General features: G+C 39.8%; 5 protein-coding genes and 1 pseudogene across 5 annotated transcripts in view; all 6 read right to left on the reverse strand.

Moving 5' to 3' along the window:
• Window positions 1-5,931: 5,931 nt before the first annotated feature.
• LOC114944418 (uncharacterized) lies at window positions 5,932-16,224 on the reverse strand (the record flags this gene model as incomplete). The annotated part of the gene is made up of 14 exons (XM_029320300.2): window positions 15,858-16,224; window positions 15,471-15,584; window positions 15,305-15,391; window positions 15,094-15,141; window positions 14,882-14,932; window positions 14,668-14,718; window positions 14,453-14,500; window positions 14,239-14,289; window positions 14,025-14,075; window positions 13,858-13,938; window positions 9,113-9,241; window positions 8,818-8,898; window positions 7,879-8,211; window positions 5,932-6,207 (listed from the first exon to the last, which is right to left on the reverse strand). Coding segments are annotated over exons 2-14 (1,393 nt in total), but the record flags the coding sequence as incomplete, so codon positions are not given.
• An 11,261-nt stretch (window positions 16,225-27,485) lies between these two features.
• Window positions 27,486-28,514, reverse strand: LOC114930653 (ATP-dependent DNA helicase PIF1-like). The gene has a single exon (XM_029302509.1). The coding sequence runs from the start codon at window positions 28,512-28,514 to the stop codon at window positions 27,486-27,488; it is 1,029 nt and encodes a 342-aa protein (XP_029158342.1).
• A 91-nt stretch (window positions 28,515-28,605) lies between these two features.
• Window positions 28,606-31,701, reverse strand: LOC114930651 (uncharacterized). Its single transcript, XM_085485379.1, has 5 exons — window positions 31,322-31,701; window positions 30,930-31,219; window positions 30,385-30,843; window positions 28,861-30,330; window positions 28,606-28,706 (listed from the first exon to the last, which is right to left on the reverse strand). Exons 1-5 carry the CDS (start codon window positions 31,699-31,701, stop codon window positions 28,606-28,608), a joined length of 2,700 nt encoding a protein of 899 aa, XP_085341505.1.
• Window positions 31,702-46,496: 14,795 nt separating this feature from the next.
• On the reverse strand, window positions 46,497-48,333 carry LOC114930649 (uncharacterized). Its single transcript, XM_085485380.1, has 4 exons — window positions 48,052-48,333; window positions 47,354-47,500; window positions 47,041-47,277; window positions 46,497-46,973 (listed from the first exon to the last, which is right to left on the reverse strand). Exons 1-4 carry the CDS (start codon window positions 48,331-48,333, stop codon window positions 46,497-46,499), a joined length of 1,143 nt encoding a protein of 380 aa, XP_085341506.1.
• Window positions 48,334-55,427: 7,094 nt separating this feature from the next.
• LOC146722144 (uncharacterized) lies at window positions 55,428-58,562 on the reverse strand (annotated as a pseudogene).
• Window positions 58,563-71,651: 13,089 nt separating this feature from the next.
• LOC114934891 (uncharacterized) overlaps window positions 71,652-72,089 on the reverse strand; it is a 654-nt gene continuing 216 nt past the window's right edge. The window contains exon 1 of the mRNA XM_029307600.1: window positions 71,652-72,089. This exon is cut by the window's right edge and continues 216 nt beyond it. Coding sequence (XP_029163433.1) covers window positions 71,652-72,089 — 438 coding nt within the window.

Raw genomic sequence — 72,089 nt, forward strand, 5'->3', positions numbered from 1 at the left:
TAGTGATTAACTCATCCTATTAAATTTTTTTTTACTCTCACATAAAAATAATGTCAATTAGAAATATTATAAATAATTAAAGTGTATTATTAATTAAGAGGGAATAGAAATTACATGTAAAAAGATGTAGGTACTGAAATCCACCATTTCGTCAGAATTAAGTTAAATGCTGAGGCAGATTTCAGGTCTTATATATTCTAAAATACTTCAAATATAATTTTCATTATATTCATCAGACTAATGTTTAAAAACAAGAATAAACAGTTAGGAAAAATCATAATTAAACTTATTTTTATGAAAAAGAAAATAAAAAATTTACTAAATTAATATTAATATTATAAAATAGTTTCTCCTCAGAAGATAAACAATCTAAAAAGACTCAGAGTATTATTTAACAAAATTTAATAATTTTCGAAATCTTTTGCCTAGAATTAATGATTTGATATCAGCCACATATTATAGACTAAAAACCTACTGTCATATATAGACCTGAAAACTACCATTGCCATATGTAGACTTGAAAACTACCAATTGAAAAGAATAATATAATACTTTCAACATTTACACGTATTCCAAAACGTGGTTAAATTGTTATTACATGTTTAATTTAATGTTTGCTTAGAAATATGTCGCCGTATTAGTTTAACATGATCCAAAACATAAATCTGCGGAACAAAATTGGATTCAAACGACGAACTTATGGGAACTGAATTTTGTTTAATAATTTTAAAAATTATTTTTCTCGTGATGGACAAATATCTATCGAACTAGTGAATCAAACAGACTTAAAAATTTAGGTCATCTATTGCCGAAAAATCGACGGATCGGAAACTGCTATTCGGCTGTTATGTATAGACCTGAAATCTACCAATTGAGCAAAACAATATAATTCTTACAGCGTTTACGCGTAATTTCAATACCTGCTAAAGCTGTTATATGTTTCATTTAATATTTGTTTAGAAACATGTCTCAGTATTAGTTTCACGTGATCCAAAACGTTAATTCTGCACATCGGTTTTAGTTAATCTGCGAAACGAAATCGGGTGAAGAAGGGAAGAATTCATGGAAACTGAATTTTGTATAAATAATTTTAAAATTACATCTTTTCCTGATGGACAAGTATCTATCGAAATAATGAATCAAACAGACTTAATAATTTAGGTCACCTGTTGTCGAAAAATCAACGGATCGGAAATTTCTATTCGGCTGTTATGTATAGACCTAAAATCTAGCAGTTGAGCAAAACAGTATAATTCTTTCAGCATTTACGCGTAATTCTAGTACCTGCTAGGCTGTTATATGTTTCATTTAATGTTTGCTTAAAAACATGTCTCAGTATTAGTTTCACGTGATCCAAAACATTAATTCTGCACATCGGTTTTAGTTAATCTGAGGAACGGAATCAGATTCATATGAAGAATTCATAGAAATTGAATTTTGTGTAAATAATTTGAAAATTCCTTTCTTCCAGATAGACAAGTATCTATCGAATTAATGAATCAAACAGACTTAAGAATTTAGGTCATCTATTGTCGAATAATCAACCGATCGGAAACTGCCATTCGGCTGTTATGTATAGACCTGAAATCTGCCAATTGAGCATAACAGTATAATTTTTTCAGCGTTTACGCGTAATTCCAATATCAACTAAAGCTGTTATATGCTTCATTTAATATTTGCTTCGAAACATGTTGCAATATTGATTTCACGTGATCCAAAACGTTAATCCTGCATATCGGTTTTAGTTAATCTGCGGAACGAAGTCGGGTTGAATGAAGAATTTATGGAAACTGAATTTTGTATAAATAATTTGAAAATTACATCTTTTCCTGATGGACAAGTATCTATCGAAATAATGAATCAAACAGACTTAAGAATTTAGGTCATCTATTGTCGAATAACAACGGATCGGAAACTGCCATTCGGCTGTTATGTATAGACCTGAAATCTACCAATTGAGCAAAACAGTATAATTCTTTCAGCGTTTACGCGTAATTCTAGTACCTCCTAAGCTGTTATATGTTTCATTTAATGTTTGCTTAGAAACATGTCTCAGTATTAGTTTCACGTGATCCAAAACATTAATTCTGCACATCGGTTTTAGTTAATTTGCGGAACGGAATCGGAATCAAATGAAGAATTCATAGAAACTGAATTTTGTGTAAATAATTTGAAAATTACTTATTTCCAGATAGACAACTATCTATCGAATTAATGAATCAAACAGACTTAAGAATTTAGGTCATCTATTGTCGAATAATCAACGGATCGGAAACTGCCATTCGGCTGTTATGTATAGACCTGAAATCTACCAATTGAGCAAAACAGTATAATTCTTTCAGCGTTTACGCGTAATTCCAATATCTGCTAAAGCTGTTATATGTTTCATTTAATATTTGCTTCGAAACATGTCGCAATATTGGTTTCACGTGATCCAAAACGTTAATCCTGCATATCGGTTTTAGTTAATCTGCGGAACGAAATCGGGTTGAATGAAGAATTCATGGAAACTGAATTTTGTATAAATAATTTTAAAATTACATCTTTTCTTGATGGACAAGTATCTATCGAAATAAAATGAATCAATTTAGGTCATCTCTTGTCAAATAATCAATGGATCGGAAACTGCCATTCGGCTGTTATGTATAGACCTGAAATCTACCAATTGAGCAAAACAGTATAATTGTTTCAGCGTTTACGCGTAATTCCAATACCTGATATAGCTGTTATTTGTTTCATTTAATGTTTGCTGTGAAACATGTTGCAGTATTAGTTTAACGTGACTTAAAACATTAATTCTGCACATCGGTCTTAGTTAATCTGCGGAACAAAAGCGGATTTAAATGACAAACTTATGGGAACTGAATTTTGTTTAATAATTTTAAAAATTACTTTGTCTTGTGATTGACAAATATCTATCGAACTAATGAATCAAATGGATTTCATTTCGGTCTTGTCAAAAAGTCAACGGTCTGATAACTGCCATTTTGCTGTTATGTATAGATCTGAAAGCTGCCATCTTATAAGATCTTTAATATTTTTGGCTTTCTAAACACTATCGACGTACTTTACAAAGCTCTTCTTTTGTATGTTTCTTTATGATTTATTTGAGAATGTTACATTATTAGTTTAAATGATCTATGATGGGCAAATCTCTATCAATGTAATTATTTAAGGAAAATTAATATTATTTAATAAATTTAAGGAAAATAATATTTTTTATTATTATGAAAATGTTTAACCTGTCTATGTTTAATTTTAATAGTCTGTTTCTTTGCATTGAAGTCTATAATATGCTAAAATGCTCACTAATACATGAAAGAGAACGGACTGAAAGAGAAGAAAATTTATTCCATTCTGTTTTTTTTAATATTATGCTAGAGAAAAAAAAGGAATGTATCATAATTAATCAAATATGAATTTAAAAAGGAAATATTTAATTTAAGAGTTTAACACGGCTCTGTAATATAAATATAAATTTAAAGTGTAAGATAGGCAACAAGAGCCAATTGCGGAAGGCAGCGCGCTATCCCAACGAAACTAAATTTTTTCGTTAAAATTAAATATCTGTGCACAAGGCACCAAATTTTTACTTGGTCACTGCCAAGATTTAAAATATGAAATAATCTCATATTTGAGATTTAATTTCAATAACCCTTTAACCCCCCTACGGAAATAAATAAATGCAAGAGAAAAATATAGATCCGAAAGTCGCTGAATCGGAAATCGAACCCGAGACCTTTCGCTTGCCGGGCGACTGCTCTTCCAACTGAGCTATTCAGATCCCTTCGATTCTATACTTTTCTCTGTTATATCTATAATAATGTTGATAAACAAACGCCTTTAAGCCAGCGTGTATAAGTTAAGAGTTTAACACGGCTCTGTAATATAAATATAAATTTAAAGTGTAAGATAGGCAACAAGAGCCAAGAAATATTTAATATTTTTTTTGTGTACAATTTCTTACATTGTACTTAGGATTTCAGCGAGTAATTTAATTCTTTTTTTTATATATTATTATTCTACCCTTTTCTATGCAATTCTTTTTTAGTATCCGCATTTCTAAGTCTTTTTTTTTAGGCAACAAGAAAGACGATCAAATATTTAAATCTTGACCCTGAATAAAACATATATGTATGTACTTTTAAGAATTTGGGAAATATGAGATATTTTGAGATTGTAAGTAAATTATTAATCAAAATATTAGTAAATTAGTAATGTATTATATATCTTATCGTATTTTATCGCATCTGTTACAAGGTAAAAGTAATCACTAAATAATAAATAATAATATTAAACAATAATTAATAAATATTTTTCATAAAATTTATTATTAATACACACTCAAAGTTGTATTTCTTTTTTTGAGGTAATACATTATAGGGATTTTGTTATAACAATATTTTATAAAATATAATTTATTTGTTATACCTATCACATAACAATGCATTTTAACTTTTTCTTAATACAGTCTTATCACTTGTATCAGTTTTATATAGCACTTTAAGGAAAGAATCTTTTAATATTATAATAGTTTGCAGATTTAACAACAGAAAATATTGTACTACATTGTACTGTTTAACATACATCAAAATCTCATCTGATATAAAATTTTTCTATTAACTATAATACATTTTGTAATCTTATATCTATTACAACAATCTCTTCATAATACTGTAAATTCTTTCATAGTTTGGAATACCAGAATCTTTTTTTCAAAACTAAATTATTGCTTAACATACTAATAAAAAAGACTAAAAGTTTAGCCACATATATTATAACAAAATTTGCATATAAATGTACTTAAACTGTATTTTCTTAGTTATAGTTAAAACCAAATTACAAGAAACTTAATTTTATCATGTTGTATAAAATTTGTGCAAAAAACTTTTATTAAGCACGTTAATATATTTAAAAATAAAATAAAAATTGATAAATTTTTTATTTAAATATTTTTGAGTTAAGTAATTTTATACTTCTAGTTATTATTATTTTGAGAATATTTAATAATAATTTATATTTAAATTTATATTAAAAATATTTCTGGGAGGATAATATATTATGAAAATTAATTAAATCTTTGGAATTTTTGTTTTACCACTTATAATATTATGAAGCCATGTCTTTATCTGCGGCACTGTGCGTTTTTGTAGACATGAATGTTTTTGTCTTAAAGTCTCAATATCTCTTCCAGATGGTAAGCGTGATTTTTCTATTTCTTGAGAAAAATCTGTTAATATTATTTGAATTTCTTTTTGCGTCCATCGCTTCCTTTTAGTTGGCCCAAATGGTGATGCTAGCAATTATATTATTAATTTATTGAATAACTTAGTACAGCTAATTATTATATAAGAAACATATGTATAATTTATAAAATAAAATATTAATAATATAAAATGTTTACTTAATATGCAGTCCAAAATCAAATGCAGGAAAGATTATTAGCTCATTCTTGAAATCATTTTAAAATAAAAATCTTATGATATTAAAATCTTTAGGCTAAAATAGTTTTTAAATGAGAAGCATTTAAAGTTATTCAATCATCTTTATTATTGTACGATGTACAGTGACTGTACAGTATACAGTTGACTGAATAGCGCAATGACTAGCTAACTTTTAATGTTTTAAAACTTATTATAGCCTCGATATTTTGTTATAGGATTTTCATCTCAAAATGATTTCAAGAATATGCTAGTAACATTTGATACGTTTACTCTAGGACACTTTGCATATTAAAATAATGTTAAAGTTATTAGTTAAGATAAATATTAAAGAAAAGGTTATCATTTTAGTAATTGTAATAATTACAGTTATTATTTTTTTATAGAAAGAGAGCTATTATATATTATTAATATATTATAAATGTAACAGAAATTACAAAATAAAAATTTTATTATATAATGCAAAAAATGATTTAAAATATATGCTTACTGCTTTGTTTTTTCTTAGGTGTTTTTGATGATGGTATATTATTATTAATTTCAATATCATCAGAATGAGAGGATTCAGATGAGTCATTTAAATTCTCAGAAATAAGATTTTGCTCAATTTCTCCATCTTCATTGTCATTTTCCTCATTAAAAATAGCTAGATTTAGAAGTCGGGAGAATCTTGGAATATCTAATTCAGGAATTGACTGTCGATAATGCGATTTGTGTATGCTTTTATCATGACCCATAAAGTTTGCCAACTCTGTAACTTCCGATTCTGAAAGATTAAGTGTGATGCATTTTGTGGCAATATGTTTTCGTAGTTTGGTGCCTCGTAAAGTAAGAGGTTTTGCTGCTCCACATTTTGAAGAATAGTCTCGCATAAGAATGCACGCTTTCAAATGCTTATATCGATGTTTATCGTATCCAGGAATGCCAAAAAGGTAAGGGTTTTCTGATTTTATTTTTGCATTTAATCTATGTTGCAGTAATAATTTGATGCAATCTTGTAATTGTGAATGCAACAATACGGGAACTGTACGACCTAGTTTACCTCTAATATCAAATGTAACGAATTTTTTAATAGCCTAATGCAACAAACAGAAAAAAATACATAAAAGAAAAATTATTATAGAATAAATATAATAAAAGTATTATAAATTTTATGCATTAAAATTAATAAAATATAAATAATTTAAAGGAAGAAAAATATAAATTATTAGATATAAAATATATTTTAACGCAATAATTTATTTATTTAATAATTATTAAAATAATATTACCTCTTTTCCAGACTCTGATAATGAATTGTACACTTCAGAATCTGTGTGTTCTCCTACACTTTTAAAACTTTTGTAATCTTCTATTAGAACTTTTTCTATTTCACCTGCTCTTCTTCTGTTATAACTTGCATAGAAATAAGCGTAACTTTTAATAATTCTAACCATGTACTGTAATTATAAGATTTAAGAAGCTCACTATACAATATGTTTCTTTCTTCTTTTAAATAATTATATAATTTCTGGATATCCTCCATATCTGGTAATTCAATTTTATTATGTCTTTTATTTTGCGTTACAGTTTCCTCTGCTATTTTATTTATTGTAGCTCCATAATCTTCTTCTAAAAGTTTCAAGAAATTTTCTACCTTTCTTAAACCCTCATTATCATCTTTTTTTATATATTCAGTACATAATATGTTTCCTAATTTTTTTAAGAGCGTACCAAGTCGTGTAGCGACAGACGGTGTTTTAAATTTATTAGTATCAGGATTAAATTGAGCTACATCTTTAGCAGCTAAAATGCATGAATCATAATTGCACGGTTGATATATTGAGGCAAAATTAGTGATATTTGAATTAAATTTCTTAATAGAAATTAAGTAACGACCTAAAAGTCTTAATTCTGCTCTTATCATATCATGGTGGCGTTGATTCCTAAATTTATTACATAATTTATTTGCGCGAAGTATCACTAACTCATCATATCTTATTATTCTACACACATTGTCATCTCTCATAATTGGGAAGATTACTTTTCTAACCATATCACTGGCTTTAGTGTGTATCCGTGCTTGTACTTTTCTACCAAGTACCATAACATGTCTGCCAATACTTCTTTTGTTACAATTTTGAAAGTGATGTCTTACATTATTTTTTGTATAAAAGCCCTTACACTTTGGACAACAAATATATTCTGATGCAAGTTTGTTAATTTTCGAAGGTCTCCGAGATACTATCAATTCTCCTGTATTAAACTGCGAACTAGTATTATATATAAAATTACTTTCTTTTCTAATAGTCTCTATGATGGCCTTTCTTTCTGAATTACCTAAGAAAAATAATATAAAAATAAAAGAAAAATAATATAAACATTTTTTAATAAAGATATGTATAATGCAACATTTGATTCAAAATGATGTGTATAGATTATTATATATTATATTTACCTTTAGGAAGCAAAATAAATTTTTTTACCTCTTCCTCATTTTTATGAACAGTCTCTAAGTGTCGTGCAAATTTAGTTTGTAATTTTTTGCAATACTTGCAAAAATATTTTTTATTTTGTCCTTTCTCTTGAGATTTAAGCACAATAAGATTTGTATCATCACAATTTGCTTTTTCTTCATATTTCGAGGTATTAAGACTATCATTTGTAGTATTAGACTTTTCATTTTTATCAAAGCTTTCAGAAATAGAAATATTTGATTCATCATCTGAATCATTGGAAACATCATAATCTGGATCATTATTGTAATCCTCACTGTCTTCATAAATATTGTCTGAAATCAAAATGTATAATTTTTGATGTAATACGTAATGAATATACATTAATATGTTATATTAATGTATAATAGATATATATATATATATATATATATATTAATGTGTAATAGATATATATATATATATATATATATTATTTTCAATATCAATAATTATATCAAAGATGCAAAAGAGAAAAATAGAATACTTAGAATACTTAAAATACTTAAAAATAAATTTCAAAACTATTATACATGCTATATGTTTATAGAGAGCTTTCTATAATATTATTAAAGTTATGAAAATTTTTAATTGTAATTATTTATAAACAGATACCTTATAAGTTCTTCAAAAAGTTCAATAAAATAAAGAATTTAATCTAATTTAGTAAATTATCTGTTTGATTAATTTATCTTTATTTACATATAGTTCTTAAGGATTTTTTAAAGATTTTGCTCGTGTATCTAATATCAAAACTTTGGCATGACATTATATAACAAAATATACATACATATTAATCTATTAATAATACATTATATTAAAATAACCATATTATGTTCGTTATAAAATTATATGTAACAACGTTTAATTTGGAAGCAAATAGATATAAATTGTATTGTTACCTTGTTGATTAACTGTTGTTATTTGACAAAGTTTTAAAGTTTTATTTTGAATATTGTCTTCTGCAACGTTAGAATTAATACCTACGAGAATAAATCATAATAGATTAACTAGTACATACATACTAGATTAACTAATTAGCAATAATTTTTTAACTATAATAATTAAATAAAAGAAGTTTCTCTCTCACACATATACACACTCTTTTGTATAAATTCATTATATCCATACAATTTATGTGACATATGACCACTCTAGTTTACATAAAAACAATTAAATTATTATACAATACTTTACCATTGGAGTCATTTATTATTTCTGTCACTTCCTTATATTGAGCATTTATTTCTACTAAAGTAGTAAAAGATGAATTCAATATATGTTCCAAAGAGATATCCTCGTTCATAGAAAAATTAATATTTAAATCTAAAAAATTATTAAAATTCATGATAAATTTGCTTGTAAATTAAAATATTTAATTAATATTGTAATATTAATTAAACAAGTTAACTTCAAAATGAAAATAATAAACTGAATATGAATTATAAATATTATTTTGTAGATAGGCTGTTTCTTCTTTATTTAAAATTTAAAATTTCCAAAAATTTATTCAAAAATACAATTGTAACAAAATTAGTATCATTATTATCAAAAATGGATATAGAATATTTATAACAAAGTGATAAATATAAGGCCAACTTATCGAGCTGAATATTCGAGATGTTCAGTCAACTACCATTTATTACATGTATAAATTATAAAACTACAGTCATTATATTAAAACTAACGCAAATTACAATCATTCTATAAACGTTTCGACCGCACGCGGTCTTCTTCAGTATAATTATTGAAATATAAATTCTTACAATTCACATAATATCGAAATTTAATTATAGTTTTATAAATCGCAGCGCCTACGGAACGGGTTAATTTCTCGCATATTAACGATGAAACTATCCGAGATCTGAACAAAATCAGGGATCATATCGAGGCGAACATTGTTGGACAGGACGGATTGAAACACGCGTTAATTACTCAAAAACTCTTGATTCTGAATAACTATAATTAAATTTCGATATTATGTGAATTGTAAGAATTTATATTTCAATAATTATACTGAAGAAGACCGCGTGCGGTCGAAACGTTTATAGAATGATTGTAATTTGCGTTAGTTTTAATATAATGACTGTAGTTTTATAATTTATACATGTAATAAATGGTAGTTGACTGAACATCTCGAATATTCAGCTCGATAAGTTGGCCTTATATTTATCACTTTGTTTTCAATATACGAGCGACAATTGTATTAATTTATTTTTAATATACGCTGGCCTTACAATGCGTCAATTTAACACAAAACGGACTGATTACTATTTTAATTTTAATTTTATTCATAGAGTTTTTGGAAGAATAACCGCAGATTATTTTAAACAATGGATTAATGCGAATTACTTGTTAATAAGAGCGAGAGCAAAATTGGAATTTTTAAGAAATTGTAAAAATGGCGATATTTTTCCTACACATTTAGAAGGTTTTTGCCGCATTAAATTTAACGTTTTTCATCACAGATCGATCAGAAGACTAGATAGTATGTTGTACAAATTCAAAACAAATGCGATGAGCATTGAAATCTTTGATTTGCATAGACAGGTAGAGTCATTACAAAATAGGATTTTTCATCTCACCAGCGGGTTATTTAATCGTTTACCTGTACTCGCGTGGAATAGAATTTTCGAACATCATAACATTGCTTTTAAAAATTGCCACAACAGATTGGTTACTGCACACGAAAAGAAATTCAATTGGCTTAAGAGAAAACAACAGTATAAGTATATCAACAGCATCAAACCTATAGATATACATTGTTCTTTACATTTTGAAACTTCACAACCGACGAAAATATCACAAAATTCTCTCAGGGCAATCACTAATGATGCCAAGGAGATCAATATACACATAGAAGCCAATAAATTTCTCAATGATACAATTAACCCTTTGGAAAATACTAATAAAAAATGGTTTGTTAATCTTTCCAACACAGACATTCCGCCTAACGTTTCTAATCTGTTGCAAATGGGTGATAAATTCTGTCTTCCGAATATTAGTAAAAAAACAGCGATACATGAATTCATCAAGGACATAGAGAGTAATAGCAAACGAAATAATATTAATAATCTCACAACAATCAGAAATATCGCGGTTCCAAAATTTGCACAACTTCTGAACACGAAGGATAAAAATGACGTAAGTCAACAAAAATTACTTGGTGCACACAGAGATTTAATAAAATTTTGTAAAGACAATCCGAATGTTCTATTCACACGCGCGGACAAGGGTAATGCTACGGTGGCAATGGAAAGATCTCATTATATTAACAAAATGGAAAACGTTTTAAAAGATGTCAACACTTACACTATTGTTAAAAAAAATCCGTGCAAAAAAATAGAGAACGATTTGAATGATTTGTTGAAGAGATGGCTTAAGGAAGATTATATTTCAAAAAACGAATATTATAAATTACGTTGTAGTGATTCTCTCCTTCCAAAAGCGTATGGATTACCGAAAATCCATAAGGAAAACTATCCAGTTAGAATCATAGTTTCATCGGTTGATACAGCTCTATACTCGCTGGCTTCGTTTTTACAAAACACCTTACGAACTAGTCTACCCAAAGCGAAAAGTGATATTAATAATAGTTTTGATTTGTACAGCATATTGTCTGGTAAAAAGATTGATGAGAATGATAGGATGTTTTCCTTGGATGTGGTGTCTTTGTTTACGAACGTTCCTCTGGATCTTGCGATTGACGGTATTAACGATAGATGGGATCACATTGGAATAAATACTAAAATACCGAAAAACGAATTTTTGGGGGGTATAAAATTCATATTGACTTCTACATATTTTACATTTGATGACATAATTTATAAACAGACGTTTGGGACCCCTATGGGGTCACCGTTATCACCAATTATTGCAGACCTGGTTATGCAAGATCTTGAGGATACAGTTCTCAAAGCGTTGAATTTGGAATGTTTGTTTTATTTTCGTTATGTGGATGACATAATAGTGGCCACCTCTATGACTAATATGACTCAGATTGTGAATAATTTTAACAACTATCATGAAAGACTTAAATTCACGGTCGAACAAGAGGTTAACCATAGCTTGAATTTCTTAGATTTATCACTTAAAATTATTAATAACAAAATATATATAGACTGGTATCAAAAAGAAACCTTCTCAGGAAGGACGTTATCATTTTATTCAAACCACCCACTATGCCACAAAATAGGAATAATATATAACCTTGTAGACAGATGTCTATTGCTATCACATCCACTATTTTTTAATAAAAATTTGGAGTTAATTATTAATATACTCAGAAGCAATGGTTACCCTCTTGATCTGATTTTTAACAAAATTAATCATCGGATAGAACACATCATATCTAAGGGGAGCATTATAGAGAGACAGGCCAACATAGAAAGAACAAAAAGTATAAGAAATGACTCGGTCAATAAAAAATTCTTTGTCATTCCGTATATAGATGGGATCTCAGAAATGATTGTTTCCTCGGTAAAAAATAAAAATTGTATGGTAGGGTATAGATGTCTCAACAAACTGGATAATATTATTAAAGCGCAGAAAGATAAAACTAAACATCCATGCAATTCGAATGTGGTTTATAAGATCAGTTGCAATAATTGTAATGCATCTTATGTAGGCCAAACAAAGAGGCAATTGCAGACGCGAATAAAAGAACATAAAAATAATATTAGGTTGGACTCAACGAAACATTCAGTAATTTCTGAACACATAATAAATGAACATCATACTTTTAATTGGGACAATGTTAAGATCATGGACAACGAAAATAATTATTATAAAAGACTCATTTCTGAGATGCTACATATCAAGGAACAAAAAAATGGACTAAATTTAAACAAAAATACTGAGTTACTTAGCAAGTCGTATTTTGATATTTTGGATATATTAGCGAACAAGAAATAATAATAGGACAAATAGGACATTAACGAGTAAAACATAGATATTAGATCATATATAAACACGCACGCTCTCCGATCAAGTAGAGTTTAAAATGAGCTGTCTTTCTGTATTGTTGGTTTGTTATGTGTCATCCTTAATAACTGTTAATAAGTAGCAAAATTATCAAGAAGAACGATGATAGGTAAGCATACTACCAATTGTAGGGGATACATATTATAATTTGGACATGCGTTGATCGGTAATTTTTTATAAATCGCAGCGCCTACGGAACGGGTTAATTTCTCGCATATTAACGATGAAACTATCCGAGATCTGAACAAAATCAGGGATCATATCGAGGCGAACATTGTTGGACAGGACGGATTGAAACACGCGTTAATTACTCAAAAACTCTTGATTCTGAATAACTATAATTAAATTTCGATATTATGTGAATTGTAAGAATTTATATTTCAATAATTATACTGAAGAAGACCGCGTGCGGTCGAAACGTTTATAGAATGATTGTAATTTGCGTTAGTTTTAATATAATGACTGTAGTTTTATAATTTATACATGTAATAAATGGTAGTTGACTGAACATCTCGAATATTCAGCTCGATAAGTTGGCCTTATATTTATCACTTTGTTTTCAATATACGAGCGACAATTGTATTAATTTATTTAGAATATTTATATTTATATGTAATAATGCTTAGAAAAATTAATATTTAAATCTAAAAAATTATTAAAATTCATGATAAATTTGCTTGTAAATTAAAATATTTAATTAATATTGTAATATTAATTAAACAAGTTAACTTCAAAATGAAAATAATAAACTGAATATGAATTATAAATATTATTTTGTAGATAGGCTGTTTCTTCTTTATTTAAAATTTAAAATTTCCAAAAATTTATTCAAAAATACAATTGTAACAAAATTAGTATCATTATTATCAAAAATGGATATAGAATATTTATATTTATATGTAATAATGCTTATCATGCAGTTAAACATAACATTTCAATATTTAAATTAGTTATATTACCTGTATTATCAATTGTTTTATCATTTAGTATTTCAAAAAGATTAGTTTGAGAAATACTTGGTTGAACATCTAAAAAATGAACTAATACCAAATAATGTTATTATTTTTCTGTGCATGTTATTTTTATGAAGAAATAAGTTTATATAAACATGAATCAAAACGCATACCTTGTTGATTATTTTTTTCTGGAGATATTTCAGAAATATTTGGTTGAATATCTAATAAAGGAACTATAATTATTCCAAATGATTGATAATTAATATTTTTATGAAAAGAATATTAAATAAAAGATAGATAAATATCTCAACTACATACTACTTTTCTACGCATATTACTTTTATGAAGAAATAAGTTTATATAAACATGGATCAAAGCACACACCTTGATGATTACTTTTTTCTGGAGATATTTCAGAAATATTTGGTTGAATATCTAAAAATGGAACTATAATTATTCCAAATGATTGATAATTAATATTTTTATAAAAAAAATATTAAATAAAAGATAGGTAAATATCTCAACTATATGCTACTTTTCTACGCATATTACTTTTATGAAAAAATAAATTTATATAAACATGGATCAAAGCACACACCTTGATTACTTTTTTCTGGAGATATTTCAGAAATACTTAGTTGAATATCTAAAAAAGGAACTATAATTATTCTAAATGATCGATAATGAATATTTTATTAAAAAATCTTAAATAAAAGATAGCTAAATATCTCAGCTACGTATTGCTTTTCTACGCATATTACTTTTATGAAGACATAAGTTTATATAAACATGGAAACATATCAAAGCGCATACCTTGTTGATTACTTTTTTCTAGAGATATTTCAGAAATATTTGGTTGAATATCTAAAAAAAGAACTATAATTATTCCAAATGATTGATAATTAATATTTTTATAAAAAGAATATTAAATAAAAGATAGGTAAATATCTCAGTTACATACTACTTTTCTACGCATATTACTTTTATGAAGAAATAAGTTTATATAAACATGGATCAAAGCACACACCTTGATGATTACTTTTTTTTGGAGATATTTCAGAAATACTTAGTTGAATATCTAAAAAAGCATAAATAATTATGGCAAATGATTGATAATTAATATTTTATGAAAAAATACTAAATAAAAGATAGGTAAATATCTCAGCTATATGCTACTTTTCTACGCATATTACTTTTATGAAAAAATAAGTTTATATAAACATGGATTAAAGCACACACCTTGATTACTTTTTTCTGGAGATATTTCAGAAATACTTAGTTGAATATCTAAAAAAGGAACTATAATTATTCTAAATGATCAATAATGAATATTTTATGAAAAAATCTTAAATAAAAGATAGCTAAATATCTCAGCTACGTATTGCTTTTCTACGGATATTACTTTTATGAAGAAATAAGTTTATATAAACATGGATATCAAAGCGCATACCTTGTTGATTACTTTTTTCTAGAGATATTTCAGAAATATTTGGTTGATTGCTTTTTTCTATATTTCTTAACAAATTAGCATCAATATCTAAAAAATAATTTGTATATTTTTAGAAGAAATAAAATTGATATAAAAAATAATATAATGATATAAAACTTTTTGTCACCTTCATTACTTTCCATAGAACTTGAAGTGATACTTAAGTCGATTTGTTTTAAATATATTTTTGGTATATTATTCCTCAGATTTTTAGCAATTTCTTCAAGAGCCATATAACTTTCTTAAAACAATATTTGTATACAAAATTATTACTTAACAAGTATTATCCAGTAAGTAACAGTAATATAACCTCAATGTTATAATTTCTCACTAACTGTTACATAGATAGAAGGCATATTACATTGTTGCAGTTACAATAATAGTCAGTAGAAAATTATAACATAGATGTTATGTTATTATTTAATATTTAATGTAATTTAGTTAGTATTTAATGTTTACTGGATACATAGATATAATTACATATATAAAATTTTACATAATTTTATCTACTTACTACTAGATATTATCCATCCTCTGGTTTTTCTTTTTTTTTTTACGCATTATTTTATAATTATTTTTATTTTTGCTCAAAGAATACATTGTGTAACACTGTGTCTCACAAATTAAAAGAGGTTATTTTACTATCTATTTCTTAGGCTGCATTCAGAAACTACACTCAAAACACAGTGACAGCTATAACGCGGCAACACTTGCTACGCGGCAAAAAACGATGCGATAGTCAATCAACTTACAATTTTTCCATTTATTTTATTTTTTCCATTTATTTATTTAGTATTTATTCTTCTAAGATCGACACTTAGGCCCGTATTCATAATCCGTTGTTATATTTAAGATCATCTTAAGACCTCGTTCAATCAATCAAATGGCCGCATAGCATCTTTTGATTGGTTGAACGATGTCTTAAGACAATCTCAAATATAAGAACGGATTATGAATACGGGCCTTAATGAGTTATTAGAAGTTCGTAAGGTCTTAATGAATTATTTAAATCACATGGATGTATGAAAAGCAAAAGTATTAAAAGATCTGGCGCAAATGATAGGTTTATATAATATATACAGTAAAATGGTAGTTTACAGATCAATTAGTTTTTAACAAAAAAATATCAAAATGTTTAAATATTGATCTTATTTTAAAACATCTTTAATTATTTTTCTTTAAAAACATACTAAAATTATAATTTTTACTTAATTATTTATTTATATTTGCAAAGATGTCTAACGGCAGTTTTAAAAACATATATAGCAAAGTTGATTAAAAGACTATATATTTACTTTATATAAGATTAATCAAGTAATTAGTACTGTAACTAAATTGTTTATAAATATATACAACATATATAAAGCTTATCTTGTAAATAATAACAATTAAATGTATTTAGTATAAAATTTTTATATTTATTGGCAATTTTAAGGACTTTATATAAAGAAATTAAAGAATGGTAGTTTTTAGGACAGTTCCTAAAACTGCCGATAAACATATATGGCTTTCAGGACTGACTTGAAAACCACCAAGAGTTCTCAAAACTGCCGATTTATACCAAAAATCGTCCCGAAAGCTACCTCTTGACATACATATATATATATATATATATATATATATATATATACTTACAATCTCGGTTCCTCATATCTGACTCCTCCATTTCTTGGTTCGAATCTGATTCCTGGAGATGCTTATACCATCTCTCAACATTCTCAAAACACCTCGAATGATCTTTTACCGCGTTCTCCATTTTTTCGATGTCTGGCACTTATTCGCACTTGTAACCTCAGTCTATTTTCGCTGACATTTGCAGCAATCCCTGATCATCGGTGCTGGACCGTCAATATGCGTTCGCATCCACGGCCGATTGTAGTGTTTGAGGCAGCGACGATATGTCTGAACCTCCGGATCCGTCTTGATATGCTCCGGAAGCTTGTCCCACAAATGTTCTACGAAATAGCCGCACTTTTGCAGTAAAACAATCTTCGGAATATATTGCAACTGTTCGGCACTTAAACTGAGAATGTCGGAAGCACTTGAAAGTATTACAAACATTTTGAATGAAGAGAGCGTGCGCTCGCCAGTGGTACTATGGCCCGGCAGCTGCATCGGTCCTCATTATATATCCCGATCATCCCTTTGTTCGTGGGGATGATGATGCAATTGTTAATTCGCGAGAAATATTTATGTGATATCTTATCTTCGGAGAAAATTTAGATATCGCTGATAATTCTTAGAAATACATAGATAAGGCCGCCATTTCATTTCACCCCGTCGGATCGACACGTCGCGCAAACATGTCGCAACCTGTATGTATCAACCCGCTTGATTGTCGGCAAACCTTTTGTTCTTAATAATTCGCAGAATTATCTTATCTTATCTTCGTTCGGAGAAAATTTAGATAAAGAAACGCAACCCCCTTAGTAATAGATATCTGAATGTCGGCGCTCGATTGATCCAAGCTTGGATTTTGCGGCAGCCATTCGCAAAATTTTTATCTTATCTTGGATTTTCGGAGAAAATTTATGAAAACTTTGATACCGCTCAAAGACGCCGCTTATCTTATCTTTGATACCTTACAAAGACGCCGCTTATCTTATCTTATCTTAAAACAAATCATATATAGTAGGCCAACTAAACGAGCAAATAAATAAGGTGTAAAAATTTTTATTAATAGTTAAATAATTAAATTAACATTCCGTTACAGAATCGATATAAATTGTAAACGTTTCGACTGCACTACAGTCTTTATCAATACATAAAAGTTAAATATTAAAATACAAAGTTAAATGTTAAAAATACAACGTTGGTTAAATATTAAAATATAAAATTGAAACGATTCTTCGCTGTTGACCAATAGATATGCAAGGCGGGCGATTGGTCTGAGATGCCAAGTTATGCGACATTTGAGCATGATTATCGTTTTAACAAGTCCTTTTCCCCGATATTTCAAGTGTGTGTTGCGAAGTCTGAATACCAAATGTGACATTTGGTATTCAGACTTCGCAACACACACTTGAAATATCGGGGAAAAGGACTTGTTAAAACGATAATCATGCTCAAATGTCGCATAACTTGGCATCTCAGACCAATCGCCTTGCATATCTATTGGTCAACAGCGAAGAATCGTTTCAATTTTATATTTTAATATTTAACCAACGTTGTATTTTTAACATTTAACTTTGTATTTTAATATTTAACTTTTATGTATTGATAAAGACTGTAGTGCAGTCGAAACGTTTACAATTTATATCGATTCTGTAACGGAATGTTAATTTAATTATTTAACTATTAATAAAAATTTTTACACCTTATTTATTTGCTCGTTTAGTTGGCCTACTATATATGATTTGTTTTAATTTGTTAACGAGCCTTTCATTAATTAATTTATCTTATCTTGTTTATGAACATATCAGGTAACATGATCCCCTTATCAGGTAACATGATTCCCTTATCAGGTTATCTGATATGTTTATAAACAAAAGATAAGCTTATCTACTGATAAGACCCCCTTCCCCCCGCGTGACGTCACCCCCCTTGCCCCCGATTCCCCCCCGCCCCTCACCCCCCCTCATTGCCCCCGGGTTAGAACTCTCCTAGTATACCTACTTTCTTCAGTCTAGAAAAATCAATTTTAAAGAAAGTAGTTGCGACGAAAGATTGAATGAACTTTGCACTTATATGAATCAATTACCGATTGATACAATTTGTCTATTGCCCACGTGTTATTTGTGCAAGGTTTTGAACACAGCAATGCTCGATAAAATCGACAGCGATGAAATTCTACTGATAGCAGAAGATGATGTCGACTGAGCTCCAGCAATGAAAAAAAAGGTGCATAAAATTTTAGAAGACAAAGATGATAAAGTGTCTGAAACAGCTGGCATTGAAAGAGTAATAGCGATTAAAATTGGCGCTAAAGTGATGATTCGACGAAACATTGACGTAACTTTGGGACTTGTCAATGGAACGATAGGCAATGTAGTTGCAGTTAATTGCTCTGCTGACGGCAATCGTATTGATTCCATCAAAATAGTTATTTCGGATAACAAAGAAATCGCAATAACGAAAGTAGATATTAAATTTGAAGTATTCCACAAATTAGTGGTACATCGGAAACAATTTCCATTGTCTCTCAGTTATGGAATAACTATACACAAAAGTCAAGGAATTACATGTAACAATGCAATGATGGATTTAGGAACGAATGTATTCAGTGATGGTCAAGCCTATGTAGGTTTGTCACGAGTAAGTAAATTGGAAGGCCTACATTTGATAAATTTCAATCCAGCATCAGTTAAAGCAAACTCGAGAGCCATTGTAGAATATAATCGACTGAGATCTATATTCAAATCTGAACTGCCACACCACAAATCAATCCGTCCGAGGAAAAGGTTGTGAAAATGTACGATCGTCGATGGGCTATCCCTAATATCATTGATGATGTGCAGAATTATGATTGTGAGGAACCAGAAAGTATAGTTACGTGGAAAATATATGGTCTTTGCAATAACGATGCTGTTTCGTGTTACGCTAATGTAATATTACAATGTGCGTTTCATTGCGTACGTATTAGGCAACAAATACTGAAAAATAAAGCATCGAATGCATTGACTGATGCCATCTGCGCGTATGGTGAACGTAAATATTGCAACATTCAAGCGGTTAGAAGATCTGTCGGAAAACGCTTCGAAGAACGAACACAACAAGTTGTTTCGGAATTTTTTACGGCTCTAATGTCGACGTATTCCGACATCAATGATGTATTAGAACTCGAATTAAAGCACGTAACATGTTGCTCGAATGTCAAATGTAATTACAATGTAACTAAGCTGGAAAGCAGTAGTTTGTTAATATTACCTATACATTCGACATTAAAAAGGAAAAAAGGTGTCACTCTACAAAGTTTGATTAATGTAGAATTTTCTAAATGGAAAACGATAAACGGCAATTGTAACGAATGTAAGGGTACCGTGTTGAAAAAGAAAACCGTAATCGAATCAACTTTATCCGTCGTAGTAATACAGCTCAATTTATATACTTTTGTAAACGGTGCTTCTAAAAAAATTATCAACAATCGGATTACCGCCGTGCCGACGAGTAATATCACGATTAATAAAAAAAGTACAAGGTAATAAGCGCTATATTTCACGAAGGTGAAGAAATGAATCGTGGTCACTACACGTGTATGTTGAGAGCTGACACAAAATCGGAATGGTATTACTCTAATGATATGGAAGTGTTCAAGAAAAAATGGCCCAAAGGAGCACAAGGGGCATACATATTGTTCTTAGAACAGATTAAATAATGGCGCTGTATAAAGGCTGCCGTAAACGCTACATTAAAACATCAACTGTTCTAGTACTGTATAAAAGTTGCCGTAAGCGCCAAAATAAAATATCGGCTGCTCTGGCGCTTTATAAAAGCTGCTGTAAGCGCTGCATTAAAACGAGTGCAATAAGTTTCTTATTTGACCTAGGCTTCATGACATTTCAAAAAGTATCATCAAGAAAAAAATTATCAGACAGAAATATGTATGTCGTGTTAAAATCGGAGAGACGAAGAAAAATATATGGTTGCGTTCTCACGAGAATGGGCGATAGAGGGGCCCATTCTTTATTTTCAATATTTATACAAGAATATAAATTCATTCTGTTACAATTGAAATAAATGTGCAATGTATCGTTAAAAGTTATTACAATTATACAAACATTTACATATATGATTAAATAAAATATATATGTATACTATAATATAATTATATATTTTATATATGTACATATATACCATATATTTCAATTATTTTGAACTGTATTGCATAAATTGTTACTTATACAAAGTTATGTGATAAGAATCGAAAATATGTCGTGTTAAAATCGGAGAGACGAAGAAAAATATATGGTTGCGTTCTCATGAAAATGGGCGATGGAGGGGCCCATTCTTTATTTTCAATATTTATACAAGAATATAAATTCATTCTGTTGCAATTGAAGTAAATGTGCAATGTATCGTTAAAAGTTATTACAATTATACAAACATTTACATATATGATTAAATAAAATATATATGTATACTATAATATAATTATATATTTTATATATATGTACATATATACCATATATATTTCAATTATTTTGAACTGTATTGCATAAATTGTTACTTATACAAAGTTATGTGATAAGAATCGAAAATACATATATTTGTGATACTTGAATTACTAGAAAGCTGCTCTATATATTTGTACTTTAAAAAGTAACTGATATCCTAAAAAAATCATAAAAATGAAAAGGTCAGGCCATGTTCAAAAGAAGGTACTGAAAAATTTAAACCTTTAAAAATTTAAACGATCTAATAATAAATTATCACGAAAAGTAACTGATATGTTATTCAAGGTGCCAGTTCAAATTGAACATACGTAAAGTGTATATTATCTAAATTTAGTAATAATATATTACCATGAAAAGTAACTGATATGTTATTCAAGGTGCCAGTTCAAAGTGTGAACATACGTAAAGTGTATATTATCTAAATTTAGTAATAATATATTACCATGAAAAGTAACTGTGATATTTTATTCAAGGTGCAAGTTCACATTGAACATACATACATATAAGTAAAACTGATTACAATTTGATTCTAGAAAATAAGTGCGATATGTTATTCTTAGTGCACAAAATATAATAGTCGTTTATAGAGATTTGATTTGAAATTCATACTAGCCCGTACAATGAAAAATAATTGCTCGTAATTCCAGAGTACCAATTTGTTAATGACTCACAAGGAGATGACGCCAATTAGAAAATCGCTTTTGCAACGAGTCATAGTGCGTTCGATAGCTTACATGTAGCTAATAAAAACCCTAAAGGCGTTTGTGCCAATGGGCCTTCGTTTAGGAGAAATTACCAAACAAAGTTAGGGTCACGCAACTATGTCCCATGTAAAGAAGAACATTAGAACCTTTTTCGAGTAAGCGGCGTAGTTGAGTCGACTAAGGCTCTCGTCCATACATTTTTGTGCCGGCGACGTGCGTTCGAGTCCCGCCGACGACTGCTTCGCTTTTTTTTTTTTTTTTTCAATTTTGGATATATAAAAGACACTACTTTAATTATTATTTATTTTTTTTAATTTATTTTGTTTTTCTATGTAAAAATAAGGACATTTCGGGATGTTTGAACGCAATACGAAATAAAAAACAGTTTTAAAGTCATGAACTGATTATATTTCTCATGCAATATACATGTGTTATTTTGTCAAGAATATTTTGTACAATATAAACTTTCTTTTATAATTATATATTTATTTACATATGATAAAAGGTTTCCATCGCTTCGCAATGTTGTGGATGAAAATTGATGTAAAAACATTGGAAACATAAAATTTTTTCGCACCACGAACATTTAATAAATGAATTATGTTGTCCACATACACATGTTTTATTATAAATGTTTGAAGGGAAGCATAATTGATTCACATTTAAAAATATTTCTCTATTGTCAGCTAATTTGGATGCATACCATGCATATTGAAGCATACATTTAAATTTCGGCGCTGATAACAGATAATGAGTTAAAGATTGTATACGAATCGCATCAGCACGAGTATTTAATTGTTTGCTTTCGTCATCTGATTGTGAAATTACATCTGGACAGTTTTGTATTTTCTTAATTATAATTTTCACTTGTCGATAAAAATAAACGTCGCACGGCTGACATATCGGAGTACATTTTGGCGGTATAATTTGTAAATTACATGTTGGTTTATTATTTTTGTCGCGAAATATTTCGTTATACATTTGGATGTTTTTTTGTCCTCCCCAAGAATCAACAATAAATAAAAACAAATTATCCCCGACATACGGTTTAACAACATTTTCCAAATACTGTGCGTATAATGATGTTGTTAATTTGCCCGATTTAGAACATGTAATAACGACATTTTTACATAATTCGAATAATTTATCTACATCTTTTTGTACGCGTACTCCAAAATTATCAGAAAATTCTTGCAAACAAACAAATACTTTATTTAATAACTTCCCGGATTTCGTCAGCGAATACTGGGCGGTGTATGAATGCGAAACTTTATTTAAATCGCCTATGTACAATTGAACTAATTTTTCTCCAGTGTACGTGTAAGTTCGCGAAACATTAACTCTATACTCACATCCTGTTTGGTCTGTATTAATTACAAAATCGGGATCGTAATCTGGCGAAATTGCTTGAATTAATGTTTGAAATTGTTCCGCTGATTTTATGACAACTTCTGGTGTAATTGCTTCTTTTTTAAAAACATATCGAACAACGCGACGATTCGATATCCTATAATCGTGTAAAAAGTTGGTTAACCACGTGCTGGATGCTACGAAATAAAAAACATTTGTATGTTCTTTGCTGTCTTGTTCTTCTTTTGGCTTGTTATATTGTGCGGCTGCAGCAATAGCCCACTGTTGAAGCAAACGTCGCGTAACTAATTGATTCTTTTAACGTATAAGACGGGCAACAAGAGCCAAATCGCGGATGACAATGCGTTATTCTAACGAAACTAAATCATTTTTCGTTAGAATTAAATACCGGTGCACAAGGCACCAAATTTTTACTTGGACACGGCCAAGATTTTAAAATATGAAATAATCTCATATTTTGAGATTTAATTTCAATACCCCTTTAACCCCCCTACGGAAAATAAATAAATGAATGCAAGAGAAAAATATAGATCCGAAAATCGCTGAATCGGGAATCGAACCCGAGACCTTTCGCTTGCCGGGCGACTGCTCTTCCAGCTGAGCTATTCAGATCCTTTCGATTCTATACTTTTCTCTGTTATATATATTAATGTTGGTAAACAAACGCATTTTTTAAGCCAGCGTGTATCAAATATAAGAGTTTTAACAAGGCTCTGTAATATAAATATAAATTTAACGTATAAGACGGGCAACAAGAGCCAAATCGCGGATGACAATGCGTTATCCTAACGAAACTAAATCATTTTTCGTTAGAATTAAATACCGGTGCACAAGGCACCAAATTTTTACTTGGACACGGCCAAGATTTTAAATATGATATAATCTCATATTTTGAGATTTAATTTCAATACCCCTTTAACCCCCCTACGGAAAATAAATAAATGAATGCAAGAGAAAAATATAGATCCGAAAATCGCTGAATCGGGAATCGAACCCGAGACCCGAGAGAAAGGTCTCGGGTTCGATTCCCGATTCAGCGATTTTCGGATCTATATTTTTCTCTTGCATTCATTTATTTATTTTTCGTAGGGGGGTTAAAGGGGTATTGAAATTAAATCTCAAAATATGAGATTATTTCATATTTAAAATCTTGGCCGTGTCTAAGTAAAAATTTGGTGCCTTGTGCACCGGTATTTAATTCTAACGAAAAATGATTTAGTTTTGTTAGGATAACGCATTGTCATCCGCGATTTGGCTCTTGTTGCCCGTCTTATACGTTAAATTTATATTTATATTACAGAGCCTTGTTAAAACTCTTATATTTGATACACGCTGGCTTAAAAAATGCGTTTGTTTACCAACATTAATATATATAACAGAGAAAAGTATAGAATCGAAAGGATCTGAATAGCTCAGCTGGAAGAGCAGTCGCCCGGCAAGCGAAAGGTCTCGGGTTCGATTCCCGATTCAGCGATTTTCGGATCTATATTTTTCTCTTGCATTCATTTATTTATTTTCCGTAGGGGGGTTAAAGGGGTATTGAAATTAAATCTCAAAATATGAGATTATTTCATATTTAAAATCTTGGCCGTGTCCAAGTAAAAATTTGGTGCCTTGTGCACCGGTATTTAATTCTAACGAAAAATGATTTAGTTTCGTTAGGATAACGCATTGTCATCCGCGATTTGGCTCTTGTTGCCCGTCTTATACGTTAAATTTATATTTATATTACAGAGCCTTGTTAAAACTCTTATATTTGATACACGCTGGCTTAAAAAATGCGTTTGTTTACCAACATTAATATATATAACAGAGAAAAGTATAGAATCGAAAGGATCTGAATAGCTCAGCTGGAAGAGCAGTCGCCCGGCAAGCGAAAGGTCTCGGGTTCGATTCCCGATTCAGCGATTTTCGGATCTATATTTTTTTCTTGCATTCATTTATTTATTTTCCGTGGGGGGGTTAAAGGGGTATTGAAATTAAATCTCAAAATATGAGATTATTTCATATTTAAAATCTTGGCCGTGTCCAAGTAAAAATTTGGTGCCTTGTGCACCGGTATTTAATTCTAACGAAAAATGATTTAGTTTCGTTAGGATAACGCATTGTCATCCGCGATTTGGCTCTTGTTGCCCGTCTTGTACGTTAAATTTATATTTATATTACAGAGCCTTGTTAAAACTCTTATAATTGATTCTTATTTCTTGCTTCTGTGAAGCGATCGTACACATTAGTTTTTATTGTATTTAATTTGTCTCTAAAAGTACCGCCTGACAAAACAGCTTTTTTATATTTCGTAACATCAAAAGGATGGTTTAAATATTTTCTAAAATGATGCTTTAATGTTTTGAAAGACCACTGTGGATGTTCTTGAGCTCTCAGTACGATCTTTAATTTTGTATCGTATGGCACTACTTTATGCGTAGAAATTTTTTTTGGAGGTTCATAATCTTCCAATTCATCGGATATATTCTTACTTGTACTCGGCATATTTTCGCATACAACCACGTTTTGTTCTTCTTCTGTATAATATTCAATGTCGTCCAAAATTTCATGCTCTCCTAATAGTTTAATAAATTTTTCAAAAAGTTTGCCGCCAACTAATTTAGCATTGTTTGAAAATTTACGTGGGGCGTCAGCAAATATTAAATTAAAGCGTACAGCAATATCTACAAACAATTATTTTACATTATAATTTGAAATATACTGTGACGTTATAAAAGCAGATAATTAATTCTTCATTAATATATTTACCACGAAAATATTCGACCGCATCCGTCAAGTCTTCCTTCGAAATATCGCACTTTGCAAGAAGTTGCACATATTCGACAGTTTCATCGGTAATAAATGTTGTCTCCATTTTTACTGATGTTTCGTACCACGCTCTCTTTACAAATGCTACCACGAAACTGGGCAGACCGTTACAACGTGTGAGAGTCCCTCTGTGAAAACCGTTAAAAAGGTCGAAAGAAGGGAGGGACTCTATTTAACAAAGGTCCTTTCTTACAAGTAAACGCTGACGAATATATCTGCTTGTCCTTTTGCGAGTCTCATCTTTTTATAATATTTCACACTTTTATTCTACATATAAAAAATTCCACAACAAAAATAATAAACCAAAATATAATTTATAATTTATACCGCCAAGATGTACATCGATATGCGATGTTTATTCTTACATCAATTTTTATCCACAACATTGCGAAGCGATGGAAACCTTTTATCATATGTAAATAAATATATAATTACTAGTATGCCCTGTCTCGGCTTCGCTCGAGATAATAATGTGATTGATCCTACGGATTAGAAGTGAATTATTCAATCGACATCTCGCGCGCCCCCTATTATACATTGTTGGTACTACGTCAGAAACCTTTACGCAAGTGCCAACAACAACTGTACCAAGTTTCAACTCAATTAGTTGAATGATGCGCGAACGCATAAAGCCCGAACACATAAACAAATTCATTTTTACATATTATATTACATTGCTCGTAGTAAACTATTCACGGAGAAAGTTAGAAGAACATCAGTCATGAGGATCACTATGCTTTTTTACATAGATGCCATTTGTAAAAAAACATGGTGACCTCCATGACTGATTTTCTACTACCGTTACTTCTTAATATAATGAAATTAATATTTACGAACGAAGACGGAAACCTTAAAGCTGGTATAAAAATCGACTGAATTGGGATTTGAAGAGGAAGGACTTTGAACACGATTGGTCAAAATTTTCGTACAGTTGATATTAAGTAGAAATCAATACAAAAGAATTAATTTTAAATTTTATTATTTTTGTTATTCAAGTTTGTAACAAATGAGTATATTACAAAGTTGTTAGTAAATAACATGTGACACTTAAACTTATAAATGAGGTAGGTAGGGCAGATAGTTTTAAATTTGTAGCAATAAAATATATTATTTTGAATTATAAATACTTTTACTTTCAATTCAATTTAGCACTAATCGGTGCACAATATTTTTGGTTAACCTGTCTTTAGCTAACACAAATAGATTCGACGGTTTTTCTACACGTGAACATGCAACATATAGTTGCCCATGAGAAAAACATGGATTTTCCAAATCTAAACCACAAATGGACATTGTTTGACCTTGAGACTTATTTATGGACATGGCAAAAGCTAAACGAATTGGAAACTGTAGCCTTCTGAAGGGTATCGTAGAATCTGACGGTATCATTGGAATACGTGGCAACAGGACCACTTCTCCTTTAAACTTTCCAGTTAAAATGGTTGCTTCAAGAATATTTCCGGTGATTTTTTTGATGACCAAACGCGTACCGTTGCATAATCGAGGTGGATTCAAATTACGCAAAAGAATGATAGGTGAACCAATCTTTAATCGAAGATTATGTGGTGGCATTCCAGGTATATCCAGTGAATTCAAAAATTCAATTGGAAAATTTACACTTTCATTTTCATCAACAACAGTATCGATTGATTTAAAAGACATCAGATCGCCTGGTAACAACTGTTGTATCTGGAAGTTAATTTCGTCAACATCAACATTTTTGGCTGCCAAAATAGCCCGATCACTGAGCCAGTTATGATTCAAGTAATTACTCTGTATATCCGGGAAAATACTCTGAATCAATTCATTTTTTCCGTGAAGAACAGTGCAGAAATTGTCTGGCAGTTTAATGCATTGCGTATTTGGTTGCAGTTCTATTTTACCGTTTCCAATATCTAGTAATTGTTCGGAAAATATTTGTGCTGATGGATCATTTTGCAATTGTATGCGCATATTTATAGTCAATCGAAGTGTTTCAACACTTCGCCATAAGAATGATTGTTTTAAACATGCATTAATCTCATCCGCGAAAGTAGAGCGAGGTATAACCGGTAAGGTCTGTCGGAAATCACCAGATAATAGTAAGATAGCACCACCAAAAAGTTTATCATTGCCTTTTAAATCTTGCATAGTTCTATGCAATGCCTCGAGTGAATATTTGTGTGCCATTGTGCACTCATCCCAAATTATGAGTGAACTCTTCCGCAACACTGCAGCTATTCCACTATTCTTTTTTATGTTACATAATGCGTTTGGCTTATTATGAATGTCCAATGGCAGCTTGAATGTTGAATGTGCCGTTCGCCCACCATCTAGCAAAGTAGCCGCAATGCCAGACGATGCGACTGCCAATGCGATTTTCTGTTGTGACCGTATTTTGGCAAGAATCAACGATATTAAAAATGTCTTACCGGTTCCACCTGGTGCGTCCAAGAAAAAAAACCGTCTTGTTTAGCAGCAACACCCAGCATAATCCGATAAATAATTTTTTGTTCTGCTGTCAGTAATGGCTCACTGTTCACGATAATTGTTGCTAAATTACGATGGTCATATTGTTTTTCTCGTTGTAAATCGGTATTGACTAAGTCGGCGGCTGGGCGAGCAGGTGATGGCATACCATAATGATTAAGTGGTAAATTTGAAATTAAAACACATAAATCCTCGATCAACACTAACGCTTCATTATACATCTTAGGCGTATAATCTATGTTTTGGCATTGATCTGTTTGTCTAATTCGGTGCAATATGTCTTCTGTCATACAATTTTTATATTTTTCCCACAAAGTGTGTGCTTGTGATGGATAACATGTCGTCAAAATAATTGCAAACAGCTGACGAATGTTATTGGGCGTTGATGTCAACGCAGCATCAGCAAGCGTTAAGTCCCAATGGTTATCGTCTTCTAGCAATTGCAGTTCACGACATGCATCTTGGTATGTATTGAATACTCGGCCGTTGACTGTTCGCAGAAATTCAAAAGACGTTGGTCCGGGAACATTCACCAATAATAAACGTAAATAGAAGCACTCACGTTGCTTTGGATTTACCGTGTAAAGTCGCCCCAATGTCTTAGCTTTGAATATGCCTGTAACGGAAGGATGTGGTTTTCCTTGTTTTCGTGGCACCCATTTTTTACCAGATTTGTTCCATGTGAAATAACGTGGAACATCAGTATATATCAATGTCTTTGCGAATTGGCCAAAAATGTCAGATCTTTGACACAATGTAAAAAACTCAGTTAGTGTCGTTTTTGGAGCCTCAAGCGCTCTTTGGAGAACATTTTCTTCAGTGAAGTATACACGTTGACCGTTTTCAAGATGTATTGCTAGATGCTGGACAGCAGGGTCTCTTTCGTGTATGGAAAAGCTAAGAATATGCCAAATAGCTTCGTTGCTGCTGATGTATCTACCCATTTGGTATCGTGTAATTTCGTCATTTTCATTTACATTTTGTACTCCAAACATAGCCAAATCACTGCCTTTATTTACATATTTACAAATGTACTTAATTGATTTTACAGAACTGCAAAGCTCGACATTGATATGAGCCTCATAAGTTTTTGAAAGTAATGGTGAGTATGGTACCACCCACCGATTATCAAATTCTACTTGATTTGTAGAATTCGGCAGTCGCATCGTGAATGTGTGGCCACCATTCTCAGTATTTCTGCGTCGATACATTGGATAACCGTCAATATCCGTGATAGTGTCATTCGTATGCGGCTTTGGGAAATTTTTCTTACATTTTCCATTTTCCATGCATGGTAATGTCATGTTAAAAGCACCGCACGGCCCGTGGATCATGTGTTTGGTAACAATATCAAATAATTCTTGATCAATTGATCGGTCTGGAATTTCAGCTGAAATTATTTGATCAATTTCTTCTGGACGGATTTTATCTTGAAGCCAAATTAAAATGTGGGCATGAGGCAAACCTCGCTTTTGCCACTCAATCGAATACAGCCAACAACGTGTGATACCAAAAACTGAATATTTAACAATAAAATCAATTAAGGATTTCAATTTTTGTTTGAACACACGTGCAGTTATATCATGACGATGAATTACTTTTTGTCCTGATAATAGTAAAGTTTGTATCTCTTTCCAATTCGGATTGCATGTGAATGTTATAAACAAATCTGGTCGGCCGTAATGACGTACGTAAGTCATCGCATCTTGTATGTATTCCTGCATGTTCCGTGGACTGCCGATGTAGCTTGAAGGTAAAATGAAAGCATTACCGATGTCATTGGGGTTTAAATTTCCGTCGATGTTGCCAACAACAGTATCTCGTAAGTGAATGTATTCTTCCGATCGTAATTTAGTCTGGTTGTATCGAAAGAATCGCAAGCGTTCGCTTTCAACCTTAGCATACATATCAACAATGTATTGATGGAATAGCTGACGATATCGATGGATGTAGTTGTCCTGATTATGTCTAATCATCAATCGGTGTGCGTAGTAGTTCATTGAACTAACTTTTTTATCTCTTTGAGCACCTAAAAAAAAATAAGAAATAAAATAAAATAAGAAATTAAAAATTGTACATACAGTAAGAAAATAAATAGTTAATAGTCAAATTTACCGGTATTTGGATCACACTGTTTGATGTTAAGGTGATATTCATCCTGTCCTTGCCAAAATATTAATGGATATTGCAGTGCGTCATATGAACGGTGTAGATCCGAAATCGTACTAACAGTGTTGTCTCGCCGTGTAATTTGTATAGCTCTTTTGTCAACTGGATCACCAACCATAATAACAGCAACCTCATCAAGAGTTGGAGCGTTGAATCTGCCAGCATGTTCACCTAATGGGACTTTGTCGGCTTTTATGACGATTTGATAGTTGTCATTTTGCAATCGTGGCAAAACTCTTTTAATCAATTGAATTAGTTAATTCTGATCTTCTAAAAAATTTTCCAGCAATATCACAATTGCTCTTTCCTCTGCTTGTTCAATGAAATTATACTGGCACCGAGTTGTCACGCGCTCTTCACAATTGCCCATAAAATAAATTTGAAGAAATTTCGGATCATTATCAGGCATTGGCATCAATGACCCGATTTTATGGTACACCTGGCCTTGTATTTTGAATGTAGTTTCAAAATTACGTCCATCGGATGCGAGATCGCAAATTTTAGTTGCCCCAAATGACGTCATTTGGAAGCAAGAATTAAATTTGCGTATCTTACGCAAAAATAATTTTGAATCATCTGAATCGCCAGCAAGAAGGGATAATAAAGGTTCCGGCGGAGTAGGAAGAGATGACAGCACAACTTTTCCTGATGCGCAGCACATGCCGGGTGTTTCATTCTGAAATTTCAATGCCTGACAATATTGACATACTTTATCCATTGCACCGATAGCAATTTTTGAATGCGCAGAGTAGTTAATATTTGGTGCATATTCGAAAGCAAGACGAACAAATGATGCACGTGTTAATGAGCGGCTGGTCCGCTGCCTCTGTCGTTCTTGTGCTCGTGCTGTAGCTATGTTTTGTTCTCGTGCCGCTCTTGTTCTCGCAATAGTCTGTCGCAGACGTTCGTCACGCTGTTCTTGAGATTCTTGTGCACGACCCTCCGCTGTCCTGATGTTTTGAGCTGCATTCCTTGTTGAGATTTATTCTGTCGACAGATGAGCTCTTTCAGCACGTTTGCGTCGTGCCTCTCTGCTCCGCGCGTTGCTGAGGTTCGATTTTTTCGGTGGCATTCGACTTTAAATAAAAATTTAAACGTTTAAATATTAAAAATAAAACTGTAAAACATGCTACTATAGCACATTGAAATAAGGAGTGCAAAATAATTTTTAATATAGGTTGAATAAAATACCTCATGACCATAAAAATACATATATCATACACAGTGTGATTTGATGCATAGCAACTATGTGATAATACTTACATGTATATCTTGTTTTGAACAATGAGGCACTAACAATTAAAAAGCAGGAATAATTTCCACGAATTTTACAGCAACTATTTCGGAGGAATAATCGGGACTGACAACACGAACTTGGTGTCGTTTTTGTCGATGTATACGTGCTTTGTTCACGAAGTCACCGCGCAAAACAAAATAGGAAAGTCATTTACTTTGAAAAGTACATAGTAAATGACAATCCAGTCAACAGATATCGCTATCTGTGACAATCGTTTGGAGATAACAGATAACTGTGACTGTCATATAATAATATTTACTTTGAAAAGTACATAGTAAATGACAATCCAGTCAACAGATATCGCCATCTGTGACAACAGTGGAGATAACAGATAATTGTGACTGTCATATAATAATAAACAAATAATTTGCAATAAAATAATATTGCGACTATAAATTGAGATGTAAGCTATCCTATGTTTCAAGTTGGATCCAAGTGCACACCGTGTGCAAATTTGATTGAAATCGGTTAAGTAGTTTAGGAGTCCATCGCGGACAAACAACGTGACACGTAATTTATATATATAAAGATAAAAGAAAGTTTATATTGTACAAAATATTCTTGACAAAATAACACATGTATATTGCATGAGAAATATAATCAGTTCATGACTTTAAAACTGTTTTTTATTTCGTATTGCGTTCAAACATCCCGAAATGTCCTTATTTTTACATAGAAAAACAAAATAAATTAAAAAAAATAAATAATAATTAAAGTAGTGTCTTTTATATATCCAAAATTGAAAAAAAAAAAAGCGAAGCAGTCGTCGGCGGGACTCGAACGCACGTTGCCGGCACAAAAATGTATGGACGAGAGCCTTAGTCGACTCAACTACGCCGCTTACTCGAAAAAGGTTCTAATGTTCTTCTTTACATGGGACATAGTTGCGTGACCCTAACTTTGTTTGGTAATTTCTCCTAAACGAAGGCCCATTGGCACAAACGCCTTTAGGGTTTTTATTAGCTACATGTAAGCTATCGAACGCACTATGACTCGTTGGAAAAACGATTTTCTAATTGGCGTCATCTCCTTGTGAGTCATTAACAAATTGGTACTCTGGAATTACGAGCAATTATTTTTCATTGTACGGGCTAGTATGAATTTCAAATCAAATCTCTATAAACGACTATTATATTTTGTGCACTAAGAATAACATATCGCACTTATTTTCTAGAATCAAATTGTAATCAGTTTTACTTATATGTATGTATGTTCAATGTGAACTTGCACCTTGAATAAAATATCACAGTTACTTTTCATGGTAATATATTATTACTAAATTCAGATAATATACACTTTACGTATGTTCACACTTTGAACTGGCACCTTGAATAACATATCAGTTACTTTTCATGGTAATATATTATTACTAAATTTAGATAATATACACTTTACGTATGTTCACTTTGAACTGGCACCTTGAATAACATATCAGTTACTTTTCGTGATAATTTATTATTAGATTGTTTAAATTTTTAAAGGTTTAAATTTTTCAGTACCTTCTTTTGAACATGGCCTGACCTTTTCATTTTTATGATTTTTTTAGGATAAATATATTTGGATTCAGCGACGCGTCCGAAAGGGCCTATGGCGCATGCGTATACGGAGTAACCTCAACGGAAGATGGTAACCATCATTTATACTTACTTTGTGCAAAATCAAGAGTTGCTCCGTTGAAGACTGTGTCATTAGCCAAGCTCGAATTATGCGCAGCTCTTCTATTAGCCAAGCTTTACAGAACGACTTCAGAAGCAATTGGAGATAAAATCGACAAGTTTATTTGTGAACGGATTCTACAATTGTACTCTCAGTTGGATTCATGTATGTCCAAGCACTTTAAAAACATTCGTGGCAAATCGAGTTTCAAAGATACATAGGCTCATTTCACATATCAAATTTCATCTACCGTCGGATAAGAATCCAGCTGACATTCTATTTCGCGGGGCCACCGCTAATAAGTTGAAGATTAATAACTTATGGTGATTCGGACCTAATTGGATTTATCGAAAGGAAGATTGGCCTGAGCAGTCTGTGAAATTAGCGAACTTGCCGGAAATGAAGATCGTAAGCGCTCTGGGAGTAACCGGCACTGCGTCTATTAATTTACCAGATTTGTCATTGTTTGAAAAACTTATCAGAATCCTAGCTTACTGTCACAGATTTATTGATAATTGTTGCAACTCAAAACACGTGGGAACACTTGCCGTCGAAGAATTGGAAAGAGCAGAAGTGACAATCCTAAGGGTGGTACAACAAGAAGCATTCTCTTCAGAAATCCACTGTTTGAAGACTAAAAGGCCTCTCAAAGGAAGCAGCAAAATCATTGCGTTTAGCGCATACTTGGATTCGAATGGATTGTTGCGAGTCGGTGGTCGCTTGCATCATGCGAAGATTTCAGAAGAAGCGAAACAACTTATAATATTGCCTGCAAGGCATAAGGTTACGAATTTGATTTTCAAGGCAGAACATGTTAAATTGCATTATTGCGCGGAGTTGAGCAATTATAGTACGCAGTCAGGCAACGGTACTGGCCACTTTCAGGACGACGAGAAGTGCGAAAGGTTACCCGTTCTTGTATTTATTGTTTTCGACTACATATAAGAGACACACAAGTCAAGATGGGAGACTTATCAGCATCAAGAGTTGAAAGCTTTACGCGTCTATTTGCGACCTGCGGAGTGGACTATGCGGGTTCTATACAAATAAGAGAGAGCCGACATCGAGGTCGGATCCACATCTCTAAGGCATACGTTGCTATCTTTATTTGTTTTAATACAAAGGCAGTTCATATAGAACGAGTCTGACAACTGAGAGTTTTTTGGCAGCCTTACATCGATTCACGGGTCGGCGTGACATCTGCTCAAACCTTCACTCCGATAATGGTACGAATTTCGTAGGAGCTGAAAGGGAGCTAAGAGAAATCTACGAATTTCTAAAGAATAACGAAGAAACGATACAGACGCAATTGGCTAGACAAAAAATAAAATGGAGCTTTATTCCTCCAAGAACCCCTAATTTCGGAGGACTATGGGAGGCGGCGGTGAAGCGAGCAAAATACTACTTCAACGTAGTAACTAAGAACCTCATTTTAACATTCGAGGAATGGTATACTCTTCTTGTTGGAATTAAAGCAGTCCTTAATTCCAGGCCTTTAACTCCTTGTTCCAGTAATCCTCAAGATTTATCAGTCCTTACTCCTTCTCATTGTAACGGTGCGTTTTCGGTTAGCCTCGGACGGCTCGCCGGAACCAGGATTCGGGAGCGGAAGGCCAAACTTGCGTACACGAGTTGAGTCACAAATGGTTTATTCGATGATTATTTACATTATATACACACTTAACCTAGGGGACCCGGACGGTCACACTGCTCTGTACACAAACTTATATCTAACGCGCGGACGGACGAACGATCTCGCGGTCGCGGAGCCGCGGGCGGCGGCGCGACGCGCTGTAGGAGAGTCGGATGCCGAGTATACCCTGGCGTCAGAGGGGGCACGCCCACCTCTGCCGACCGGAGAAAGGAGCCGAATGCCGGGTACCCCCAGGCAGCGGAGGGGTCAAACCCACCTCCGTCGGCCGGACACAGGAGACCGAATGCCGAGTACTCCCAGGCAGCGAAGGGGTTAAACCCACCTCCGTCGGTCGCAGATAGGAAACCGAACGCCGGGTACTTCCAGACAGCGAAGGGGTTACATCCATCTTCGTTGGTCGTATGTAGGAAAGTCGAACGCCGGGAACTCCCAGGCTCCGAAGAGGGTATTCCCGTCTTCGTCGACTGTCGTGAATCTGGTCTAGGAAGCCTCGGGGACACCCAGAGGCCTGGTGCTGGAATCGGATTCAGGATAGGAATGGTGTCGGCTCCTCGGACGAGCCGGCTTATATACTAGTGCTGGTCCTCCCCACGCGCTTTTTCGCGCGTAGCATCCCCCCCGGAGGGGATGAATCACGCGACCGGTGGATGGTCGGCTCGGTGCGTCGGGCAGATGTCCGACCCGGTGCAATTAGTGACGACCACTAATGGGTCGTCACATCACTTCTCTTTTTACGGGAAGGTGACAGGAAGGGGGTGGACGGCCCGTGGTCGACCTCGTCGGTCGAAGCGGATGATCCACTTCCCTGTTGCCGTACGTAGCCGGTACTTCCGGCTGGTCGTGGCGGCGTAGAAGGGGATCTCCACCACGGTGCCGTCCCCCAGCGTTACCTGCACTGGCAGCGTCGCGGCGGTGTTCGGCGAACGCGGCGGTGGCGGACGTGCGTGGTGGTCGGCTGTCGGTCCGCGTGCAGGAGGGCCGAATGGTTGGGCGGTCGCTGCTTGGTCGGTAACGGCGGCTAGGCTTCACGTACGGGGCCTGGGGGCTGCGGGGGTCGAGGTGTTGAGCCCCCGTTGCTGTCCGGGCGTTGCGGACGGTCGGCGTGGTGCGCTCGCCCGAGCCTGGCGTCGCAACGCTATCAGCACCCCTGGCCCGTGTCTCGTTTTCCGCGGGGGAGGCGGGGTGGCGAGTATGATTGCCCGCCACCTTGTCTCCACGTTGGAGCGTTGGATGCTCGTCCCGGGTCGGGGCACGTGCGCGACCCGTGCCGGTGTCGGTGGTGCGGGTGTCGGTCGTCGCTTCCACCCCCCGCCGCTGTCGTCGGAGGATGAGGAGATGTCTCGAACAGGTCTCTGATAGTTTTCATTGGGGAGCTCATCGTAGACTATGCCGATCGTGCGGCTCGTACTGCCTTATATACCCCGGTCGGCGGGGTGGGGGTGCGCTGGAATGTAGTAAACATGTTTTTGTGATACGGTTTTTCAGCGGTTCGACTAGGATAGCGATAGCTAGAGTCTATTTATACTTATCTTGGGGGTTTACGGCCCCTCGATAGGCTGTTCGTCGTCGCTCTCTGCGTTGTGTTCGTCGTCTGGGGCAGTTGTCTCCCTTACTTCGGCAGGCTTCAAGTCCTGGATGTGTATGTGTCGGTGCCACTTGCCGCGTGTATCCCGGAGGTCTACGATGACCGGTGAGATGAGGCGACGGACCTCCATTGGTCCGCTGAATTTTGGGGCGAGTTTCACGTTGAATGCCTCGCTCTTCCGGGAGAGGTGTTGTTCTCGCTTCCAGACTTGGTCTCCCAGTTGCGGTCGCCATTCACGGCGCCGGAGATTGTAATGCCTCTCTTGTTTCTGGAAAGCACGGGCCAGGTGGACACGGACGAGCTCGAAGGCCTCCTCCAGTTGCTGGCTGCGTTGCCCCGGTTCTTGTTCGTCAGGTTCGTGTCGATCCGCCACGTGAGGCCGGGCTAGCTTCCTCCCGTGGTTCAGGTACGCCGGTGTGTACCCCGTGGCCTCGTGGCGGGCGGTATTGATTGCAAACTGCAGCGCGTCTAGGTGGCCGTCCCAGTCCTGGTGGTGTTCTCCGGCGTACTGGGCGGCGTGTGGCCTCGTCGGGATCTCGGCAGGGGCCCCACCAGATCTACGGCAACCTGCTGCCATGGTGCCGTGACGGGGGTGGCGTGGAGGAGACCAGCCGGCCGTTGCTGCAATACCTTGTACGCCTGGCAGTTCGGGCATCGGCGTACGTACCGAGCAATCTCCCGGAACATACCGGGCCAATAGTACAGCTGGGCGGCCCGGGCGATGGTCTTGGATACCCCCAGGTGTCCTGCTGTGGGCTCGTCGTGTAGCCGCTGCAGGATTTCGGGTCGTTGGTCGCGCGGCACGCATCTCTTCCATTGCTCCCTCGGAGGCGTGTGTCGGAAATCCAGGTTGTGCAGTACGTGGCGATATAGTTGCCCATCTCGAATCTCGTAATCTGGGGTGATCTCTGGTTCCGCTTCTACCTGGACTCGCATCCGGTTATACCAGGGGCACGTTGGTTGGTTGATGACGGCGTTGAGCTGTGGCTCCCGCGAGAGCGCATTGGCTACTTGATTTTGTGTCCCCCGACGGTATTTGATGTCGAAGTCGAACTGCTGCAGCTCGAATACCCAGCGGCCTAGTCGACCGGTAGGAGCCTCGAGCTGCTGCAGCCACTTCAATGCCTGGTGGTCCGTGATCACGGTGAACCGATACTCTTCCAGGTAGTCTTGCATCCTTCTGATCTCCCATACTACGGCTAAACACTCTAACTCTGTGGCGCTAAAATTGCGCTCGGCGGGGTTAAGTGTTCGGCTAGCGTAGGCGATGACGCGTTCTCCTTCCTCGAATTCTTGTGTTAGGACGGCTCCTAGTCCGTGGGAGCTGGCGTCCGTTTGCAAGAGAAAGGGGCGGCTGAAGTCCGGGCAGGCGAGCACCGGTGCGGTAGTCAGGGCCTCTTTGAGTCGTCGGAAGGCTTGTTCTTCCGGTTCTCCCCAGGCCCACCGTGCGTTCTTTTTTGTGAGGTTCGTGAGGGGTGCGGCCACAGCAGAGAACTTGGGGATGAATATGCGGTACCACGAGGCCATTCCCAGGAACTGGCGGACTTGACGAAGCGTAGTAGGGACGGGCCATCTCGTTATGGCGCTGACCTTGCCCGGGTCGGTATGGATGCCCCGGCGGTCGATGATGTGTCCCAGGTACTTAAGGCTGCTTCGGCTAAAGTGGCACTTCTCGGTATTAAGGCGTAATTTGGCAGCCCTTAAGCGTCGAAAAACCTCGCGCAGATGTCGGAGGTGATCCTCAAACGTGCGGCTGGCGATAATGATGTCGTCTAAGTAAACCAGCACATGGGGCTCCAGATCCGGGCCTAGGACCGTATCAAGCAGCCGCTGGAACGTGGCCGGAGCGGAGTGGAGGCCGAACGGCATAACCGTGAATTGGTACAGCCCTTTTCCGGGCACGGTGAAGGCTGTCGCTGGCCGGCTTGCCTGGATCAGTGGGATCTGCCAATACCTGCTTTTCAGGTCGAGGGTGAACAGATACTGGGCCCCTCGCAGTTTATCTAGTGTGGCGGTGATGTGGAATAACGGGTAGGCGTCCTTTTCGGATGCTGCGTTGAGCTTCCGGTAGTCAATGCAGAAGCGGTGAGTTCCGTTCTTTTTTCGGACAATGACTACCGGCGAGCTCCACCCGCTTGCGAAGGGTTCAATGACCCCCTTTTTCAACATCTCCTCGACTTCCTGGTCGATCACTTGCTGCATGGCCGGGTTCCGCGGCCGGTACCGCTGCTTGATTGGTGGGCCGGGTTTCAATCGGATGTGATGCTCGGCACGGTCGGTGGGGCCCCGGATGGCGTCGAAGAGAGGCAGCTCGGCGGCCAGGAAGGCCTGCAGTCGGGTGTTCTCCTTGGTCACCCCGGTACTCAAGGCGGTGACGTTGGCGCTAGTGGCGGTATGTCTTGTGGCCCGGCGTGTGGTGGTTGGTGCCAGGCCGATCCCCAGCTTAGCACAGGTCGATGCCAATCAGTATCGGGCTGCTGAGTCGAGGCAGCACCACAGTATATACAGTAGCGCAACTCTCTGTCGGCACTTTTAATGTCAGTGAGGGCCAAAACGGAGTGCGCATGTGCGAAATAGTTAAGTTGCCCAGTATCGCCATCTGAACTTCTCTTTCTTCTTTCGCCTGAGGGGATTCGTCCCAGGGCGCCTACAAATAAAGCTTTATTCTATTCTATTCTATTCTCTTTTTATTCTTTATTTTCCGTTCTGTCACACTTCAGGCCGGCGTTCCATGGAGCAGATTATGCGGAAGCGGAACCAGCGGATCGCCAATCACGGAATCGTTCCGATAGAACTTATCGATGAGTTCCATCGGAACGATTCCGTGATTGGCGATCCGCTGGTTCCGCTTTCGCGTAATCCGCTCCATGGGACGTCGGCCTCACTATTACGATAAACTAATCTAAACTGAATGAAAGTTACTACAAATAAATTGTTAATATATTGAAAAAAGCTAAAAATATATAAAAATTTGGAAAAATGAACGATAGTAATTAATTAACCTTAAAATACATAAAATCTATATATATAAAGAAATCTACCAATATATATAAATATATTATACTTATAAAATATTATTAGTTGTAAAAATATTATAAAAATTAATGTAATATATAATTTACTTAAAATAAAATGAACAAAAAAATATAATCTGGCAACATATTATATTTACATAAAAGCAACATAATACATATATAAATAAGATAATTATATTTGTATTAAATATAATATTGTATATAGTATATATATGTATATGCAAGTGTAAAATAATTTCAAAAAATATATTGTTAAATGAAATGAGTGAATATATGCACCTGAGAAAAAAATTGACATATGCATATGTCTAAAAAATTAATTTAAAATGTGGAAAATAAACAAATCTATTTAATAAAGAAAAAGAATATATTAATATCTTATAAATAAAATCTCGACGGCAATCGGAGCCTATGCAGATGACATGCACAAAATTAATAAATTAAAATGAGATCTCAAGTCAAACTCATTTATTAAATTCTAAACGTTTCGACCCACTTCGGGTCTTCTTCAGTAGCTGCAAAATACAAAGAAACAAAAATAGAAGATAATCGGTACAATCAGAAAATTATAAAACTCGTATACATACAATCCGCAAATAAATTAAATATCATTCTCCTCCCTATTCAAACCGTCCGGCCGTCGGAGTGTCCCCCTAACGGTGACCATCGTCAGGAAGGAAGCGGAGCAGTGACTCCCTTACCAACACTAATCAACATGGTATAAATTAAACGTAGAACAATTCACAAGAATTAAAAATTAAGAACCGGGAAGAACACTCACCCCGACAGCAAAAACAGAGAGAAGACGATGCTACACGTGACACATCACTCTAACGACTGTGCGGTATTCTACCTCGACACAGTCGATACATATATACGCAAAAAACAAATATAAAAATATAAAAATAAAATATGAAAATAAAAATAAAAACAACTAAAACTTATCGGCACTCATGTCAAAGGTCTAATAAAAAAACCCGGCTATGTATAATCACAAAGCTAGATTTTGGTAAATTTTTCTATTAACAGATCAAAATTCTCGTTTAATTTATCAGTGTCGCTATGTAAATTTAAACTATTCCTCTGCCGTTTTATGTGGATCATTTCGGATATCAAACGTTTACCTAAAAAAGGCTCCTCGTCTAAGACTTTTACATCCTCCCAATTAAATTCATGGTTCAATAATCTATGTTCCGATATGACTGATAATTGTGACGCGTTTCTTTTTATGTTGTTGCGATGTTCTTTCATCCCAGTTTTCAACAATCTACCCGTCTGCCCTACGTACGACGCATCACAATCCATACAATCAATTTTATAAACTACATTATTATGGAGTTCTCTTGGTAACTTATCCTTGTTTATAAAATTGATTGTATGGATTGTGATGCGTCGTACGTAGGGCAGACGGGTAGATTGTTGAAAACTAGGATGAAAGAACATCGCAACAACATAAAAAGAAACGCGTCACAATTATCAGTCATATCGGAACATAGATTATTGAACCATGAATTTAATTGGGAGGATGTAAAAGTCTTAGACGAGGAGCCTTTTTTAGGTAAACGTTTGATATCCGAAATGATCCACATAAAACGTCAGAGGAATAGTTTAAATTTACATAGCGACACTGATAAATTAAACGAGAATCTTGATCTGTTAATAGAAAAATTTACCAAAATCTAGCTTTGTGATTTTACATAGCCGGGTTTTTTTGTTAGACTTTTGACATGAGTGCCGATTAGTTTAGTTGTTTTTATTTTTATTTTTATTTTCATATTTTATTTTTATATTTGTTTTTTGCGTATATATGTATCGACTGTGTCGAGGTAGAATACCGCACAGTCGTTAGAGTGATGTGTCACGTGTAGCATCGTCTTCTCTCTGTTTTTGCTGTCGGGGTGAGTGTTCTTCCCGGTTCTTAATTTTTAATTCTTGTGAATTGTTCTACGTTTAATTTATACCATGTTGATTAGTGTTGGTAAGGGAGTCACTGCTCCGCTTCCTTCCTGACGATGGTCCGTTAGGGAGACACTCCGACGGCCGGACGGTTTGAATAGGGAGGAGAATGATATTTAATTTATTTGCGGATTGTATGTATACGAGTTTTATAATTTTCTGATTGTACCGATTATCTTCTATTTTTGTTTCTTTGTATTTTGCAGCTACTGAAGAAGACCCGAAGTGGGTCGAAACGTTTAGAATTTAATAAATGAGTTTGACTTGAGATCTCATTTTAATTTATTAATTTTGTGCATGTCATCCGCATAGGCTCCGATTGCCGTCGAGATTTTATTTTTATTGTAACACAATAATTCGAGCCGAGATTAATAGTTTTTTTATATTAATATCTTATGTTAAAATAATTTCTGCTCTGAATATACACTGGTCTAACCCATATATACTCTAGAAACAAACATTTAAAGGGAATATTGCAACGGTCATTTAAATAGAAAGAGAGCAACAAACAGAGAAAGTGAGAAAGAAGATCACGTGACAGTACAGGCCAATCAGGGCCACCTTATCTATTTCGCTCATGCGCACTCCGTTTTGGACCTCATAAAATCAGGAGAGTTGCGCTACTGTATATACTGTGGCAGCACTGCGAATCGGTGACGACAGGGTCGTCCTTGGACTCGGAACCTCAGGCGGACGGTGCCGATGACGTTGGTTGTGGTCTCGTCGGCCAGTCGTACTGTGTCTCCGCCCGTGCCGAGACGTTGGATCGGGATCCGGCATCGTTGAGCGGTTTCCTCGTCCATGAAGGAGATTTCGGAACCGGAGTCCAACAGGGCTCGGACCTCCGTCTGATGTATCTGTATGTGCAGGTGCGGCCTGGGATTGTACTCTATTCGGTGCTGGACCGGCCTACGGCCGCTACGTTCCCGGTCCGGGCGGCGTTTCCCGATGGCGGGTAGCAATCCCGGGTAAGCACGCCGTCCTTGCCGCACCGGGAGCAGAACTTTGGGGGGGGGGGGGGGGGGCGCTTGCAGTCTAGGCGAGTGTTTGCAGCGCCAACAGCATTCCTCTCGATTGTACGTGGCGGCGGCTACAGTGGCCCTGGGCCGAGCGGGGCTCTCCGCCTTGCGTTCTCTTCGCCTCTGAGTTATAGCCTCATACTGGGCGACCCTTTTTTTTTTTTTTTAACGCAGTGGGAATCCTCATGGATACCACCGCTCTCCGGGAAGAGAGCGGATGGTTATGTGGGACTTCTTGCTCCCCTTGGCTGATCCACGAATGGATCGGTCAGGGGGCTCAAGACATACCTCACTAAACCCACTGCGGATACCTTCACGGCCGTTAATGGGGGCCGGCCAGGATGCTGGTATCCCATGCCGACTGGCCGCTCCCCCGCCTAATCCCTCCTTGGGAGAGTGCCGCTGAAGGCGACACTCTCCCCCCCCCGCGAATTGCATCGTGCGGGGGTCCTCGCGGTTGCGACGCAGGGCGGTATCGACCCCACGTCGCGCCCTCCCAAAGAGTTTAGGGGGCGGGGTCACGGCTCGAGTATTTCGCTCGAGCCGCCACCCCCCGCCTCCGGAGCGGTGCTCCCTCCCCCTCCCAAGGGGAGTGGGGATTCGGCATTCGCCCCGGAGGCCCTCTCCAGGGGGTTCCTCTCAGAAGGAGAGAAACCCCCTTCGTGGACGGCGTTGCCCTCCCACCGGTGCCTTGTGGCTCCCGGTGAGAGGGCCCCGCGCGTCACGTCTCCGTCATAGAAGGGGGCCTAGGCGCCCCAGGCGGACGTGCTATTGCCCGCCCGCCAAAGACGCGTGGCCCCCCCTCGGTCCCCCCGATTACGGCTCCCTCCGCTCCCTTGGGAGTTAGGATTCGGCCGCAATCAGGGGAATTTCCCGTTCGGGGGCGTGGCCGCGGCCGCCCCGCCTAGGCAAGGCGGCGCACCCACGCCCCCGATTCTCGAGAAGTCTTTTGGGGGGGAGTCCAGGGACTTAGTTGTTCCCGACCCCCCCCCGGCAACCTCATCCCGCGTCGTACGACGACGCGGGTGTGAAAATGGCGGACTCTTCCCGCCCCCCGCCACCACGGGTGAGTACTCTCACCAATTGCGGGGAAAGAGAGGGCCCGCCCCCTCCTCTGCGGCTATCCCCCGCGCTGCCAGGGGCGAGCCCCCCCCGATTCCCGCCACCACAGACGAGCAAGCTCGCCGATGGCGGGAAAAGAGGGGGCCCGTCCCCGTCCTCCTCCTCACCTTTTTCCTCCTCCTCACCCTCTGAGGACTGGGAGTTACCTCTCCCAGCCCTCTCCCTCTCTCTCTGCCTCCTCCTTCTGTGAGAGCACTTTCTCACAGAAGGAGGAGAACGCCTTCCACGCCTCCTCCTCGGTGACCATTGCCTTGACCACCGCTGGCAATGTGAGGTCCCTCTCGATTGCGGCCGCGAGCTTCTCCCTTTCTTCCGCCCAGGCAACACACTCTTGAAGTGTGTGCCCGGCAGTGTCACGCTCGCAGCCGCAATGGTGGCATCGCGTCGTGCGCTCCTTCTTGATTCGACACAGGTACTCCCCGAAACATCCGTGTCCGGTGAGCACCTGTGTCATGCGGTAGGAAACACCCCCCCTTGCCTTGCCCAGCCATTGTTCCAGGCAGGGCTGGATGGCCCCGACGGTCCATCGCCCCGGCAGCCGCGGGTCTCGCAAACTGCCGGACCAACTCTCGATAAGTTGCCGTCGGGTCTGGGCCCTTAGGGCACGCCGGATACTGTCCGTGATGGCTACTCCCTGTCTCTGAAGCCCGCGTGTACGCCTATACACCTCGGCGTACATGCGGGCTAACAGCTCGATTGGGGGCACTCCGGAGAGCACCCCCACAGCCGCCCAACTCACGGTACGGAACCCCCGGCATATGCGGTTGGCCACCCGCCTTTGCAACTGATGCAAAGCATCTTTTAGTCGGCGGGTGGTCTCCACTTTCGCCGTCCACACGGGGGCTCCGTACATCACCATCGAATGGACAGTTCCCGCGTAGAGTCGGCGAACCCTTCCGTCCGGTCCCCCGAGATTTGGCAGCAGTCGGCATAGCGCCATTGCTGCCTTGTTCACTTTCGGGGTCAGTTGGCGGAAGTGTTCGCCGAAGGCCCATTTGCCATCTAGGTGGAGACCCAAGTATTTGATCCGGGTCCCCACCTCTACAGGGGTGTTTCCCACCATTATTCGGGTTTTGGGAGGCGCCCCATGGGAGCCGTCATGAAAAAAGACGGCCTCCGTTTTTTGGGGCGCCACCTTCAACCCGATTCCACCTATCGTGCGCACGACGCGAGCCACAGCAATGTTGGCACGCGCTACTGCTTCCTCCCAGGAGTCTCCCCCGGCCATGACCAGCGTGTCATCTGCATAGCAGATGACATCACAGCCAGAGGGGAGGGCTGTCTTCAGGGTCGCGTCGTATGCGAGGTTTCACATGAGGGGGCCCAATACTGACCCCTGCGGAACCCCGCACGACACTTCGACCCTGCGCTCCTCGGCGTTCTGGTCTACGTAGACCAGACTTCTGTCCCGGAAATAGTCCGAAATTATGGACACCAGGTAGGGGGAACCCTGTGATATTTCAGGGCATCCCCCACCCGGTGCCACGGCAGGGTGTTGAAGGCGTTCGAAATATCTAACGAAACCGCCAACAACACCCCGCCTTCCCTCACGACGGCCTCCGAGACCGAGCGGACACGCAAGATTGCGTCAATAGTTGACCGCCCGGCCCGGAAGCCGTACTGTTTATCGTCTAGATTCGGACCATCCCGGGACAGGTGATGGACAAGACGGGCAGTGATGATTCTCTCGAGAATCTTTCCCGCCTCGTCCAACAGGCATATCGGCCTGTACGCCGAGGGCGAATCCCTAGGTTTTCCTTCCTTAGGGATTAGGACAATTGATGCCCTCTTCCACTCCTGGGGGAAGGAGCCCTCCTTGAGGCACCCGTTGTACAGGTGCCTCATGGGCTCGACCAACTCTTTGAAGGCGAGGGCCCAGATTCTTCCATGGATGCCGTCAGGTCCAGGGGCTTTCCCTTTCTTGATTCTCCTGACGGCATCCCGGATCTCTCCTCCCGTGACACCCATCTTTGTTTCATCCCAGTCCTGCTCCCCCCCTGTATCGGGTTTGGTGTACCCGCTGTTCGGGGGAACAGGACTCCTATGATATTTTCAACCAGATGGGGGTCCAATGACTCCGTTAACGGTGCCGTCCCTCCCCTCAGTTTGTTCAAAACTATTTTGTAGGGACGGCCCCACGGGTCCTCATCGAGGGAGGAAATCAGATCCTCCCAGGCCCTCGCCTTAGCTTAACGGATGGAGGCGCGCAGGTCGTTCCTCCTATTTTTGTAAGCGTCCCACGCGTCCTCCAATCCTTCCGGGTCCAGTAGCGCGTGCCTTGCCCTCCTCTTGATGTTCCTCCTCGCTTGGTCGGTGGACCGCCTCAACTCGGCGATCTCTTCCGACCACCAATAAGCATGTTTAGGAGACCGGGTTTTGACTCTGGGCATGGCCACGTCGCACGCTTGGAGTACGACGTTTGTTAGCCATGCCCTGTGCTCCTCCAAATCCCCGGTCCCCTCTTCCTTCCCTATCATGGCGGCGTTGATCGCCGCCATGAGCATGTCCTCGTCTAATTTCCTGAGGGCCCATCTCCTGGAGTTCGCCTCTCTTATTCGGCGGCGCTCTGCGACCTCCTTTGGGATCATGGCGACGGAGATCTCTATATCTATGGTCGGATAACGTTTCGACCTCCGTCGCCACTCTCCAGCTCCGTGCCATCTTTGCTGCAGGATGGGGCACCCACGTGAGGTCCACAATTGACCCGCCCTGCCGCCGCACGCACGTATTCACGCTCCCCTCATTGAGGAGCGTGAGGCCGCATTGCGCCGCCCATTCCTCCACCTCACCACCCCGCCAGTCGGTGCGCGGGGAACCCCATGCCGTTGACTTGGCATTGAAGTCCTCCGCGACCATTATCGGCTTGGGGTGATGCTTGGCGACCATTCTCTCCAAGATCCTTAATCTCCCGCCGAATTTCCTATTTTTTAGGCTCGGCGGGAGATACACTCCTATAACAATGATGGGCCCCTAGGAAGCCACGACGAACCTCTTACCCGCCTCGATGAGATTCAGGGGGGGGGGAGTCCGGCGCGTTTCTCCTCACTATTGCCGCGGAGCCCTCGATACTTCGCACCCAGTTGGGCTTGTCTGGTACTTTGTAGGGCTCCGCGACAATACCAAGGCCGCAGGACCTCTCCGCCATAGTGTGGACGAAGAGATCCTGGGCACCCTTCGCATGATTGGTGTTGGCCTGTAGTATTTTATTGGCCATCACCAATCATGCCAGCAGCCACTCCTGCCTCCGCCACTTCCATAGCGTCGGCGTCTTCCCCCCCCAGATTCTCTTTTAGGCGTTGCCTTTTCCCCGTTCCTTGGCTGGTGGAGGGAGTTTCTTCCTCCGCCATCTTCCTTCCTCCTCTGGTTCTCGGCGGCCTCTGCTCCAGTGGTCTCTCCCCGGTGTTTTGGGGGGGAGAGACACTCTGCAGAGGCTCCACCTCCATTCGCGAGACTCCGGGTCTATTGGGGGTTCCCACCACTTTATTCAGCGGGACACCCCTTCTTCCCTTTTGCACCGGTGTGCAGGACTTCCCCCCCCGTTCTGTGGTTAGCGGGGAGGTTCTTGTCCGCGCACACCGCGCAGTGGACCGGGGCCTCGCATGTGCTGGCCCTATGTCCGTCCTCTCCGCAGCGGTAGCATTTACCGCTGCGGTCCTCTTTGTTCGGGCATCTTGCCCGAACGTGGCCTCCCTCCAAACATTTATAACATTGGAGGGGGCGATTGTCCAATAATTCGGCTCTTACCATCGCCCAGCCTATTTTGATCTGGGCTTTTTTGGCGATGGTATTTGCCGCTTTTAGAGGGCACCGGACCCAGACCATTTTTATTCCGCTAGGTGCCCTCTTTATTTCTCCTACGGAGACTTCCTCCTCCTGGCAGTTTCCGTCCTTGGAGATTACCTCTCTAATCTCCAAGGGGGTAACTGCCTCATCTAGCCCCCTCAATCTTAGCTCCGCTGTTTTGGAGGGGCGCTGTATCTTAACGCCCTCTTTCCCAGCTAGGGCCTGTCTGAGTCTAAGGGCCATTTTATCCGCCAGTTCGTTCCCATTCTCTCCGGGGATCTCATAGATCAGAGCCCCGGTGACGGCTCTCCTGATCTTTACGCCCCCCCCTGATACCGAGGCTTTCGAGGCTCTCCATCTTTTGGCGGGCCTCCACCATGGTCGCCTCGTATTCCCCCGGGGGGCATGTTATTGTAATCGCCGCCGTTCTTGGCTCCCTTCTTCTCTTCTTGGATGGCTCCGTCTGTCTCTTCTGGGATGCAGGAAGGGGGGGGGGGTCTCTGCTGCTGGTGCTGCTGCGGCATCCCTTTTCCTTCCTTATCTTTTCCCTTCTTTGCAGTTTTCCTGGACACAACCGTTGTCCACGCCTCGGTTGGTTGTTGTGTCCGCTGCGGGGCGGTTTTTTGGTGGGAAACTGCACTTCCCTTTTCCCTCTTTTCCCCTGTTGTTCTTTTAGGGAGTTTCAACGACACCTTCTCTATGGCCTTAATCCTTGGTACCTCAGGCCTCGCCGGCGGATTGAGGGTTGTTGTTATCGGGGGTTTTTATCCCTTGATTTGGCCCCTGCTTGTTCTTTTCTCGGGGCTGGCGGGTTTGTCTTTTTGCCTCCGATTGTTTCCGTCCTTGCCTTCTTCTTGGCCTCCTTCCTCTGGGCGAAGCTGGGAACAAGATTTCCCAGTCTTCTATCCATGATTCGTTCGCAAACTCCTTCTACCATGGCTATGAGGGCTTCCTTTTTATATTGCTCCTCTTTCCCTTCCTCGTTATCTTGTTCCCTAATTTCCACTATCTTCCCTCTTCGTTGGGGAGGAAGGGGAGGGGGTGGATCCGGTCTATTTCCCCTCCTCCTCTTTCCCAGAAGAGGGAACTCCTCCTTCCTAAATATCTCCGACCTCCACTCCATTTCCTTCTCCCTGGTAACATTTGCGGCGACCCCACCTTTGGGTGGAAGCGTCTCTCCAGAAGTTCCCTTCTCCCTGTTTTTGGAGGGCTCCCTACCTTTGGGTGGAAGTGGAGTCCCGGACATCAGGATCGTATCGATGTCCGAGGTTCCCCCATCTTCTGGTAGAGGCGAGCTTTCCCTCACCCATTCCTCCGTCCTCTTCCCTCTTTCCCGAGCGAGAGAAATGTCTCGTCTCTCCTCGTCGAGCGGTTTTTTGTTCTTGTTTTGCCTTTTCAGCTTTTCCACCATTTTGCGGAGCTCTGCATTCTCCATTCTGAGACGATGCATTTGGTGTCTCATCTCTGCCATCTGGTTTTCTATACTTTCCTCCGGTAGGTTTTGTGCCTTTATAGCGAGCACTGTGGCAGCGGCACACATGTCGGCCGCTGCCTCCTTTGCCGCTTTTGTTAAGGTACCCCTCATGTTCCCCGATTGCACGGCAACCTTGTAAATGTCCGTGCACTTTTCGGACACCATGGCTTCCAGGTCCGCAATCGGAGCTTCCTTATACTCCTCCTCTTTATCCTTGATACTTTCAAGGAAGTCCTTGTAGGATTTGCTTAGACTCGGCTTAATTAGTGGGTCTAATATTTCCCTTTCCTTTTGGGGGGCCATCTCTTTCTCCTTTTTGGCCTGCTCCTCCTTCTTTTTCCTATGTTCCCCTGTGGTTTCGGGTCGTCCTCTATCTCTTTTCTCTTCCACATCCGGGATCACGCCTTCCTCTTCTTGATTTCCGCACACCTGTGTGCCTTGCGGTGGCAACGTTTGCGGTATCCCTCCTTGCCTTTCCATTTCAAGATCAATCTGTTGATTGAGCTTGCGGAGGAAAGGTATTTCTGCCCTTTCTGTGCATGCGCTGATTTGGTCAAAGTCTAGGTCAAATCTGCTGCTGCATTCAGAGGGTGCCCCGTCTCTTGTTCTTGCCCTCCTTATTCTCGAGGGGCTCCTCGACCTGCCAGCCGTTGTTCTCGAAGCGGGTGACACGCCCCTTCTTCCCCTTGTTCTCGTGGCGACACACGAGTCTTCCGACGATGATGCTGTGCTTTGTTGCGAGTCACATCTCAGCAACCTTACGGTAAGTTCCCTTACCATTCCGGAAGAGCTCTGCAAGGCCGAGGTCTCTTCCAGTGCCGCACGAATCTCGGCTAGCGAGTGCTGCCCCTCCATGTGAGGTCTTACCTCCTTACCTTCTTTTTTATTTATGTGTTTGTTTAAATTCTCCATTTGTTATTAATCCCACGTTCCCGCTGCGGCTCCGTCCCCCAGGGTATACCCCCACCGGCCAAGGGGTGTCCCGAAACATGACCGGCCACACCCCAAGGCCGGGCCCCAAGTTCCCCCGGGGAGGGGACATATGTTTTAGGCCGGGGGGATACCGCACCCCGGCCAGACTCCGAGCCCCTTACACACCCGTGTGGGATTTGACGCCCACACGGGCTTTCAGGGGTCCCACACCTCCGACTGTGCGGGTACCGCAGCGGGCGGCGCCACCCGGGGGGCCCCACGGACGCTTTGGACAGAGTCGCCGCTCCCCGGCCCTGCCCTACACGCCGTGGCGACCAGCATTATGTGGGCGCCCCTCGTCGAAGGCTTTCGACGAGGGGCAGGCGCCTCTCCGGTCGGCCGGTTCGGAAGAGAAAACGGTCCCGACCGACCGGAGATATCTACTCTCGCCGCCGGGCCCCGCCTCGGAAACGTCCGAGCGGCCCCGGCGGCAGGCGGCCGCGGCACCCTCCGGGCTCTGCCCCTTGGGTAACCCCTCCGGGCTATGCCCCTTGGGTAACCGCGGCGCGCCTTCTCCGCCACCCTCGGCCCGGATTCGGAAACGTCCGAGCGGCCCGAGGATGGCAAGTCGCAGGGACGCTGGGACGAGAGCACGCTCTCCAACCAGCACCCTGCGACTTCCCTCTCGCCGTCGAGCCCCGCCTCGGAATATGTCCGAGCGGCCTCGACGGCCGACCCGCGTGGTCCCCTCCGGGCAGTGCTCCTTGGGAAAACCCTCCGGGCTACGCCCCTCGGGTGACCACGCGTGGCCGTCTGCGCCGACCCGGCCCTGCCTCGGAGACGTCCGAGCGGCCTGGGTGCGGCCTACCCCAGGGACGCTGGGACGGGGACCCAGGCTACCCAGCCTGGAGACCCCCAACCAGCACCCTGAAGCACCTCCCTGTCCTCGGGAACCGTTCCACGAACGGGCCCCGAGGACCAATCAACATGGCCCTCTCCGGGCAAAGCCCCTTGGGACAACTCTCTGGGCAAGGCCCCTCGGGTGACCATGTTGACCTCTCCGCCGACGCGACCCCCTCCGGGCAAAGCCCCTCGGGAAACCCTCCGGGCAGAGCCCCTCCAGGTAATCGCGCGCGGCACCCTCCACTGCGGCCCCCGCCGCCGACGCCCACCCCCCAACCCCCCAGAGGAAACCCCGAAGCGAGCCCCCCCCAGGACGGAGAGGGGAGAAAACCCCGGACGGCAAAGGCCGTCTACCCGACAGGCATGTCGGGCCACAGAGCATGGTGGGAAGGGAAGCGCCGAAGCGCCGTGCAGTCCCTTCTCCTAACGGTGCCATGCCACCGGGCGTTTGAATTCCGGGTCGCCATCCCTTACCGCATACGAGCCGAAGCTCTAACGGGGAAGTGGGCCCCGTCTCCCCAGGGGGTGGAAATCTTCCACCCCCCGAAGGAGAGCCCCCAGAGATGGAGGGCGTGCCCCCCGGACCGGGGGGCAGTGTACCTCGAGAGGTACCGACCACTCTTGGCACCCCTCGCAAGGCTATTCCCTTGCGAAGGGTGAGCCCCCCCACCACGGCAAGGTGGTGGTCGACGGGGGGGATACTGGGCGACCCTCGTGCTCAGATCACTGAGGCTGGTCTGGTCTGTTAGGGGAACGTAAAGCTGGTACTCGGGGTCCATGTTTTCGTAAACCTGCTCGATCTTGTCTCGGGTCGTGTACCCGCCGGCTCAACGCATCATGGTCAGCACGGCCGTCGAGTATGCTTGGAACGTTTCCCCGGGTCGTTGATGCGGACCTTGTATCTCCCGTCTCATCCGCCGTTGATATCCGGGCGGCAGGAAGTAGGTGCGGAACGCCTGACTGAATTGTTCCCAGGTATCCCATTCCTCGCTATGGTTCCGATACCACAGTAGGACGTCGCCCCGTAGTAATTCCGGAAGGCCGGTAATTAGATGGTCGGGGTCGAGGCCGTAACTGGTTCGGAGTTCCTCTGTTCGTTCTAGAAAGGCGAGTGGATCTTTACCGTCAAAGAAGTGACTCCGATCTGGTTCATCGTTTTCATCCGGTCGGGTGCTAGTAGATCCTGGCGGGGTCGAGGCGCTCAGCGGGCCACCGTAGTCTCGCTGCCACTCTCGTCCTCTCCGTCGGACATCTGGTCGTCCCCCGGTTCTATGATGATTGGCGGGATCAAGTTGGCAGCCTTTTGTTGCGTGCTAGTCCCCGGCATGATCCCTGGATGTTGGCTCAAGTGTCTCCGAAGGCGTTTTCTAAGTGTGTCCAGCGGAGCGGTCGAGTCAAGGTTGTGTCGATCTAGTTTCTGGAGTACCTGATCTTTGGTGAGCGAGTGTACCCACGCACTGCTCATTCGGTGATACGCAAGTTGGGCCTACCGTGTGTCAGGTCCCTGTTCAGGCGCCATGTAACGGTGCGTTCTCGGTTAGCCTCGGACGGCTCGCCGGAACCAGGATTCGAAAGCGGAAGGCCAAACTTGCGTACACGAGTTGAGAGTCACAAATGGTTTATTCGATGATTATTTACATTTTATACACACTTAATCTAGGGGACGGTCACACTGCTCTGTACACAAACTTATATCTAATGCGCGGACGGACGAACGATCTCGCGGTCGCGGAGCCGCGAGCGGCGGCGCGGCGCGCTGTAGGAGAGTCGGATGTCGGGTATACCCTGGCGTCAGAGGGGGCACGCCCACCTCCGTCGGCCGGACACAGGAGACCGAATGCCGGGCACTCCCAGGCAGCGAAGGGGTTAAACCCACCTCCTTCCGTCGCAGATAGGAAACCGAACGCCGGGTACTCCCAGGCAGCGAAGGGGTTACACCCACCTTCGTTGGTCGTATGTAGGAAAGTCGAACGCCGGGAACTCCCAGGCTCCGAAGAGGGTACTCCCGTCTTCGTCGACTGTCGTGAATCTGGTCTAGAAAGCCTCGGGGACACCCAGAGGCCTGGTGCTGGGATCGGATTCAGGACAGGAATGGTGCCGGCTCCTCGGATGAGCCGGCTTATATACTAGTGCTGGTCCCCCCCACGCGCTTCTTCGCGTGTAGCGGGCATTCCCCCGGAGGGGATGAATCACGCGACCGGCGGATGGTCGGCTCGGCGCAATTAGTGACGATCACTAATGGGTCGTCATACCATTTTCTAGTAGATTATTTGTTACAACCAGTGGAGAGAGACTATACAACTACGGCTGAAAATTGCTTGAGCCGTTGGCAGCACGTACAGCGGGTGAGGCAGGATTTTTGGAACTACTGGCAACGCGAATATCTAACGGAGCTACAACGCCGAAATAAATGGGCAAACGGAGACGACAATTTGAAGGAAGGAATATTGGTCCTTATGAAAGAGACCCAAACACCCACTCTATAATGGCCCATCGGAAGGATCATCAACGTGCATCCGGGAGAAGATGGTGCAATTCGAGTGGTCACAGTAAAAACCGCTCAAGGACAATACAAACGCTCAGCCCGTAGCGTTTGCGTGCTTCCTATAAACGATAATATTTGTAACCTTTCGATAATTGAAAGAGATCTTTCAAGGGGGCCGAGTTGTTAAAAAAGTATCTGTAGAGGCGTTCGCGTCGGTAAAGCGAGCCGCGCGCTCATATATATATATATATATATTCTATGTAAGTCAGGTTAGTTATGGCGGCAAGACGAGCACATTGTATCTCGTGCAAGTACTGAGTTTTTATTAAGGCAATTATTTTCACTAGAACCAAGCATTATTATTTACACGAACAGAGGATAAAAACTTGAATCTGATTTTAAGGGGACCCTCGACGGCCTCCGCCAAGATGACATTCGCAAGCGTAGTTTTCCTGAAGCTCAAACAAGCTCGAATGGCCCAATATTGCATTCTGTTCAGAGCGCCCATTACAGTTTGGTTGTCGAGGGGAAGGAAAAGGGAGCCATACTCAAGAAAAAACCTGACGAGAGCTTTATACATATATATTCAAGAGGGAACATGGATGGCAAACCCATCACGTGCCTTTGAGCATAGTTAATATGTTGACGAGTTTCGAGCAACGTTTGAATATGTGGGTAACGTTCCTTGCCCGAGAGGCGGAAATCGAGGTAAGCGCCTAAGAATCTGCGAGAAGGAGTGGCTTCTACTGTAATGTCATCTAAGTTGATAGAGTAGGCCTTAGGATCTATATGTTTTTTTGTGAAAATTACTAAGGAGGATTTCGAGGGGAAAACTGTCAAGCCTCTATCACGTAGGAACTTAAAGGCCTTGTTTTATTTATTTATTTTTATTTAGTTTTTCATAATTCTTGCCTTCAGGCTTAGGATGGCTTCCGGATTACAAATTTCTTTTCAAGTCGAAATTAACATTAGATATTTAAACACTCCAAAACATTAAAAACTACAATTTAAAATCTAAAATCTTAAATCTTAAATTACAAATTAATACAATTAATATAATATATGATATAATCCAATATAATACATTAGCTCTGTTAATATAGTATCTTTTATTCTAAATCTAAATAAAACTTCTTTAAATACAAAAACTTTTTTAAATCTTCAAATAAAACAAGTCTTTTAAAATTTTATAATACAAAAATACAAAAACCAACGATTTTCTATTTTTTATTGATAAAATATTGATCTTTAATCCTTTTGCTGACTCTTTTTTTGTCTCTTTTTCTTCTAATTTCTCTTCTCTAATTCTCTTCATCCTCGTTTCTGTTTCTCCCTTTTTCTTCTTTTCCCTAGCTTTATCTATTTTTTCCATCCACTCTAGCGCGTGACGCGTTTTCTTGAACGATCTACGATCATCCGGTTTTATACGAGTAACGACATCTAACGTTTCGTTCTGTACCTACTCCGCGTCGGACGAGTATAACTCTTGACTTCCGTTTTCCGGTTCGCCATTGTGTCTTAACCGCGTGTCTCACTCACGTATCTCTCTGTACTTGTATCATTCTATAAGACTATTAAATCTTCTAACAAGGATTCTGTACGGTGTTTAATCATCTCCCGATTAACGATCCTATCAGTCTCTAATACACCCCCTTCTCCGTCGTCCTGCAGTAACTTTTCCACTGTTATATCCGTTCTGGTTTCTTGGCACTCCCCTAATATGTGCGATATTGTTTCTATCCCTTTTCTGCATACCCTGCATTTCTTTTCTTCTTCTTCTCTCCAATGCTCATTTCCTTTCATTTCGTTTCCGCATCTGTATCTCGCTATTGTGTTTCTAATCTTCCTTGCTCTTCTTCCCTGTATTTTGGTATTTCTTCTGTTATTATACTTTTATATATTTTATTGTATCTGGATTCTTTTATTTTCTTCCTTCTCTTCTCTTTTTTTTTCTTTTCTATTTTCTCCATTTGTTCACGATCCGAAGATTTTTTTTTTTTTTTAATGATTAAGGATTTAGGGTGAACGGAAGTGAATTGCCAGGACCGCTCCGAGAGAGCGCGAGATAGGAGCCAAGGGAGCAGTGGCGAGGAGGCAGGAAAGTAACGGGAGACTCGAGGAAAGAGTGCGAGCGAGAATAATTGCGAGAGCGAGAACGAGCGCGATAGCGATAACGAGGCTGCGACAGCAAGCCAGCGTAACGCTGAGTGTGGATGAGCGTAAGAGAGGAGTGGAGGCACTGGAGACGATAGAGTAGGCAATCGTAAACTTCACTTTAGTTGCACACAATTCCGATGTGCACTTTATTTTATTTGTTTAGTTCGAGCACAGCGTAAATAATTCGGCAACTCCAGTCGAGTCCAGGGCACAGCCCCTGTCGTGACGGCACTAGCGGTGACAACTGCACGGTCCTTGCGCGTGCGAAAGCACGCGCGACGCAAGTTGAAGATGACACTTTTCGTGAACCAGCTTGACAGTTAGCTAAGCACACAAGTATGCAATAGTCGACAATAATGATGAGTGCACTACTCAATGCACCGAAAGTCTTCTGAGAATTGTACTGGTAGGCGCGATAACTCTCGATTTGGTTTTTACTTTAAATGCTTTGAATCGCTTAATAGAAGGTTCTCGCTCAGCAGCTCCTTACAGAATTAGGCGAGAATCGCCACGTACGGCGAGTCTTCCTGATTTTCCCGACTGAGAAGGGGAACCAGAATCACGCATCAGCCGGATGACACGTGTCGAAATTGAAGCAAACATCGGTGAACGCGAACCGAGGAACGAAAACAATGACATAAGTTCCTCGGTATTCTTAAATTTGAAGGTTTAACGGGCTGAGCGATAACCTTCTGATTATTGATTTTATCATGGCACGACAGCAAAGTAAGAAAATTATTAAATACAATAGTTGAGAATGCTTCGTGCCATGCGAGTTAGATATAATTTGATATAACAGAAATAAATAAGCTGTTAACTTAATAAAATTATAATAATTTAAGCGATTATGCCTGAACACCATTATTTCTTTTTCTATCCCCTTTGTTTGTTCTTTTCTCTCATCTCTCTCAGCTTTTCATTACTAATTCCTGCTTCTTTTAGTACTTCTCTTCTTTTTCTTTCCCATTTGCTTCCTTTTTCCTTTCTTCTATTTTTTTCCATTTCTTTTATACATTCTATTATTATTTTCTTTTTTGATTTTCTTGCCTTTTCCTCATATTTTATCGCTGTTTTCACAGCTCTCATTTTTACCTCTTTCATTTTCGTCTCTTCTATTATATTATTATGTAGTTTGGCGTTCTTCTGTCTAATCCTAGTGTCCATTTTACATATTTTCTCTTTATTTTATTCAGTATTTCTTCTGTTTTCCATCCCCACATCTCTGCTCCATACAGGGCTACACTTTCTACTAAAGCTTTAAACATCTTCATTCTTCTTCCAAAATCTTTAAATAACTTCTCTCCTACACTCCATGCCATCTTCATTACTATCGTTGTCCTTCTCATCCTCTCTACTATGTGTTTTTCCGATCCTCCATTCTTTTGTATTGTAACGGTTCACATTTCCCGACGCCGCGGATCGGCTCGCCGGTTCCAGGATTCGGGAGGAAGGGGGAGATTCAGACTCGCTTATTCCTTATTAACAATGCTTTGGTTTATTCAAAAAGAAACAAGTAAACAAAATGTTCGTTGGCATAAAGCCTGAATAGAGAAACTTATTGACTACCCGGTATAAACAAAATACGGAGGCGTATAGCCTGTAGCGGTGTCCGGAAAGGACTTACAGGTCACCCGGTATGCGAAATCTGGAGATCGAACGTACTGAGGCATATAGCCTATATCGGTGTCCGGAAACCGGGAAGCCCGGCGTAACGACGAGAAGCCCGTCGCCCGGCGTGTAACAGGAGGAGACCGGAAACCGGAAAACCCGGCGTAATGACGAGAAACCCGTCACCCGGCGTATAGCAGGAAGAGACCGGAAACCGGGAAACCCGGCGTAACAACGAGAAACCCGTTGCCCGGCGTGTAGCAGGAAGAGACCGGAAACCGGAAAACCCGGCGTAATGACAAGAAACCCGTTGCCCGATACTAAAGGTAGGAGGCCAGAAACCGAGAAACCCGGCGTAACAACGAGAAGCCCGTTGCCTGGCTAGGAGGTCCGGAACAGGACTGGTGCCGGCTCATCCGTCGAGCCGGCTTATATACCCTGCCGGCGGTTCCCCCACTCTACATCGAGGTTGTGGTGGGGGTAACGCCGGCGTCGTAGTGGGGCGCCTCTGGGGGTTGTAGTGGGGCGCCCCTGGGGTAGGGTGACCCGTGTATCGCTTATGTTTTTGCGTTTAGGGGCGCCTTAGGCGCCATAGCCTCAAGTGGCGGGCGGGTGATCGGCCCGCGAGGCGTTAGTAACGGCCACGCCGTTACAGTATTATAGCCTAGGTATTTCATCTCCTTTACCTCTTCTATATCTTCTTCTCCCCACTTCCATATTCTTTTTCTTTTTCCATCCCTTTCTTTCTCAAAGACCATGATTTTCGATTTCTCCGTACTTAATGTTAATTCTTTTCTTTCCACGTATTTCTTGAATCTTTTTAACAGGCTTTTCATCTCTCTCGCTTTCTGCCAGCAGTATATCATCGGCGTAAGTGATAGTGCAGAATTTTTCTTTACTTACTACAAATCCTCCTGCTTGCTCCTTTTTCATTTCTTTCTCCATGTCTGATATGTATATGTTAAAAAGCGTGGGGCTCCTTGTCTCACCCCGTATCTTGTCCAAAATTCTTTTGTTCTTTTATCGCCTATTTTTACTCTATTCTTTGTTTCTTTATAGGTCTCTATTATTCTCTTTCTTAGCTGCTCTTCTATTCCTATTTCTTTCATCCTTTCTCCTAATTTTTTTCTATTTACTTTGTAAATGCTGCTTTTAGATCTGCGAAAAACGCGAATACCTTTCTTTTCTTTTTTTCCAATTCCCTGTTTACCACATAGTTCAGTACAAATATTGCGTCTATCATTCCTCTTTCCTCTTTAAATCCAAATTGTCCTTCTTCCAGCTTTTCCTCTACTTCTTTGTTTAATCTCTCGTGTAGGATATTTGCATATATTTTATATGCAGTATCCATCAACGTTACTTTTCTATAATTTTTTGTGTCGTTCTTTTCTCCTTTCTTATACAAGGTGAGGCAATAACTATTAGGACCTTAAATATCTTCGAATCTATGAGAGGAAGATTTGTGTAACAAAAATTGCACGGTACGAAGGGGGCTATCATATGGCGATAATAATTTTTGTCCAAGTGGAGGCGCTTCGGAGATACCAAGGTCATCTTCATTTTTTTAAATGGATTCAATATGTTTTTTTTCTATAATATGATAAAGGAACTCGAAACAAGTTCAGAACTCACGACACAAGATCATTGAACAAGATTTAAAGTAAAGAAAAATCGATAGAAATACATTTTTATTATTAAATGAAATTCACGTTTACAAAAGATATTCGAACGGATACATCGTGCATGATTGACTGACTTTTATTTTCATTTTATTTTAATTTTATTTCAACCCATTTTCATGTCTAGTTTATCCTGAGAACTTGCTCAGATGCCTTTCAGCAGTGATCTTTACAAAAGATGTTCGAAGTGATGTCCTTTATTATCGATGCAAGACTGGATTCTTCCGATTATTGATTGACTTGCTCTTTTAATAACGTTAGGAGTTATTAATGTACAGGCTGTAATAATCTTTTGTTGTATGGCTTAAGATGTAGTTGGTTTTTCTTTGTAGACCATGTCCTTTAGTGTTCCCCATAAAAAGAAATCTACTGGTGTCAAGTCTGGCAAACGAGCTGGCCACACTACACGACCCCCACGTCCAATCCAGCGATTTGTAAATTTTTCATTGAATTTATTTCTCGCAACCAATGAAAAATGAGCTGGGCATCCATCGTGCTGGTACCACATTGTTTGTCGTGTAATTAAAGGCAAATCTTCTAACAAAAGACCTAATGTATGCTCTAGAAAATTAGCGTAGCTATTGCCATTTAGATGTCCGTCAATAAAATAAGGACCAATAATTTTGTCGCCTATGATACCGCACCATACATTTAAAGACCATTATCTCTGATGTTCGACCTGCCGTAGCCAATGAGGATTTTCCACTGCCCACATATGCATATTACGCAAATTAACGTTTCTGTGATTAGTGAAGGTTGCCTCATCAGTGAATAAGACGGTATCGAAGAATAATTTATTGTTTCGAATCTGTTGTTCAGCCTATTGACAAAATCTAACACAATTCATAAAGTCCATCCCATGCAATTCTTGGTGAAGGCTAAGATGATATGGATGGAATTTGTGACGATGCAGAATGCGGAGTACGCTCCTCTGACTAACACCAGATTCTCGTTCAATTTGTCGCGAACTAACGTGAGGATTTCGAGTAACCATTGCAAGGACACCAACTTCATTTCCTTCATGGGTTACTCTTTTTTCACGTTCACTTTTACGAGTATTTAAACTACCGGTTTGTCTAAGTTTATCGCACACATTTTTAAATGTTTGACACGAAGGCAGAATGCGATTAGGATATCGTTCAGAATATAAATTTCTTGTTCGCACTGAATTTTGTTGATATTCACCATAAATTAAAATCATGTCAACTTGTTCTTCAAATGGATACATCTTGCACGATTGACTGATTTGTCGATATTAATCTTGTCATGTTTACTTTTATTACTACGGTGAACTTATTAAGATATCCTTCAAAGAGTTGTGACCGTGCGATCCCTTATTTTGATTGGAATCGAACTTACAACGGCCCAGGTTGCTCGCTTTCGTCATCTATGCGGTCGCCAGTTGTTTTGACCTTATAAACAACAAGGTTACTTACGGTCGTTGATTCCACGTGACAACGTTGACACGCTGGTTCCCTTAAGTGGATCTCTGTACCGCTTGGATTATTAATTTCCTTTTTCTGTTTTAGGTCGTCGTGGGATGCTGGATTCCTCCTTCTCATCGCCGCAGACATTTGAGGATTCGCTGGACTGGATCGCCGTGGGATGGACGATAATGGGTAAGTGAATTCACGCGTTATTTAACCAGGTAAATATAATGTATATTTTTCTTTACAGGTTCCGCACAGATTCTATATTTCTGTTTACAAACACTGTACAAAGTGATATGTTACTAGTCCGCGTTTCTCGTTCGAACTGAACTCAACTTGAGTTTTTCATAACAAAAAAAAACTCCACTGAGCTCTTGGTGATAAGAAGCCCGATTGAGTTCCCCGTGGTCCAGAACTCTAGAACTCTTGCCGCGCTGGTTTATATGTGCCGCAAGGTCACCTCTCTACTGACCCGCTGGCCAATCGTGTTCTTCCGCCCCGCCAGGGGCCTGCTGACTACTCAGCGCGTTGCGCGCGCGCGCATGCTCTATGCTCGGTTCAACAAAAGTTCTATTTTTTAGGTTTTTTCTATTTTTATATTAATATTCACTCAAGCATTATATTATTAGCTAGTTCATCTTACTTATTAATATTTTTGGGTTTCTATTTATTTATGTTAATTTATATCTAGTATGCTTATTTGGAAATAAATAAAAATAAACATCATAATAATTTCGTATTTGATTTACCAATACGCCATTGTATCAGTCTTTTTAAAATGTTTTAACCAACTGACGTGTTGGTTTTACAAAATAACTGAAAATATCACAAAATAAATAAACTTAAACATAGCTGGTCTATCAACATAAAAGAAAATCTAAAATTTTATCTTGTAAAACGAAATTAAATAATTCATATATTAAGTTAATCATCGAATTCTAATGTTATTTATAAATTGAATTGCAACGATTGTAACGCCACATATGTCGGACAGACAAAAAGACAGTTAGGAACGAGACTTAAAGAACATAAAAATAATATTAAATTAGACTCTGCTAGACATTCGGTTGTCACAGAACACATTCTAAACGAACAACATACATTTGACTGGGACAATATTAAAATCATGGATCACGAAAAAAACTACCATAAAAGACTAATATCTGAAATGATCCACATTAAAGAACAGAAAAATGGAATTAATTTAAATACAGACACCGAATTGTTAGACAGTAGTTATTTTGACATACTTAAAAAATTTGCTGAATCATAATTTAGAAAAAACATTGGTAATAAATAAATACATCACGCTCTCTATTTTGACATTTGGTATTCAGACTTCGCAACACACACTTGAAATATCGGGGAAAAGGACTTGTTAAAACGATAATGTAAGTTGAAAGATTTTTTAATTTTCTCTGACATTGATTTAATTCGCGTATTATATCCGTAGCATGCTCAAATGTCGCATAACTTGGCATCTCAGACCAATCGCCTTGCATATCTATTGGTCAACAGCGAAGAATCGTTTCAATTTTATATTTTAATATTTAACTAACTTTGTAGTTTTAACATTTAACTTTGTATTTTAATATTTAACTTTTATGTATTGATAAAGACTGTAGTGCAGTCGAAACGTTTACAATTTATATCGATTCTGTAACGGAATGTTAATTTAATTATTTAACTATTAAAAAAAATTTTTACACCTTATTTATTTGCTCGTTCAGTTGGCCTACTATATATGATTTGTTTAATTTTGTTAAGTTAATCAACTTAAAGATTATTCTCGCGCTTATTATTATACTTAAATATAACCTATGCATCTGTCTAATATTTGACTAGTCCTCTTATTTTGATTACAACTCTTTGAAATATATTTCATAACTAAAACTTAGATTTTTGTTATTCTTTGTTATCTTTTATAACTTAATATTATAGATCAATTAAAAATGCGTGGAGTAATTATAAATATGCAAAATAACTATTGCAAAATAAAATTAACATTAAATGAATTAGAATACTTAAAATTGATTTTTATCAAACTAAAAAAAAAATAAAATTGTCATATTTCGTTATCTTATTAATAATACTTAATCTAAATACATTGTTTACGTTTTAAAGTTCGGACTGCTTCTTTCCGCTACTGGGATGTCACGTCCTTCAACCAAGGCAGCTCTTCCGGACTGCGCCCAGCTGTGGTTGGTCGCAGAGTGTTTGTTTACATTGAAGAAGATAATAATGGCCATCACTTCGAACATCTTTTGTAAAGATCACTGCTGAAAGGCATCTGAGCAAGTTCTCAGGATAAACTAGACATGAAAATGGGTTGAAATAAAATTAAAATAAAATGAAAATAAAAGTCAGTCAATCATGCACGATGTATCCGTTCGAATATCTTTTGTAAACGTGAATTTCATTTAATAATAAAAATGTATTTTTATCGATTTTTCTTTACTTTAAATCTTGTTCAATGATCTTGTGTCGTGAGTTCTGATCTTGTTTCGAGTTCCTCTATCATATTATAGAAAAAAAACATATTGAATTCATTTAAAAAAATGAAGATAACCTTGGTATGTTCGAAGCGCCTCCACCTGAACAAAAATTATTATCGCCATATGATAGCCCCCTTCGTACCGTGCAATTTTTGTTACACAAATCTTCCTCTGGGCCTCATAGATTCGAAGATATTTAAGGTCCTAATAGTTATTGCCTCACCCTGTATATTAGACTTATTAATCCATTGTTCTATTCTTCCGGAATTCCTCCTTTCTTCCATATTTTGTTTATTAATCCATGCAATGTTTCTCCTATCTCCGCTGACATTAATCTCCATGCTTCGTTTTCGATTCCATTCTCTCCCGGTGTTTTTCCTTTCTTGAATTTCTCCAGCTGCTTAATTAATTCGTCACTTTCTATTCCTTCTTTTTCTCTTCTTTATTCATTTTCTTCTTCTTCGTACTTTGTTCCAGTTTTACTCTTTCTTTTGTTCCTTCTAGTAATTCCATTAAATGATTGTTCCATCTAATATATCCCTTTGAGATATAACTATTAAGAAATAATTACTCGTATTACATCCGCTTGACGACGGACACTGACCGCGTAAAAACGCATACGATGCGAGATATACGCGGAACCGAAATTGCTCAACGCGCAAGCAAAGCAGAAGGACTTTGAATCTGCTTTGCTTGCACTTAGGTCCTTGACCGAGGGGGCCTGTTGCCAGGCACCCCTTCCGATCAAGAAAATCCCAAAAAGTGATACTATAAAAACGGAGCAGGAGACGCGCCGCTCAGTCGAAAAGTCGCAATAACTCGCTCTCAAGACGCTCTCGCGTCGTTAGTTAAACGATCTTGCTAGCCGCGTGCGATATATAACATCTCTTCGCAGTCGCGAACGAAACGCGAAGTTATAGTTAAACAGTGCCGTTAAACCGATATACTCACAAGTGTAACAGTGGTAAAATAAATAAAAGTCAAGCGGTTTACTTGAATAAAAGTTTTAATAATAAAAAGTGAAGTGCATTTATTTCATTAACCCGAAATAAGTCCTGACGCCCCGGATTCTCATCCTAATTTGGCGCGACCCCTTGTGTCTCACCCGAGGCACACAACAAAATTGGGTGAGATTGCGCCGAAGGACCGTCAGGAACTACTCGGAGGAAGACCTGAAAAATACAGCAGTATTAATAATCAGGCACGTCGCAAATAATAATCGACGGGAAGCGGACAAAACAGAAAGCATCAAATAAGACCTGTAACGTATACGCGCACATAAGGAAACAGACACGTCAGCCAGATAAATCAGCCGACGTATAAGCAGCAGCGTGCCGTACGTGCAAGACTACACACACACACGGACAACGCATCAGCAGACGTGAAGTAGGTCACCATCCAAGGACGCGACCTACGACAACACGGACAACGCATCGCACCGTACCGCGACCCGCAGGATCACCTTACAACGCCGGATCGCCAGCTGTATCAACACCGCCGAGCGATGATCTGCAGCGTCAGCAAGCGAGCGATAATAATGCTAGCCGTATTAATGTAAGTCCGAATAAAACTTTTTATATATATTGTGTGAATGTCGGAAGAGAGCGAAACACCCCGACAAGCGATAGCGAATAAATCGTGGTTACATAGCGACTCAGCCAAACGGTCAATCAGAACATTACCGTTAACTTTAAAAAATCTTGAAAACGTGCGAATAAAATTAGAAGCAATTTATTCAAGCAAAGGCGACTCAGAATCAGTTACGCACGGGAAAGCCGAACGCGAATTTCCGTTCGATATTTTTGACGAAAGTTTATTCGAAAAAGGAGAAATCGACGCCGATAAAGAATTAAGAAAAGAAAGTAAAATACGCGTAAGTCGAACTCCTAGCAACGCGGAGAGTACTCGCTTACGTCCTACGACAGTAGTATTTTTGATCCGAGCGAATATCAGGACATGTTGCAAACACCGCCGAACGGTGTCATGGATGTGTCCGAGGGTGCTATCGACCGCGAGATTGACCGTCTTCACGGCACCATAGCTCGCGACAATAATCGACTCGTGGAAGGCGATGTATATGCATTACCCTCTAATAGCGATATAGGAACAGATAACCCTCACGATATCAGGCGATACACAAATAAACGCGTTGAAGAAGCCGAGATGCGCGAAACACCCAATTATAAGGAGGCAGGCATAGAAAACACTATGCTACGCGAAGTAATGAGAGGCATGCGAGAGCTACGTAGGGAAATGCTCACAGAAATAAATGGATTGCGCAAACAAATTCGCGAATCTAACGCATACGCCGACGACCGGTGTTAGATCCGCCGGGACACACACGCACGTACACTCGAGGGAGAAACGCGATACCCAGAGTACAATAACAAGAGATATGACGTTATGTACGGACGGACGGAGAATGACGCTAGACACTGACAAGGTCCTCGTGAGTATTTTATCTCATTAAAAGAAGCACGACAAATGATTCCGGAATTTAACGGGACGACACAACACAAACTGCAAGAATTCTTAAGCGCATGCACTTATGCTATGAAAAATATACACCCCGCTAATGAGAGTGGGTTGGCGGGAGCTATTTTGTGTACAAAATTAAAAGGCAAAACAATGTTGGATTTTCAAACGCAACGAGACATACAGACATACGACGAACTCAAGCGACAATTAGAATGTACGTATCAGAGTAGGCGAAGCACTACGTATTTGCAAATAGAGTTCAATTCCTTAAAACAAAAGGCAAATGAAGGCGCGCAAGCTTTTGGAACGCGCGTCGATACCTTAGCTATATGAGTTATATGAATCCATGACGGAGGGAGAAGATCACTCCCCCATTGAAAAGCGGATCATACTAAGTACGATACAAAAACAAGCCTTGCAAAATTTTCAAATCGGACTACGCGACGAGATACAACTGCTTATTCGTTCTCGAAATTACCAAACGCTACAGAAGGCAATAACTGCCGCAACCGCCGAAGAAAAGGTAAAGGGCACAACCGCATCGCGATCGAGTCACTATACAAATCAAAATCGTTATGATGAAGCGCCGTCGCGACCATCAAAAAACGCCGGGCAATGCCATAAATGTGGAAAATCGGGACACTACGAACGGGAATGTCGCAGTAGCAAATATTTGCTCTCAAAACCGGAAAAACCCTTTCGTGCGAATAACGTCGAAAAAATTTGCAACTATTGCAAAAAGCGTGGCATAACCGCGACGAGTGCTGGACTTTAAATGGACGGCCAAAAACGACAACAAGTTACGATAGAAAAAACGGTGATAAACAATTGTGTAATGTTAACGTAACCGAGAGTCGTAAAAAGCTGAAACCGAGAAAAGGTGATACGGATTCCGAGCGAAGCAGCGACGAAGACGAGAGACACGAGGAAAAGAATAAGATGACGCACGCGCTCGAATATCAGGTGACACACGTGCGCCGATCGCCGAGAGAGAGAGAGCGAGTTTAAATATAATTAATTTGCCCATGCGAGAGGCGAAACACGGAAAAGTAAATATGCTGTACGATTGGGGAGCTACGATCTCATTGATAAAAGTGAAACTCTTAAAGGGTGAGACCGAAATTTACAATGATAAAATAACCTTCGTTGGAATAACCGGTCATAAAGTCAAGACAATTGAGTTAAATGGAAACAAAATAAAACACGCGATTTACGTCGTGAAAGATAATTTCCCGATGGAATACGATGGGATCATAGAAATCGATTTCCTTCAGAAGCAGCAAATCACGTGCGATTACCGAAAACGCGAACTACAAATCGGAAACGCCGTCCTAAAATTGCAACCGTATAACAAAATTACTTTAAAGCCGCGTAGTAAAACTATTATACAAGCGATAACAAATCATAATAAGACAGGATCATTCGACCCAAAGAAGCCGCCCCAGGAATCTATATCGGACGATGTTTGGTAGAACCGAAGAATTACCAATGTCCCATCAGTGTAATTAATACAACTGATAAGCCGGTCGAGATCCACACACCCCTCGTAACCGTAGAAGACGTTTGCGAAGATAACGCACACGAGTTATACACGATACATACAGACGAGACTCCGAATCTATTAACGCGCGACGAACGGATCTGACAATTATTACGCACAGAACATTTAAATAGGGAAAAAAGGAAAACGATACAAAAAATATGCGAAGAATATAGCGACGTGTTCTATTTAAGCGGAGAACCACTGTCATGCACAGCAACACTAAAACACGAGATAAGCACGCGCGCCGATACCTCACCCGTCAATGTGAGACCATATCGCCTTCCCGAGAAACACAAATTAGAAGTGAACAAGCAAGTACAGGAAATGCTAAAAAACGGAATTATTAGTACAAGTATTAGCCAGTGGAATGCACCGTTATTGGTATAGTGCCAAAAAAGGCAGACGCAACAGGCAAACCGCGATTAAGAGTAGTAGTCGATTTCCGGAAATTAAATGAATTAACTATAGGCGATTCGTTTCCACTACCAAACATTACCGATATTTTGGATCAGCTGGGAAACGCGAAGTATTTTACGACGCTCGACCTCGCATCTGGATATCACCAGATACCGATGGCTGAACGCGACAAAAATAAGACAGCCTTTTCGACTCCCTACGGACACTACGAGTTTAATAGAATGCTGTTTGGACTTAAAAACGCGCCCGCGACTTTTCAACGACTCATGAACTCGGTGCTAATCGGGATACAAGAGCTCCGATGTCTCGTTTATCTCGACGATATCGTTATATACGGATCCAGTTTATCTCGACGATATCGTTATATACGGATCCAGTTTAGAGGATCACAACAGAAGACTCGCGGAAGTATTACAACGCCTACGGAAACACAGTCTCAAACTCCAGCCTGACAAATGCGAATTTTTACGAAAAGAGGTGATATACCTTGGACATATTATTTCCGAAAACGGAATACTGCCAGATCCGTCGAAATTAGAAACGGTAAAAAGTTTTTCGACACCGCGGAAAGTAAAAGACGTACAATCGTTTATCGGACTAGCGGGTTATTACCGAAAATTTATAGAAAATTTTTTGCAAATTGCAAAACCGTTAACAAAACTAACGAAGAAAACGGAAACGTTCGAATGGAAAAATGAGCAACAAATCGCGTTTGAAAAATTAAAGAAAAAATTAATGACAGCTCCAGTATTAAAGTATCCGGACTTCAATGAAGAATTCAACGTGACTACCGATGCCTCGGACTATGAAATCGGAGGCGTATTATCACAAGGAGCGGTAGGCAAGGATAGACCTATCGCATACGCCAGCCGAGTATTATTTTGCGTGGAACAAAATTATAATACTACGGAAAAGGAACTATTGGCAATCGTATGGGCCGTTAAACATTTTCGACCATACATCTACGGCACAAAGTTTAAAATAATTACCGATCATAAACCATTAGTATGGTTATTTAACGTAAATGACCCCGGCTCAAGGCTAATTCGCTGGAGGTTAAAATTAGAAGAATATGATTACGAAATTATTCATAAGGCCGGACGAGCGAACGCAAACGCCGACGCATTGAGCCGGAATGTAATCCAAAACGCTGACTCAAGCGAAAGGATAGAGGAGATATACAAGGCAGAAAAAGAAGAGGAAGAATTCGACAATAACACAAGAAAATATTCGGAAGAGGAAAAGAATCAAATACTCTACGAATACCACGATGCACCCACAGGAGGGCATCAAGGAATCGAACGAACAATCAAAAGAATTCGATTAAAACATAACTGGTCAGGATTGACAAGAGATGTCGAACGATATATTGCCAGATGCAAATCTTGCCAAAAAAATAAGCTATCGCGCCGAATAAAAGCACCTCTCGTAATCACGGATACTCCGAATAAACCATTCGAAAAATGTGCATTAAACATTCTCGGACCTTTAACAGTTACTACTAACGGAAACAAATACTTGTTAACATTTCAGGATAGCCTGACGAAGCTCAGTAAAGCAATACCGATCGTAAATCAGGAAGCGAATACCGTCGCAAAAGAGTTTGTTACGAAAATAATTTTTGAACACGGCATTCCAGAGAAAATTTTAACGGATCAAGGCACAAATTTCATGAGCGAAGTATTTAAAAATATATGCAAATTATTAAGAATAAAAAAGATACAAACAACCGCGTATCATCCCGAGAGTAACGGAGCATTAGAAAGATCGCACCGCGCATTAGCCGAATATTTGCGACAAGATGTAAATGCCGACCACACCGACTGGGATGAATGGGTGCCATACGCAATGTTCACATATAATACTACTTCTCATACAGCTACGGGATATACCCCCTTTGAATTAATATACGGACGACAAGTCAAACTACCGACAACACTAACGAAACCGCCTAAACTGACGTATAGCTATGACGACTATCTACAGGAACTAAGGGAAAAAATACGTGCATCGAACCTTGCGAAAGAGAATATTAAAGAAGAAAAAATAAAATCGAAAGAATACTTTGATAAATCCGCAAAAGAAGCTAAATTTAAAATAGGCGACAAGGTACTCGTGTACGATGAGACGCTACGACGTGGACGATCAAAGAAATTAGATGCATTATGGGCAGGACCATACACAATAATAGAAAAAAATTCAAGCGTGAACTACACAGTAAAGAAAGGAAGAAAAGCGATACGCATGCACACAAACAGACTGAAATTATTTATCGAAAATTAGGATTTATCTATTCTGGTATCGCAAATGGATCAAGACTGGTCGCCCCCACCAAAACCACCACCTCACGCACCATTCGCGCACCAGTACGCGTAACGAGGGTGACGTGCAAGGAATGCGGCTCACCCGTCCTCCGGGACACATTCGCCCACCGGAGCACCACATCGTACGCCCGGGTATATTCGTTTCCTGTCATTTCGGGCCCCACAACAGGGGCGCGGGCGCGACAATAAGGACACAACAAATCATACAATTGCGTATAGGCATTGCACCTAATACAATTATAACGAAAATGCATAGTAATACGTCGTGCCGCACGTAACAAAAGTTGTCATAAGACTAAAGGGACGACAGATGACATAGAGAACGAATGCTCCGCTCTCTTGATAAAAAATTGCATACAAAAGTATATAAAGATAAAGTAGTAAGAAGAATTATATATATGTTATTACAGAATGATCGTATTCAGTGCTGTGCGAATTCGCGGCAACGCGGAGTGCGAACCGGTGTGCGAGTGAATTGTAAGATTTTCTAAGGAGCACAGCACAACGACACCAAAAAAAAGAGAGAGACAATGTTACTGAGAACGGCACTGTATTTTTGCTATGTACAAAAAATGAGAGTCGCGCACAGATAAAAAATACACGGATTGCAAGAAGTGCAATCCACAAAGAATAAAGTATTCGCGAGAAGTGCGATACCACGGAACGTTGTGAAAAAAAACGTAAACGAAGAAAACTCTCGGTCTGTGCATGCGAGCTGCGACAAAGCGAGTAAGTGTGGAACGCGCGGGAAAACAGTTTTATCCTGCCGACCTTCGAGAAGGTTCCAATGTAAAATTACCGAACTTGTAATTTTGCAATGTAATGCTGTGGAATCCTCTCGAGTGTCGGAGGACAAAACTGTTTTGCCTTTTCTGTTTTGTTTGGCCAGCCCGCGTAAGCGGGCTGGCGACAGCCGAAGGCGTTTGGCGCGCGAAACGCGCGCAGCGCGATTGGTGCCGTGCGATTAGCGCAAATTGACGCGCCGAATTTGATATTGAAAATATCACGTTTCCGCACTGCATGCGTACATGCACTCACACACATACACACTCTCTCTCTCTTTCTCTCTTTTCTCTCTCTCTCTTCTCTCTCTCTCTCTCATCCGTAACATTCCGCCCGCCTCGTCGCGACGAGCGACGAACGATTTTTTTTTTTTTTTGGAGGTGCTAAAGCGGAGGAAGCATTAAGATGCAGCGAAGAATACGATGCGCGAGACGAGAGTGAGTATACGACTCAATGTTTTTACAGTTTTTTGACGACGAACAAGAATAATGATGCGTTTTATTATTATTTACAGTATATACAGTCGCGACGGAACTCGCGGCACGGGGTTTACGCGGGTGGCCCTGGGTCCTTGGCGGCAGCCGTCGGCAGTGGTACGATTTTAACTACTGGCCGGGTTAACTCGCCAACGGACGTGCGGACGTCCACCACGCGTATCTCCCCGTCCAGGCCGGGGTGCACGCGCGTGACCCGAGCAAGCGGCCACCGGCACGGCGGGGTATTCTCGCCCTTGACCAGACACAACTGGCCCTCGAGAATAGCTCCACGAGTGGCCCACCATTTGGGCCGCGGGCTGAGGTGCTGTAGATACTCGCGGGTCCACCGCTGCCACAGGTGATCCCGCATCTGCTGCAGGAGACGCCACCGATTCAGTCAGTTGGCTGAGGCGTCCAGGAGTGACGGCTCCGGGATGGCGAGAAGAGGGCTTCCCACCAGGAAATGCCCAGGCGTCAGGGCACGGAGGTCGTCAGGGTCATCCGTCAAGGCTTCGAGCGGCCTAGAATTGAGGCAGGCCTCAACCTCTGTGAGGAACGTCGACAGTTCCTCAAAGGTCAGTCTGGCCTCGCCGATGGTGCGTCTAAGGTGGTGTTTAACCGCCTTGACCGCCGCTTCCCACAGGCCGCCAAAATGTGGAGCTGCCGGTGGATTGAAGCTCCACCGCACTCCTCGGTCTGCCAGGCGCCCAACAATGGTCTGGATCTCACGGCCAGCAGCCTTGAAGAGGGCCTTAAGCTGTCGGTCCGCGCCCACAAAGTTAGTGCCGCAGTCGCTGTACACGACTGTGCACAACCCTCGTCGGGACACGAACCG

Source organism: Nylanderia fulva, unplaced genomic scaffold (assembly GCF_048542155.1).
Source record: "Nylanderia fulva isolate GAGA-0341 unplaced genomic scaffold, ASM4854215v1 Scaffold362, whole genome shotgun sequence".
Lineage (NCBI taxonomy): Eukaryota > Metazoa > Arthropoda > Insecta > Hymenoptera > Formicidae > Nylanderia > Nylanderia fulva.

Excerpts from the sequence above, each read along its gene's own strand:
- LOC114930651 (XM_085485379.1), bottom strand. The coding sequence starts at position 31,701 with ATGGATAAAGTATGTCAATATTGTCAGGCATTGAAATTTCAGAATGAA. Across the intron at positions 31,220-31,321 it reads GAAGAGCGCGTGACAACTCG|AGTTTTGCCACGATTGCAAA; the intron begins GTGCCAGTATAA and ends ATTGATTAAAAG. Across the intron at positions 28,707-28,860 it reads AGCAACAATTATCGTGAACA|AAAATCGCATTGGCAGTCGC; the intron begins GTGAGCCATTAC and ends CGGTCACAACAG.
- LOC114930649 (XM_085485380.1), bottom strand. The coding sequence starts at position 48,333 with ATGGCCCTTAGACTCAGACAGGCCCTAGCTGGGAAAGAGGGCGTTAAG. Across the intron at positions 47,501-48,051 it reads TCAAAATAGGCTGGGCGATG|GCCAACACCAATCATGCGAA; the intron begins GTAAGAGCCGAA and ends AAAATACTACAG. Across the intron at positions 47,278-47,353 it reads TCGAGGGCTCCGCGGCAATA|GGGCCCATCATTGTTATAGG; the intron begins GTGAGGAGAAAC and ends GTGGCTTCCTAG.
- LOC114930653 (XM_029302509.1), bottom strand. The coding sequence starts at position 28,514 with ATGGCACACAAATATTCACTCGAGGCATTGCATAGAACTATGCAAGAT.